We start from the raw sequence: 72,089 nt of genomic DNA, 5'->3' as shown, positions 1-72,089 counted from the left end.
CCAAATTTCGTAATCCTCAGTCAAAGCATGGCTTGGGGCTGACAGTTTTAATGGTCCTAGGGGGCGCTAATACAGAAAATAGGCCACGCCCACAAACTTAAGCTGACCTTTTCTATTGGGGGTCAGACTAGGATCACTCACAACAATGGTCGAGGTGATATCACGATAAATGAAGAAATGAGAGGCAAACGTATATCCATGGCGTGATGGCGAATTTCGCCATGCTCCCAAAGCCCCGCCTTTTTTCAAAACCTTCCAGTACTGGAGACCAAGTGACCTCAACTTGCCTGCTGCTATTTACCAGAGATTCCTGGTGATTGGGTAAAAGGAGTCCAATAAGGAGCTGTGAAAAAAAGAGTGGCGTGGCGAAAGGTCAAAGTTTGAGGCTTAGCCACGCCCACACCTTTATACTTATTTAAAATCCGACGGTTGAATTTTTTCCTCTATGTCTTAAGACTATATAGCAGAAGTTTGAAAGTGATTGGTGAAAAGGGCGACGGAGTATCACTCTCCAAACAACGTGTGTGAAAACCACTAAATCGCGCACTTGGACCAAAATGGCCGACTTCCTGTGCGACTTTGCACTTGGCTCCAAGAGACTTTTTTGTAGGTCCTGAGACACCACATTAGTGTACCAAATTTCGTAATCCTCAGTCAAAGCATGGCTTGGGGCTGACAGTTTTAATGGTCCTAGGGGGCGCTATTTCAGAAAATTGGCCACGCCCACCGGATGTTCACGTCAGATTTTTTGGGGGGCCAAACTAGGATCACTCACAAGAAGTTTCGTGACGACATCTTTAGAAATAAAGAAATGGGAGGCAAACGTAAGGCCACGGCGGTACGCCTTACTTCGCCGCGCCGCCACAGCCCCGCCCTCTGCCGAAAACTCCCATAAAGTGACGCCAAGCAACCCCCACTTGCCTTGAATTACCAGCTCCAAATTTGTGGTGATTAAGTGAAATGGGGCAATTTGGGATCTTTCACAGTAAAACTTGACCTTTTTGGTCCTGAGGGGGCGGGGCTTGTGTGATGTCATCAACCGACCATTCATTTTACTTTGTGGGTCGATGACAAATGACCACAGAAAGTTTGGTAACTCTATTCCATTCAATTATGAAGTTATAGCAATTTAAATTTTTTTGGCGAGTAGTCAAACTTTGAGGCCTGGCTCCGCCCCTTCAACATATACGAAAACTCAGAATCCTTATCTCATTTTGTTCGCCCATCCCTTCTGAGCAATTTTACACAATTTTTGAGACGATCGTGCGAAAAATGATCGAGCAATCCAATCAGAGACGGACCCTAAAAACGGCAAAAACGGCAAAAAATTGCCATTTCAACCCAAAATGGCCGACTTCCTGTTTGATATTGACCATGGTTGCAAGAGACTTTTCTGTGCGGACTGTTGAGTACTACAAGTGTACCAAATTTCATAACTGTACGATAAACTAAGCTTTATGGAGAGGGTTTTTTTTCACTTTGTAGGGGGCGCTGTTCAGCCATTTTCTTTGCGATTTTTTTGGGACCTTTAAAATATCAAATTTTTCACCAGGCCTGACAAGTGTGCAAAATATTGTGAGTTTTGGGGTATGTTAAGGTCCCCAAAAAGCTGTTCAAAGGGGGCACGGAATAACAAAAAATAATTAAAGCTGCAAGCAGCGTCGTTCGGCCCTCGCAGCGAAGCTGCTCGCCCTCCTTCCGCACCCCCTCCGCTCCATCCCCGACGCTCTCCAAACCCAGCTCCGCGCTTGTCCATCCTGGACGGCAGCCGGGGGCACCAGGGCACGTCTGGCAGAACAGAAAGTCAACCACCCCGACACCAGAAACCGTGAACGGCCTCCTCGTCCACACCTCACCCTGATTCAGCATCCCCTCTGAGCCCAGCATTACACGTCTCACCACTAGGAGATACTCTATCTTTACCACACTGGTGATGTGATGTTCAGTCTCTGGCAAATCGGAGGCTGTTTGTGGAAGTTACAGTCAAACGTAAGGTCACAGCGTCACGCCAGAAATCGCCATGGCATCAAAGCTCCTCCCTTTCTGAAAAGCTATCAGATCTGAATAGTCATTAGAACATCATGAAGACAGTGCATGACCTTAGTGTCATGTTGACTAAATTAGAGGGGACAAATATGGGCATTTCACCATAAAACAGAAGACTTCCTGTAGTCAGGGGGCGGGGCTTAGGTGATGCCAGCTGTCCACATTGTCACTGTCTTCAGATGTGGTCAGTGATCACACGGACAAAGTTTGAAATTGATCTGATCATGCACAAGGGAGTTATTGAGTCAAGTAACGTAATGGCGACTGGTCAAAGTTTGAGGCTTAGCCACGCCCACACCTTTATACTTATTTAAAATCCGACGGTTGAATCTTTTCCTCTATGTCTTAAGAGTATATAGCAAGAGTTTGAAGGTGATCGGTGGAAAGGGCGACGAGACATCATTCTCCTAATAACGTGTGCGAAAACCACTAAATCGAGTACTTGGACCAAAATGGCCGACCTCCTGTGCGACATTGCGCTTGGCTCCAAGAGACTTTTTTGTAGGTCCTGAGACACTACATTAGTGTGCCAAATTTCGTGATCCTCAGTCAAAGCACGGCTTGGGGCTGACAGTTTTAATGGTCCTAGGGGGCGCTATTTCAGAAAATAGGCCACGCCCACAAACTTCAGCTGTCCAATTCTATTAGGGGTCAGAGTAGGATCACTCATCAGAAATTGTGTGGCGATGTCACAATGATTGAAGAAATGAGAGACAAACGTATTTCCATGGCGTGATGGCGAATTTCGCCATGCTCCCAAAGCCCCGCCTTTATTCGAAAGCTGCCAGTACTATAGACCAAGTGACCTCAACTTGTCTGCTGCTATTTGCCAGTGATTGCTGGTGATTGGTTAAAAGGAGTCCAATAGGGAGCTGTGAAAAAAAGAGTGGCGTGGCGACAGGTCAAAGTTTGAGGCTTAGCCACGCCCACACCTTTATACTTATTTAAAATCCGTAGGTTGAATTTTTTCCCCTTTGTCTTAAGAGTCTATAGCAGAAGTTTGATGGTGATTGGTGAAAAGGGCAATGGTGTAACACTCTCCAAACAACGTGTGCGAAAACCACTAAATCGACTACTTGGACCAAAATGGCCGACTTCCTGTGCGACTTTGCACTTGGCTCCAAGAGACTTTTTTGTAGGACCGGAGACACCACATTAGTGTACCAGATTTCGTACTCCTCAGTCAAAGCATGGCTAGGGGCTGACAGTTTTAATGGTCCTAGAGGGCGCCATTTCAGAAAATAGGCCACGCCCACAAACTACAGCTGTCCAAATCTATTGGGGGTCAGACTAGGATCACTCACCAGACATTTTGTGGTGATGGCACGATAATTGAAGAAATGAGAGGCAAACGTATTGCCATGGCGTGATGGTGAATTTTGCCATGCTCCCAAAGCCCCGCCTTTTTTCAAAACCTGCCAGTACTGGAGACTAAGTGACCTCAACTTGTCAGCTGCTATTCGCCAGAGATTGCTGGCGATTGGGTAAAAGGAGTCCAATAGGTAGCTGTGAAAAAAAGAGTGGCGTGGTGACAGGTCAAAGTTTGAGGCTTAGCCACGCCCACACCTTTATACTTATTTAAAATCCGACGGTTGAATTTTTTCCTTTATGTCTTAAGAGTCTATAGCAGAAGTTTGAAGGCGATTGGTGAAAAGGGCGATGGAGCATCACTCTCCAAACAACGTGTGCGAAAACCACTAAATCGAGTACTTGGACCAAAATGGCCGACTTCCTGTGCGACTTTGCACTTGGCTCCAAGAGACTTTTTTGTAGGTCCTGAGACACCACATTAGTGTGCCAAATTTCATAATCCTCAGTCAAAGCATGACTTGGGGCTGACAGTTTTAATGGTCCTAGGGGGCGCTATTTCAGAAAATATGCCACGCCCACCGGATGTTCACATCACATTTTGTGGGGGGCTGAACTAGGATCACTCCCAAGAGGTTTTGTGGCGATATCTCTAGAAATGACGAAATGGGAGGCAAACGTAAGGCCTAAGCGGTACGCCTGACTTCGCCGCGCCGCCACAGCCCCGCCTTCTGGAGAAAACTCCCATAAAGTGACGCCAAGCAACCCCAACTTGTCTTCAGTTACCCGCTACAAATTTGGGGTGGTTATTGGAAAGGGCGAATTTTGGAAAATTTCCCAGTAAATCTTGACCTTTTAAGTCCTGAGGGGGCGGGGCTTATGTGACATCATCAATCGACCATTCATTTGTCTTCGGAGGTCGACGACGATTGTCCTTAGAACATTTCTTTAACTGTAATTCTTTCATTTATGAATCTATAGCAATTTGAATTTTTTTGGCGAGTGCTCGAACTTTGAGGCCTGGTCCCGCCCCTTCAGTATTTACGAAAAGTCAATTTTATTGTCTCATTTTAATCGTCCATCGCTTCTGTTCGATCGCACACTATTTTTGAGACGATCGTGCGAAAAATGACCAAACTGTTAAACCAAATATAGACCCTAGAAATGGCCAAAACGGGGTCAAAATGGCCACTTTAGTCCAAAATGGCCGACTTCCTGTTTGATATTGACCATGGGTGCAAGAGGCTTTTCTGTGCGTATTGTTGAGTTCTACAAGTGTACCAAATTTCATCACTCTACTATGAAAAAAGGTCAAAGCGGAGGGGTATTTTTAATTTTCCAGGGGGCGCTGTTGAAACATTTTTTTACCAACTTTCACGTTGCCAGTGAAATACGTAAATTTCACGCACTTTCTATATTGGGCCAGAATTTGGTGACTTTTTGGATATGCTAAGACCCCCTAAAGGCCATCCAAAGACGCGGAAGAAAAAAAAAGAAAAAAAAAAAAATAATAATAATAAACGGAGCAGATACAATAGGCCTTCGCAGCTTCACTGCTCGGGCCTAATAATAATCAGAGCAAAAACAAGAGGCCTTCGCAGCGCTTTCGCTGCTCGGGCCTAATCAGAGCAAAAACAAGAGGCCTTCGCAGCGCTTTCGCTGCTCGGGCCTAATCAGAGCAAAAACAAGAGGCCTTCGCAGCGCTTTCGCTGCTCGGGCCTAATAATAATCAGAGCAAAAACAAGAGGCCTTCGCAGCGCTTTCGCTGCTCGGGCCTAATAAACAGAGCAAAAACAAGAGGCCTTCGCAGCGCTTTCGCTGCTCGGGCCTAATAAACAGAGCAACAAAAACAAGAGGCCTTCGCAGCGCTTTCGCTGCTCGGGCCTAATAAACGGAGCAGATACAATAGGCCTTCGCAGCTTCACTGCTCGGGCCTAATAAACAGAGCAAAAACAAGAGGCCTTCGCAGCGCTTTCGCTGCTCGGGCCTAATAAACGGAGCAAAAACAAGAGGCCTTCGCAGCGCTTTCGCTGCTCGGGCCTAAATATGAACGAATCATCTTTGAAGTAAATACACACCTTTTTTATTTATCTTACCCTGTGCAGGAGAAGGGGGGAGAGGAGGAGGAGGAGGTGGTGTGGGCGGAGATATTGAAGCGGTGTAGGTTGTCGGATGTTGTTCTGAAAGGATAAAAACAACGGTAAATGTGAACGAGTCATCTTTGACTTATTAATCAGTTTTTTTCTTTTTGATCGTTACCATCCGTCTGCGCAGGAGAAGGGGGAGGTGGTGGGGGCAGAGGCGACTGGGGAAGTTTTGACGAAACTGTCGGCTGTTGCTCTGGAGAATAAAAAACGATAAATATGAACGACACATCTTTGACTTATTAATCACTATTTTGTAATCACTTACCAGCTTCGAGGATCGTCTGTGGTGTGATGGTCCTGTAACGAACAGCTTTCGCGTTCGTGTGTGATCTGACGGTCTGGCTGGGCTGATTTGAATGTAAGACGGTTCGGCTGGTGGATGGAGGCGTGGTTGGATAAAAGTTATCACTTCCGGGGTGAGGTTGAACCCCCTCCTTTTCTGTAAAATGAGATATTTCTCAGCTGAAGAAAAGAACGTTACGTATATATTTATAAAATCCACTCACTCAGATTGTCGACCGCACGGTTAATTTTAGACAAATCATCCAGCGGGTTAGGGTAAGGTATTGGTGTTTTACAAGTTAATTCCTCAATAGGAATTTCTTCCCACCCGCCGTCCGATATGACAATAGCGTCTGAAAAATAAAGATGTTAAACCAGAAAGAGAAAAAAAAAGATTTGCATCTTAAGTTAAAAACTTACCCGTCATCTTAGCTTGTTACACCTCAAATCAAGACTCCGAAAATGCGTTTTACATTTTATACCGCTGTTTAAAAAAATCTTGAATAGAAAACGGTTGCGATTGGTCGAAAAAAAATGTTTATAAACAATACAGAGTCATTTGCTTTGTTGTATAAGGAGACAAATGATTGAATGGCTGATTAGAGTTGGTAACCCAGAGAGAGTCAGACATTTTCTGAAAGGTGTGTGTGTGTGTGTGTGTGTGTGTGTGTGTGTGTGTGTGTGTGTGTGTGTGTTTAACTCGTATCCCTTGATTCTTCTTCAAAACTCCCCAGAGCATAAATAAAAAAACCTTTACGATCCAAAAAATAATACCGGACTGGTTTTGTACCGGACATTTCTTCCTGAAATCGTTTATGTTTCCTTAATATTGGATAAAATGAAGCAGCTCTTTCACTCGTGTGTGTAAATCCGTTTACGACATGCATGTGTCCTAGTTTAACTATTCTGAGAGGTAAGACATTAAAGTTTTGATAAAGAAGGTACGTCTGCTGCGAGACTTTACTAATCCCCCTCTCCCAAAAATTTAATTCAGCTGTTATAGGTCCTACAAAAAGGATCAAACCTTTCTCTGAGGCAGGAAGCAAGTGTGTGTGTGTGTGTGTGTGTGTGTGTGTGTGTGTGTGTGTGTGTGTGTGTGCGTGTGTGTGTGTGTGTGTGTGTGTGTGTGTGTGTGTGTGTGTGTGTGTGAGACAGTGAAAACAAAAAGTCACGAAATGTGACACTAAAGGCTGGAGGTGAGGGGTTAAAGAGCAAGTAACGTCTAAATTAACTTTTTTTTGCTGATGAACTGTATAAGTGAGTGTCTAATAGTGTTTTAAATGTGTGCATTCTTTATTTTAGCATTTTGGTGCATTTTCTTTAAAAATTAAAAATTCTGTCTAAAAATCACAGTAATGCGCCACCTTCAGCTGAAAACATAGAATTTGAGTCATTTTGAATAAATTTTAGCCAATGGCTAAAGAGTAAATTACTACGTAAACCAGTAGAGTACTACGTTGCAGCTCCGTGCCAAAGTTATAAAAGCAACGAGCGTCTCGGCCACACCCTGTGGCGAGTGGGAGTTGGATTTGCAAGTGAGTGTAGGAGGTCAGCGGTAGTTCAGCATTAGCATATAGCATTAGCATATCCTAGTCTTAGCATATCTTCTAGTGTTATAAATACTTATTTAGTGTTAGATTTGGCTGTTTGATATTGTAGTTTAGTTAGTGTTTGGCTGTTAGTGTAATTGGGAAAGTATTTCGGGTTTAGTGCTCCATATCTTCTTAGTAATGGTGAGTAGGTGTAGTGTAGTATGCTTGCGGTGACTCTGTGGGCATTTTACCCACGAATCTGCACGTCTCCGTTTGAAGAGGGAGGCTGCCCACCGTGGCTGTTCCGTGATTTAGATGCAGCTCATCGACTCTGCTCCCCCACCACAGTGGGCTCCAGTCTGAGGTGAGTAAGCTAAATAAACATTTTAACATCTTCTAAAGACAATTCCCTACCTAAATGCAAAGTTTGAGAGACGTGGTTCACTTCCTTTAGCTTGTCAGTCGGCAATTCTGCAACAGTGGCTCTAACTGACGCAGCACTTGACAGACAGCATTACAGCGTGAAATCCAGCTTGTGAACAGGTTCTGTGAGGAATTCTGTTCAGGAGGTCGCATTTCAGGCTCTCCACATCATGTGTGACTGACTTTTACGTTATAACAACGATCACACACTAGGAATGTTATAAAGTGCCTATATAGTAAGTAAGTAAGTAAGTAACTTTATTTCTATAGCACCTCTCACAGACAAAAAGGTCACAAAGTGCTTCACAAGTTAAAAGGCAACAACATATAAATACAGTAAAATACAGCCACAGTATACAGTGTCAAATAAAACCAATCTGTATGGCAAGCCAAATGAGCATTTATTCTGATATCAGGATATCAGCCAGAATTGTCATGAACATGTAAGCCATTTCTGTCCACTAGTTAACTAGTTAGACATGTTTGTGTCAACTAGTTAAATAGTGACAGCCTAAATGTCAACTAGTTAACTAGTAAGGCCTAAATTCTCTCTAGTTAACTAGTTAAAATGTTTCATATCTTACTAGTTAACTAGTATTGCTCAGTGTGTTCACTAGTTAACTAGTGGACAGATCAATGTCCACTAGTTAACTAGTTAAAACACATTTAGTTTTTACTAGTCAACTAGTAAGGTACAAAAACTCGTACTAGCTGACTACTGAATGTAAAAATCCCACTTGTTAACTTTGCCCAATTTGGCCAGCCGCTTGAGCATTAATTCTGATATCTTGTCAACAGGTCAACTAGTTAACTAGTGAGGGTCAAACTGTACACGCTAGTTAACTAGTGAACACATTTTGACCTTCACTAGTTAACTAGTTGACACAAAAATGGCTCATTAGTTAACTAGTAAAGGCCAAAATGCATACCAGTCAGCTAGTTGAAGGTATTTGTGTCTCACTAGTTAACTAGTCAGGGTCAAAATGAGCCCACCAGTTAACTAGTGGGAGACGGAAATGTTCACTAGTTAACTAGTGAACACATTTTGGCTTCACTAGTTAACTAGGTGACACAAAATGGCTCACTAGTTAACTAGTAAAGGCCAAAATGCATACCAGTCAGCTAGTTGAAGGTTTTTGTGTCTCACTAGTTAACTAGTGATGGCCAAAATGTGCACACCAGTTAACTAGTGACAGAAGAAATGCCCACTAGTTGACTAGTGAACACATTTTGGCTTCCTAGTTAACTAGGTGACACAAAAATGGCTCACTAGTTAACTAGTAAGGGCTAAAATGCATACCAGTCAGCTAGTTGAAGGTTTTTGTGTCTCACTAGTTAACTAGTGACAGTTCAAAGTGTCCACATGTTCACTAGTGAAGGCAAAACTCCTAACTAGTTAAGTAGTTGGAGTAGGGCAGTGCCACTAGTTAACTAGTGAACCATTAATGACTCACTAGCTAGCTAGTTGATTGTAGCAGGCTCACTAGTTACCTAGTTGATGCATCCATTGTCCAAACTAGTTAACTAGTGAGGACATAAATGTATACTAGTAAACTAGTTCAAGCCTACATTCACACTAGCTAGCTAGTTGCACAGAATTCTAATTAGGAGGCAGAGAATTTCTCAAATTGAGGCTTTCTATTGGCTCACTATGTTAAAATAAAATATGACAACCAATCACAGTGCGGAATTTTGCAAAATCCCACCCCAAACATTTGCATGCGGCACACAAGTTAACATGCTGGCCAGAGGAACCTCAGCTAGTAAGACCATTTTTGTCCACTAGTTAACTAGTGGAACAATTGAAATTTCACCAGTTTACATGTGTGGCAGTGCAGCAGCTCACTAGTTAACTAGTGCCTGAAACACAAATTATGCATATTCTAATGAGAAGGCGGGCAGAAGACTCCTGTTGGGTATAAGAATCCCACCCAGTCTAAAACGTATGTGCTGTGGCCTCACAATCTGATGGGTGTCCCTGAGCGCCAAGGCTTGCACTCATTAGTCATGGTTTGACACCTACTGGTTGGTCGTTGCGGCGGGTTCGAATCCCGCAGATGGCATTCCGCAATTGCTGTAACATTATTTATTTTCTCTTTGTGTTGTAATGTTCAAAGTTTTATTGTTTTACTGCTTTTATTCCACCCTCCCAAATCAAGTAAAGCACCTCGTTTGGTGTCGTGTAAGGGAGATCAGTTGGCGAGTTCAAGTCCCATTGAGGAGAATTGGAATTTAGTGTGCCAGTAATTTTATTGTAGTTCATTTTTGTTTGGTATTGAAAGTTTGGTATTGAAAAAGGCTATATTAAAAATAATTATTGATATATATATATATATATATATATATATATATATATATATATATATATATATATATATATATATATATATATATATATATCTCCATCCATCCATCCATCTTCCCAAGAAATAGATCAAATGACACTGAGGGAAAAAACTGTGGTTATTTTGGAGAGGGTGCTGGCTGCAAAACCACAAAGGCGGAGCTGCACCCCGCCCATTCACGCAAACTCAGCCTAGCCCACTGACTTCCGTTTTTGTTTTCAACTTTATCGCAAACTGACCTGACCCACATGAATTACGGCTGTTACTAGTTTACAGTCGTTAATGCTATGTTCTATACTCCAATTAAACAAGATAAATATAACTTGCTACATGACAAAGACTGAATATATCTCGAAATGAAAAGGTTTCTTTTAGCGAATATCTGCCTACAGCTGGTCTAATAAAAGTGGTGTACAACAGCACTTCAGTCTATTGAATGGCCTCTGGTAGTCTAGTGGTAAAATCGTCTGAGTTGGTTTTTGCTTTCCCCTCAGCTGATGCTGGTTCGATTCTCGGTGGGGTCATCAGCAGTCTATTTAGCCACATTCAATTTGTTTATATTTTAGTTGTAATGTTTCTTTTCAGCAAAATATTTATGTCGCTAAAAGTTCTTTGAATTTGGTCGTTCCTAAACAGCATTTTAGTTGAAACTCTGCTCACAAATGGACTCACACTGGCTAAATAAACGAATAAATAAATAAATAAACACATTATATGTTAAACGGTATACCAGTAAATTGTTGTAAACATAGTACTGGCAAGTGTAGCTAGAAATGAAGAAAAGAGGTTGTAAACTACCTAAAACTTACACTACTGGGAGGCGAAACAGCATGTCAACCTGACTCCATAACCACTACACCACCACATCTGTTATAAATCAAGTGGCGTTACATGTAATTGTGCTGCCCAGTGTGTCTCTGAGATGGGATGTATGGTTTATTGGCGGTGTCTCAGTAGAAGTCATTTCAGAAATAATTTGTCAGAAAATTCACAGAATATCCAGATTTGAGAACCAAGACCAGACCCGCTTCGGGGGAGGAGACCAAATTGAAGCTGAGATGGGAGGAAAATGCATGAATGAGGCTAAAAATGGCTTTGGCGTGTTTCTTATGAGAAAATGACAATATAACATGATTAAAAGTTCCAAAAGTTAGATTTTTAATTATATGGAACCTTTACAAAAACTGTTCAATTAACTTCTCAACTCCGTCCTCAATCTCGCATTTTTTAGCTACAACACCCTCTTTGGTTCCAGAATGCTATCAAGTCTGACAACTGGAAGGAATTAGACTGACTCTAATGGAATGGGCGGGGCTGATTCTGGAATGGGCGGGGCTGACTCTGGTGCAGCTCCACCTTCTGGTGCAGCTCCGCCTTTGTGGTTCTGCAGCAAGCACCACTTGTTATTTTGAGCTAGTACCAGAAGACAGTGTAACCTTTTTTAGTTCTCTCCAGTCAAAACAAAACTTTAGACTTTTTTCTTTTTTAAATTTAACAGGGAACAGCAATCAATTGAACAGGGAACTGCAACCAGTAGTCACACAACAAAATAAAATCACACAAACAAAATAAAGTTACTCTCCTTTTTTCTTGGTGTCTGAAAAGGGCAGGGAAAACCATCAGACTCCAGTCACCCATCGAATGGACTCTTCACCCTCCTGCCCTCTGGGAAGCGCTACAGGAGCCTATGGACTAAGACTACCAGGTCCCGAAACAGTTTCTTCCCCACAGCTGTCAGACTCCTAAACTCTGCCTGCTGACATAACACCCCAAACCAGCAGCACCCTACATAAACTCTGTAGAAACAAGAAAGCCCTGCAAATCGATGCAGAGCGTCGCGGGATATGCCTGACTGGTCATATATATTACCTCTCATGACACTGACCTCTGACCCTATGAACTTGTGTATGTGATGAGTTTATTTACCTTTGATAGGGAGTTATGACCTCTGATTTTGTCAAAATCCTTCAACCCGTTCAGGAGATATTGCACACAAAAGCCAAATTTTCATATATACGGCCTCACACAACCTTGACCTTTGACCCTATGAGGTTTTGTACCTCATGAGTTTATTTACCTTAGATAGGGAGTTCTCACCTGCGATTTGGTCAAAGTATTTCAACCTGTTCAGAAGATATTGCACACAAAAACCAATTTTTCATATATACGGCCTCACACGACCTTTACCTTTGACCCTATGAGGTTGTGACCTGATCAGTTTATCTACCTTTGATAGGGAGCTATCACCTCTGATTTGGTCAAAATCATTCAACCCGTTCAGGCAATTTTTGATATATATATGACCTCACACAACCTTGACCTTTGACCCTATGACAATGTGTTCCTAATCAGTTCATGTACCCTTCATAGTAATAAAATACACAGGCGAGGGTCCGACTCTCTGGAGGACGCCATGTTGGATTTTATGTTTATTTAGCTGTATTTATGGTTTTGCTGGTGGTTTTTGACTCCTTTGAAAACTGTGCAACAACACTCTTCTTCTTCCTTTTCTCGTGTGTTATTTGGCGGATGGCACTCAACATAAAAAGATGCATTTCTCAAACAATTAATGTATTGGAGCGTGAACCTGAGCCATTAATCTCATATCCTAATTTGAGAGTTACAGCTAGAGTCCAGAGAGTTTTGTTGGCTTTATGAGCATTAGTTAGTAAGGTCCTCACTTGAACAAAAAATACAGCTTGTTTGCAGTGACTTTGGTATTTACTACCCCCTATTGCCAGAAATCTACACACTTTCCCTTTAAGCGCGTTGTCTCTTTAAGACTGGTCCTGGGTGACATTGGAGTTTTTCAGCGAGGCCGTAGAAATTCTCTGTCTGGATATTTATTGTGGAGATTAATGGACTAAAATGGGTTGCTGCACCGTGACTGTCTTCTCCTTTTTTTGGAGAGTAAAAACTATATTTTGGTTTTTAAATGCTGCCGCTGCACCGTATTAAGAAATCATATTACTGGTTGGTTCGAAATGGGTTGAAATGTTCACATTTCTTCTTTGCTTTACATGCTGATCACTAAAGCGTGCTTTAATTAATATTGCGTTTTCGTAAAACGTAAGAGCAAACAAGGGGGATTTTAATTGACAAAAATAATAAAATCAGCACATTTCCAAGCCAACTGCGGTTAACATTGGCACGTCGGCTTGAAAAATATCTCCTTTTTGCCGTAAATAACACACATTTCATAGCTGTTGTGGGTTATTTATGTGTTCATCAGTGCTTGAGAACTGTAACTTTGGGGAGCGGGTCGTAATTGTGGGCTTTTAATGCGGTGCTGTCTGTGGCGAGGTGTTGGTAGGGTCTGATCGGAGCTGCAGCCAGAGCGTTTCTCCCGACCAGCGGCTGCTGGGAGCTGGTCCACGGTGAAGCAGCCCACGCAGCCGAACGAGGGCTTCCCGGCTAAGAGCTGACCGCAGCGGCCCCGACGACCGCGGGCCAGCGACCCGAGAAATAACATGGGGAGTCCTGCTGCTGCCTGCTGTTGTTTGTTTTCCGTAGTAAATACCTGAATATGCAGAGACTCAACAGGTCATTCAGTTGTGTGGTATCATTCAGATGATCAAATGAAATGTTGCAATATTAATATCAGTTTACCTGATCTTGATCAATAATCACATTGATGAATTGGTGCATGAATAACTACAGACCCTGCTTCCTGCAGCAGCTTTTTCTGCTCTAGATTTATGATCTGCTATTTGTATATTTCAACGAAAAAGACGGAAATGGCATTAATTATTTAGATTTATTTGTGGATTTTTTTGTCGATGTTAACCCTGTTAACATGCGAGCAGCTGATTGTGCAGCAGATGGCCGCGGACATGATCAATTTCGAAGTGCTAGTTCTGGATCAAGAGAAAGCCTGCTGTGCTGTGCCGATGATTTTATTTTGCGAGGATGGATTGAGGAAGGGGGACACACATGCTTAAATATCGACTGTCGGCAATAATCAGATTCATACTCATAAAATACTTGTTTACATGTTTTGTGTGTGTGTGTGTGTGTGTGTAACTCTGCCCACTAATCCGTTACGTATTTTGTTTCTTGTTGACATAAATACAAAAATTATGCAAAAGAAAAGAAGTGAAATAATGTACAAAACGATCCAGTATCGAACCCGCGACCTTCACCATTGCAGGCAAACGCGTTAGTCACTAGACCACCAGCACTAGGTGCTTCAGCTCCTCGCAAATTCATATCTTTAAAACACTATGAGTGCTGGCAGGCTTTACAGCAACGTATGTAAAATAGAGCCTTTTTTATTATTATAAACTTGTCGCTTCCGTACAAATGTGAAACAATATATCTGACGGAGATTTCTGCAGAGTTTCTGCACTTTCCTGTCAACAGAAACAGACATGCTGTCTGCCGCTGCCTTCCGCCTCCAGGCTATTTCAGACTAATAACTGAAAACTAAAGACTGCACACGTTAACTGAACAAAGATTACAGCAATACACCACAACTTTCTCGCTACAAATATCGTCAAAACATATTTATGTGCTCAAACGATCTTAGTTTATCAAATTTTCTCTTAGAACAGCCTGAACAGAGTCCGCCATACTTTCTCTGTTTCTCAGTCCTACATGGACCAATCACATAGCTGTTCTGCATTTCTTCATTTGCATGTAAAGGCCGGATTTGCTCACTAGCTAACTAGTGAGCAGTACAGCGGTCGAACTAGTTAACATGTTACACAGAATGCCAGCCAAGTGTGTATTTATTCAAATTCCACAAATTTACTAGTTTTAGGGGCATTTTTCTGCAGCTAGTTAACTAGTGACAGTGTTTTGTGTTCACTACTTAACATGTAAGGCTCAGTTTGTCCTCTATAAGCTAGTGAGAAAAAATTATAATGCAGATATGCTCACTAGTTAACTAGTGAGTGCTTCCTGTCCCATTACAAGTGAACTAGAAAGGCCAAATATGTCAACTAGTTAACTAGTGAAGGTAAATTTGTCACTAGTTAACTAGTAAGAACACATTTTTACATAACAAGTAAACTAGATTGCTCCAAAAACAGCAACTAGTGTGCGTCTTGTGCGCACTAGTTAACTAGTGAGCATATCTGCACCTCACTAGTTAACTAGTGAGCATATCTGCACCTCACTAGTTAACTAGTGAGCAAATCCGCACCTCACTAGTTAACTAGTGAGCAAATCCGCACCTCACTAGTTAACTAGTGAGCAAATCTGCACCTCACTAGTTAACTAGTGAGCAAATCCGCACTTCACTAGTTAACTAGTGAGCAAATCCGCACCTCACTAGTTAGCTAGTAAGCAAATCCGCACTTCACTAGTTAACTAGTGAGCATATCTGTGCCTCACTAGTTAACTAGTGAGCAAATCCGCACCCTACTAGTTAACTAGTTGGCGTTTTGGGGCCCACTAGTTAACTAGTGAGCATATCTGCACTTTACAAGTTAACTAGTGATGCTTTTTTGCACCTTACTAGTTAACTAGTGGGTGCTTTAGGGCACACTAGTTAACTAGTGAGCAAATCTGCACCTCACTAGTTAACTAGTGAGCAAATCCACACATCACTAGTTAACTAGTGAGCATATCTGTGCCTCACTAGTTAACTAGTGAGCAAATCCGCACCCTACTAGTTAACTTGTTGACATTTTGGGGCCCACTAGTTAACTAGTGAGCATATCTGCACTTTACAAGTTAACTAGTGATGCTTTTTTGCACCTTACTAGTTAACTAGTGGGCGCTTTAGGGCGCACTAGTTAACTAGTGAGCAAATCTGCACCTCACTAGTTAACTAGTGAGCATATCCGCACCTTACTAGTTAACTTGTGGGCGATTTGGGGCCCACTAGTGAACTAGTGACACTTATTTTGCACCTCACTAGTTAACTAGTGGACATTTGTACCCTCTCTAGTTAACTAGTGAGCAGTTCTGCCTTCACAAGTTTACATGTAAGTGTCACACTGAAGCCACTACTAGTTCACTAGCTGAGGTTCCTCTGGCCAGCATGTTAACTTGTGTGCCGCATGCAAATGTTTGGGGTGGGATTTTACGAAATTCCGCACTGTGATTGGTTGTCATATTTTATTTTGACACAGGGAGCCAATAGAGAGTCTTAATTTGAGAAATTCTCCGCCTCCTAATTAGAATTCTGCGCAACTAGCTAGCTAGTGTGAATGTAGACTTGAACTAGTTTACTAGTATACATTTATGTCCTCACTAGTTAACTAGTTTGGACAATGGATGCATCAACTAGGTAACTAGTGAGCCTGCTGCCATCAACTAGCTAGCTAGTGAGCCATTAATGGTTCACTAGTTAACTAGTGGCACTGACCTACTCCAACTAGTTAACTAGTTAGGAGTTAAGCCTTCACTAGTTAACTAGTGTGCACATTTTGGCCATCAATAGTTAACTAGTGAGACACAAAAAACCTTCAACTAGCTGACTGGTATGCACTTTGGCCTTTACTAGTTAACTAGTGAGCCATTTATGTGACAACTAGTTAACTAGTGAAGCCAAAATGTGTTCACTAGTTAACTAGTGCACATTTATGTCTACCACAAGTTAACTAGTGTGCACATTTTGGCCATCACTAGTTAACTAGTGAGACACAAAAACCTTCAACTAGCTGACTGGTATGCATTTTGGTCTTTACTAGTTAACTAGTGAGCCATTTATGTGTCAACTAGTTAACTAGTGAAGCCAAAATATGTTCACTAGTTAACTAGTGCGCATTTATGTCTACCACAAGTTAACTAGTGTGCACATTTTGACCCTCACTAGTTAACTAGTGAGACAAATACCTTCAAGTAGCTGACTGCTATGCATTTCTGCTTTTACTAGTTAACTAGTGAGCAGTTTTTGTGTCAACTAGTTAACTACTGAAGCCTAAATGTGTTCACTAGTTAACTAGTGCGCATTTCTGCTGTCACTAGTTAACTAGTGGGCACATTTTCACCCTCGATATTTAACTAGTTGACACAAACATGTCTAACTTGTTAACTAGTGGACAAAAATGGCTTACATGTTCATGACAATTCTGGCTGATATCCTGATATCAGAATAAATGCTCATTTGGCTTGCCATAAATCTGAATGAGACTAAGTTTAAAATGCCTGGAGAAACAAATGGGTTTTAAGATTGCTCTTAAAAACATCAACTGAGTCGATTGAGCGTAAAGAGAGAGGTAGCTCATTCCAGAGCCTAGGAGCGACGGCCTGGAATGAGCGATCTCCTCGTGTCCTGAACTGAGTACGTGGGACCATTAAAAGGTTTTGATCCATAGATCTCAGCCTGCGAGAAGGCGTGTAAGGGCAGAGCATGTCTCGAACATACAATGGAGCCAGACCATGCAGCGCTCTGAAAGTCAGCACAAGAATTTTAAAATTTATGCGAAATGTGATAGGAAGCCAATGAAGAGCTTTTAAAATGGGGGTAATGTGGGCCCTTCTGTTGTCACGGGTCAGAATTCTAGCTGCACAATTCTGGACTTGTTGTAAGCGGGACAGCTCTTTTTTGTTTAGACAAGAAAATAAACTATTACAGTAGTCTAAACGGGATGATGTAAACGCGTGAATAATCAACTCAAGATCAGCTTTAGACACCATTGTTCTGAGTTTAGAAATTTGTCTCAAGTGGTAAAAACAGTTTCTAGTTAACTGCTTTGCGTGATGTTCAAGAGACATTCCCTTGTCAAAGAAAACTCCAAGGTTTCTAAGGGTAGGTTTTACAGACAAGCTCAGATCACCTAACTGCTGGTGAATCCCTGGAGCAGCATCATCGGGGGCAATCACCAGTACTTCAGTTTTGTCTGAGTTCAGCCGTAAGGCATTTGCACCGAGCCACTGTTTGATTCGCTCAAAACATGATAATAAAGAATGCAATTTTTTAACGTCAGAAGGCTTGAAAGAACAATACAGCTGAAGATCATCAGCAAAGAGATGATAGGAAACATCATCGGCAAACTCCTGGATTAGGTTTCCTAAAGGAAGGATGTACAACAAGAACAAAATCGGGCCCAAAACTGAGCCCTGGGGTACTCCACACCGTAGATCAGTTGGGTCAGACAGGATCTGGTTGACTGAGACACTTAGGCTTCTCCCGGATAAATAGGATGTAAACCACGCCAGGACAGAACCTGACAACCCAACCAACTCGCGGAGCCTACTCAGCAAGATCTCATGGTTAACCGTGTCGAATGCGGACGAAAGGTCTAGTAAAACTAGGACCGTGCATTTCCCAGAGTCTGCGGACATCAAGATGTCATTGGACACTTTAAGCAGCGCAGTTTCCGTAGAGTGGTGCTTACGGAAACCGGACTGAAACCTGTCAAAGATATTGCGATCCTGTAAGAAGGAAACCAGTTGTTCAGATACCACTTTCTCTAAGACTTTGGACAGGAAAGGGAGTTTTGATATCGGTCTAAAATTTTTAGGATCTGTTGGATCCAGATTAGATTTTTTGAGTAGGGGTTCCACAAAAGCATGTTTAAAACAGCTAGGGAAAACGCCAGAAGAAAGGGACAGGTTAAACATTCTGGTAACCCAGGGACCAATGGCATCAAATACTTTTGAAAGGAGTTTACAAGGTAAGACATCAGCCAGGCAAAAAGAGGGCTTCATTGTGGTTACCAAAGCTAAAATATCATCCTGTGTTACAGGTGAGAAAGAGGACCACGCGTGCGCAGGGAGTTCATCAATATCATCATTACATGACTGAAAAGATGGGAGTTTGTCTTTGATATTTTGAATTTTATCAACAAAGTAATTAAGGAATTTGTTTGCATCTGCTTTGTTGAAAACAGGTGTAAGAGGCGCAGCAGGAGCCACAATAGAGCTAATAGTGTCAAATAAAACTTGTGGTTTTTTCTTGTTTTGGATAATCAGTTTGCGGAAGTATTCAGACCTGGATTTTTTTATCAGCTCATTTAGAGAAAGCATAAGGTCCTTAAGGTACAGCCTATGGACCTCGAGTTTAGTGGACTTCCACAGGCGTTCCGTTTTCCTGCACAGTCTTTTAAAGTTCTGAATGCTGTCATTTATCCAAGGAGAAAATGGTTTCCGAGTTACCCTGTTAGATTTAAAAGGAGCAACCACATCCAAAATGGATTTACAGCGACTATTTAGGCTGTGAATAAGGCTGTCCACATCCTGAGATTCCAAAAACAAATTGGAGTCAAACATCTCAATGAATCTAGCTGCTGTATTCTCTGAAATAATGCGCCTTTGTGGGATGACCACAGAAGGCGTAGACTCAAGATTAAAGTGTAAATCAAATAAAACACAGCTATGGTCACTCATGTGGACATCCTTCACACAAAGATTGGAAATATTCAGATCAAGGGAAAACACAAGGTCTAGAGTATGGCCTTTTTGATGGGTGGGGCCAGAGACATGCTGCTCAAAATTGAAAGATTCAGTCATTGTTAAAAGTTCCACTGCTGGGCCAGAAGTGCTGTCATCAATATGAATATTAAAATCTCCCAGAATTAAAACATTTTCCAGCTTTATGATAGAAGATAAAAAATCACTAAAATCCTTAAGAAAAGCTGTGGCTGGTCCAGGTGGGCGATAAATCAGCACACAGTAAAATGGAATAGATGAACCAATCTTGATTGTCTGTGATTCAAAAGAAGTAAAAGCTTGAGTGTTTAACACTTTGCAGATAAAAGTCTCCTTAAAAACAACTGCAAGACCTCCTCCGCGGCGGGAGGGGCGGGGCATCCCAAAAACAGCGCAGCCAGCAGGGCAGAGTTCGTTGAGATGAATATATTCACCTTCTCTATGCCATGTCTCAGTAAAAAACATAAAATCCAGAGTTTGACTGGAGAAAAGTTCATTCAAAGAGAATGATTTATTCGCAATAGAGCGAGCATTAAACAGGCCAAACCGGCAGGAGAGAGCTGTCAAAGGCTTAGGAGCTGAATTCAGCAGGATCGGTCGTAAGCAGGAAACGCGATCACGTGATCTCCAGCGTACCCGGGAAAGCATCAGCTGATCCACCGGTGTAAACACAGGGCTACAAGGTAACAGCACATCCAAGTCAGAAAACCAACTCCGCACCGGGTGCAGGACACCAGGCGCGACGATCCGGAAGGATGACGGGGGGAGCGTCCCGCCGCCACAGCGCCGCTCGACACAAGGGATCCTCCGCAAACACCTGGACGGGCGATCCGGAGCTGCGACTCCCAAAGAAGCCAGCCTCTGCTTGACTTGAACACCAGACCTGCATCCCCGCTTCCTCGATCTCCTCTTTCTGCCTGGGGCGCGGCACACCAGCTGGTACTCAGGTGAGTCGGGTGAACAAACGAACGGAGGCGGAAATGTTTGTTGGAACTTGCGCTGTTCATAAAAGAGGAACTCCATAGACTCTTTTATACAAAGAAGAGAACCATGATCGTAACTCCGTACAGCAGAAACAAAGCCACATGAAAATTGGGCTGAAATGACCGCGTATATTGTGAACACAATAGGAGATTCTTTTGTATATTATCTGACTTTATTATCTGACTTTATAAACTCCCAACAACAATGTGCTTATATATTTTTTTCAGGCTAAATCTACCCAAGACACTGGCTGTCAGACTGATTTAGCTGCAAGAATGCACTTGTCCAGGCTGACGTGAAACCTTCCCTGTAGCAAAGGTGAATTATTTTTAATAATCTTCTATGTAAACATTTTATTATTACCTTCTAGTTTTAATTTGTTTTACAGATTATTGTTACACGTGATTTTATGCTCTTTTAAACATTTATAAATGTGCTGCTTCTTTGTTTTTACATAGCCAGCCAGAATGGAGTTCACAGCCGCAGTGTGTCTGGTGACCCACGGGGACCATGATGAAAATTCATCTTCCAGAAGGTCCCAGAGCAGCAGCCACACCCCCTGAAAAGACCAAGGTGTGAGGTGTCTGCTGTTGATTCCAGCTTCCACCTCAGTGACTGTGCAAGCTCAGTGAACTGTTCAAGGTAAAAAAAAAATTTAAACATTTCAGAATTTTTAAGATATTAACAATTGAATAAGTATGTGATTACATCATGACGGAGGCTACTGATTCTGCCCCGTGACACTTGGTGGTGACGTGTGAGCTGATTCACCTGGAAAACAACTTTTACATTAAATATTTTGTTTTTGCTATCAAAAGTAAATTAACTAATAACCTGCATTATTGCAGGACACTCAGCAAAATATGGACTCTACACCATGAGGCAGGTACACGTTAATAACTCTATAAGAGCACATAAGGTGAGCAACACCACATATTGTACACTGTCCTGAATTTGTTTTCTTTCTGCATCTCATTAGCCTGGCTGATCACCTGATAACTCCTGTCATCTTGTTATGACAGTATGAGGATGTCCTCACACACCTGTAACCTATCAGCTCATCTGGCAGAATAGAGAGAGAAGAGACAACACCACATCTCCTGTTCCTGGAAAGCCTTCAGCCATCCTTCGATGACTGAGAACCTCCATCAGCTCTGTCTCCTGTCTGCCTACAATTATTATAATAAATATTGTGTTTGACAAGTTTTTTTGTGCTGCCAAATATCTCATATAGATTCCAGTTTTGATATTTTAATGGATATTTATAAATTACATTAATTGAATTATCACAATGCATGTTTAACTAGCTCTATTGTGATGAATTAAACTAGCACCTCACTGTTAAAAGCTCGTTTTACTTTCAAGCATGTTTAAGTATTTATGGACATGAACAAAAACAGGAAATATATAAATTGAGATTTATTTAATTAATAAAACAAATAAGGAGGAAAGAGTCATTGAAAGGCACATTCTTCTGGAAGCTCTGATCCTGATGGCACCAGCAGAGGAGACCACCTGCAGACACCAGAGACCAGCTGCAGACACCAGAGGACCTAGAACCAAGAGAGCAGCTGTTATCAGTAAATAAATAAATCAGGGCAGTTTTAGTGAGCTGAACACATTACAGAATAATTTTCTCATGGGGTATTTTCATAACTTTATGCAGCAGACTGTAACTTGAGCCCAGAGCTACCGGAGAGCTGCTATCCAGCACGTTTCAGTGGATTTTCCTGCTTTAACAGGTTAGATTAGCTGTTAAGCAGCTCAGCTATTTGTTGCTGATTAAAACCAGGTGTGCTGAAGCAGATAAACCTCTAAAACATGCTGAATACTAGCTCTCCAGGGCCGTGGAGACAAACCCTGCAGCTAATCCAATGCTATGGCTAACGGCTACTTACGTTCAGAGGTGGTTCTGTTGGGTCGGTTCTGGGAGTTACAGGCAACTCACAAGCTCACAACAATAAGGCTCAGGTCCGCTTGTCTCCTCCAAATAGACTTGGTCCCTTTCTTCTCGAGTGTCTGGGTAAGGAGGGGGAGAAACATCCTCCACTTTTAATAACTGCATAGAGTGAAGGGAGCTAGCATCGTCTAGTTAGCCGTCGTCTTCGTCACTGCCGCGGCTCCGCCCTCTCGGTCCTCCAGGCAACGCCTACTAATGTTGCATTTTTTAAAATTGATACGTGGGTAGAGAAGGACTCCGAGGCTCAATTGACCCGCTCTTTAAGCTTTCAGTGTTGATGATGACGAACCAAAGGATGCTGTTCACCTAAATAGCTCTTTGAAACAATAGTAAGTCATTTGCTTTTGTGTGTTGTCGGTTCAGCCAGTTCTTTGTTTTACAATTTTCCCGCCACCTGCAAAAAAGGAAGTCAATTGCTTTGTGAGAAGTCGCCGGCCGTGCAAACTTGTTTAGAATGAGCTTTAAGAAAGCTCAACCAGATCTTTGTTCACCAACTTCCCGCCACCTGCAGAAAAGAAGTCATTTGCTTTGTGAGTTGTTGACTAAAAGCGTCACGCTGAGGTAAGGATCAACTTTTATTCTTATAGGCTTGAGTATGCAGGGTGCTTTACAACAGAACAATAAATGGTTTAGCATGGTGAACCTAGATCTTCGCTCACCATTGCTTTTGTGAAGTGTGACAAATGTTTGAATGGTTTAGTCAAAGACAAATGTTTGAATGTAATCCTTTTACTTCTTAGAGAAGTGTGTGTGTGTGTGTGTGTGTGTGTGTGTGTGTGTGTGTGCGTGCGTGCGTGCGTGCGTGCGTGCGTGTGTGTGTGTTTACAGCCTCTGATGATTCAGCCTGATGTGCTGCTGGACAGAAAGTTTTACACAATAGTTTTAGTTCTGGTCAAAAAGTGTCAGTGAGCTGCAAGTAAATATTTACACATTTAAACACAAAGTTTAAGACTGAACATACGAAATCCAAATATCTAATAGGGAGAAAAGCACTTTGTGAACATCTGCCAGATGGCTGAGTAAATCAAAGAGAGCAGGGAGTATTAATGACATAGACAATGTGTCACTCTGAAGAGTTTGTGTGTGTTCAGCAAAAGGCTGCAAAAGTTCTTGCATTGGCTTCAGCTTCTGCCACTCACTCGAGAGCAAGCAGACACATCCCATTCTACAGTCAGATTCTTTAACTTTGAGGAGACGTACAACCATTTCATAAGTACTTGACCAGTGTGTGGGGCTGTCATTCACAGCAGTTAGGCCGCACTCATCCACTGTCAGTGACCCATGTCATGTTAGATATTTTTGATATAAAAAGTCCACGAGGTTAGACTGATATGGTGTGTCAGTAAGGGCTGGTAAATGCATTATAATGGTTGCAGCATCAGACTGATGTGGTTCTGCTCACTGGTGAGGCTGGCCTTCTTTTTCTTGCTTCTCTGCATTTGCAGTACAATTTAGATGACAAAACTTTCTGTGTGTTGAATTTAGGTGATGAACATATCTGAGAGGCTTGCGACAGCGGCGTATCCACGCTCTCTTCTTTCACCTTTTGAGTTGAAGTTGAAGCGTCGGATGTAGTAGACACTTCTTCCTCGTGGCTTGGTGCTTCATTCAGCTCCTCGTGGTTCATCATTTTTTCTTAGAGCTCGGCTTTTCAGCATTCGGACACGATCTGAGCTTTTAAAGAGTTATGCTAGGGGTAACACTATAGGATTACACTCAGAAGGGAGGGGGCTGTGGGAACCACTGGGGTAACACAATAAGAAACTTCACGCGCCATTACACACATTAGCCTATGACGTGGGGGATCATGGACATCTGGACGTTCAACAATACGTCATTGATGATGCGGCGTGGGGGGTCTAAGCCATCTGGACGATCAACAATACACATGTCCATTTGATTAATGATAGGGAAGGGGGGGCAAGGTCAGGGGGTCATTGAACAATACACCTGTCCAATTGATTGATGATAGGAAAGGGGGGGAAGGTCAAGGGTCAAAATGAACAATAGGACTGAAAGGTCAAAAAGGTCAAAGAACAATAGACCTGTCAAAATGTTTGACGAAAGGTATCTTATTATGTCTCTCTGTCCACTCCCAAAAGAGTCTGAATGTTGCAACGGATTAATGTTGTCCTGCAGTTCCAACATTTCATGATCTGAAAGAGGACTGTCCAGTACAAGGACACTGATACCAGGATGAGGTTCAGTCATGTATCCATTCTCCTCCCATTCAATCTCTGGTGTCGGTATACCCTGGAAAAAGAAAGTGTGTATGAGCACTGTGCATAATGAATCTCAAGAAAACACATTTAATAAAGCCCTATCATGACCTTTTAACAATTACTTAACATCAATGATGTCAGGCAGAACCTAGCATCTCCATTATTTCATAAATTATTATTTTTTTAATTAATGGGCTACTTTTATGTTAAAATAGCAGTGAGAATATCACATCTGGAAGGTCTAATGCCTTGCATTTTGAACTTGAAGATGTGTCATGACTTTGTAATGTCATGACATTATAGTTGACAGTGTCCCCTTCAGTAGAGGTGCACACAAACAGAACTGTAATTTCAATAGCCATTTTGTCTTGAATCCAAGAAGCATAGTGCAGAGGTAGATTATCAAAGTGTTGAACATTTGATTTTTAGTTAAGGATCAACTTGACATGTGATCAGTCATTTTAACAGAACATACATTTGCCCCTGGATCAGAAACAGGATTCAGAGCCTGGCCCAGATGCCACAGCTGATTTGGTGTCATGTTTTCCTCTGTCCTGATTGGATGGTTGTCCCACGCATCTCTAAAGACATCCAGGCTGGCCTGGATGCGAGACAGTATAGTGGCAGCAAAACAGGTGAAGGATGTTACTGATGTCGAGCAAGTCTTGGTCTTCCAGAGAGTGCAGGATGTTGTAATATAAACCAGTAACACTCATGAAGACATCACGCCAGAGGCGCTCGATCCTGGATTTGGAGGGGAATTAAATAAAAGAAAATTATAATATACACACACATTTACATGTCCATATATCCATTTTCAACTTGAGTTAACTTTTGAATGGTCGCAGGGGGACTGGTGCCTATCTCCAGCAGTCAGTGTGAGACGAAGGGTACACCCTGGGCAGGTCAACAGGCACAGGCATGCGCGCACAGACACAAAGCTTCCAAATTAGGTTAAACTCACCGTTGATTGTGTACACTTTTTCCTGCAATGAAGCTGTTGGTGTCAGTTCCACGAACTGAGAACATTAATTCTGCAACACCTACATTTTCTCCGCCATGATCTCCTCTCACCCTGAAAAAAAAAACATTAGAATCTTGCTTCAAACATTTTTAATGCACATCTATATCAATCTACATCAATTTCAGTCTCGCAGAAATTTCCTTATGTACCTTGCTACTAAGTGAGTAAACAATGTGGCATTATTAACCCTCTGCTGGGGAAATTTTTTTGAAAGAGGGAAATGTTCACCCCCCCCCCCCCCCCTAGAAAGTAAAATCTATATGACCTTTGAGGTCATATAGATTTTACTATATGACCTCAAATGGCATGTAATCTTTGGTCAATAACACACTTTAGGCAAAAGCAGATTTGTAACAGGGTAACAGAGGGTAAAGTTGGGAATAACATGAATACCTCAGAGGAAAGCCATGCTCATTCACAGCTTCACTGAAGAAGGCAAGGTGGGTGTCTGCCCGGTTGTTGTCAGCTACCTTCAGGTACATGATCTATGTAATTCAAGCACAAACACTCTCATATGACACATTTTTATAGGGGCCAAAACAATCAGTTACCAAATGAAAGGTACAACAGCCATACAATAACATGTTAGATAATTAAATAAGTTAAGATCTGTGAAAACCAAAAATAGCAATTATCTTCTATGAAAATATCTCAGTTATTAACGTTCATGCTTTGGAGCAGAAAAAGTTCATGACAATTAAATGTTTCAAGCTCAGATCGCTCCACTCTGATGGTCACCTGTTCCAGCCAGATACCTTCTTTCTAGGCGTTCAAAGTCGGAAACTCACTGAGTAAACTGGGTGCTTAGAGGAGTATCTTCAGTTGTTTAAGACTGAGGGTAACGCTGCACACGCTGATTCTACTAGCATGGATGCTAATGATCGTAAACATAAAAGAGGGCTTGCTTCGTCTCGCGCGCTAACGCCGCAAAGCACTATGGGATTAGTAGTCTTATCAGCAAAATCGCCCGGCGGGCCAGTTTAATATTATATATTTGATATTTGATTTCGCGGGGCAAATAAAAATAGACCAAGGGCTTGAGTTTGACAACCGTGGCCTAAAAAAATGGTACCTAGACACGCTAACTAAACAAATGTTCACTTGAGTTTAGCTTGATGTTAAACTAGATGAAGAATGGACCAGACTTCACGTAACGTCTGGACTGAATTTAACATAAAACATTTTACTTGACCATGAAGAACGCTTCTACTCATAATTCTATAACATTGCATGAATTACAACGAGGGAATAAGATAAAACTATTACTCACAGATTGTGACCGGTCCATCCCGCTCTGCCGTGTGAACTGCAATGCGCATGCGCACAGCAAAGCCATATGATTGGCTGAAAGCCAACAGCCCTGGCAGAAGCATATATTTGATTGACAGGTTCATTAGCCAATGGTGACGTTTGTTGGCCTGCGACGCTAGGAGAGTATCAAAATTCAGCACACCGATTTCTCTCACGAATGCAGGAAGGTTCACAAATGAGAAGCTGTCCGTGAATGCACCACACAGATTTCACTCACAAACGCAGAAAGGTTCACAAATGAGAAGCTGTTTGTAAATGCACATTCAGCAATTCGTATGATCTGAGTTTATATTACAAGTGTTCTTACAAATTATATTTGTGAACCACAGAGTGTGAACTTCAGAATTAGCGTGTGCATTTGTGTAAAATGTTGCGTGACTTATTTTTTCACATTATATTTATGAGTCAAAGAGTGTGAATTTCCGACTGTGCGTGTGCATTTGTGTTCCTCCGAATTATATTTGTGAAACACAGAATGTGGATTTCCGAATGAACGTGTGCATTTGTGGAAAACGTTGTGTGACTTAATTCTTATTGAGACTGTTCTGGCCTCATAATATTTTCCCTAACTCTGATTGCTTCATGCTATAGATCGTTGGAAAGCTGCTTTTATGTACTTTTAGGAACCGTTGGAATTTCCTGGATCTGATGAGCCATTCAAAAGTTATAAAACGGAGCATTTTGGATGACAAACTCAGCACGTCTCTGAATCTGTGTTGTGATTCGTTGCGCTCACGACAGGGAATGCCGGTGGCTACTGCAATGTATTGTATATGCACGAAAAGCCCCATTTTTTAATATTTTCAGCACTTTTGGAATTTTAATGATATCTTGAACGGTTCAGGAATTATGGTAATGAGAAGTGCGCATGCCCAATCCCGTCTGCGGCCACAGGTTGGTAATAAGAATATTGTGGCATTAACAGAGGGGTGCCGGCGGTCAGGGCTAGGGGGCCCCAGGCGGCCGCCTACCTATGCCTAATTGTAAAACCACCTCTGCCAATCATAGTGCTCTATCTGCTGAGTGAACAAATCACAGAGCTTTATCCGCTTTGTGGACCAATCAGGGTACTCTACATGCCTGGTGGGTGGGATGATGCAACAGAGTGAAACAAGAGTATGTCACATTCATTGTCGAGTAGCATGCAGAGATCATTTGAAAGACAATGGTAGAACCCGCCCCACAACTGAGAGCCATCAATGGAGCGTTGCCAGGCTACCAAAGTCGCAGAATTGCGACAAGCAGCAATGTTGGATTTAATAAGCCACAGCAGCAGAAATGAGCCCTTATGCAGTTAATACGTTACACAGTGGGGTGGCAGACACATATAACTTCAATCCAAGCAGCATTTGTGGGTGTGTTACTATTCAAATTTATGGAGTATTTAGCTCTTGAACCCCGCCCACCAGTCGCAGAGCCGCGGGGGTTGTCAGAGCAGTCAGGTCGAGTGAGAGCGAGCGAGTGGTACAGGGAAAAAAAAAACACGATGCCGAGAGGAATGTTCAGTGCTGATTCAATTCAATTCAAGTTTATTTATATAGCGCCAAATCACGACAAGAGTCGTCTCAAGGAACTTCACATAATAAACATTCCAATTCAGGTCAGTTCATTAAGCCAATCAGAAATAATGTTTCCTATATAAGGAACTCAGCAAATTGCATCAAGTCACTGACTAGTGTCAGTGACTTTACAGCAATCCTCATACTAAGCAAGCATAAAGCGACAGTGGAGAGGAAAACTCCCTTTTAACAGGAAGAAACCTCCAGAGGATCCTGGCTCAGTATAAGCAGCCATCCTCCATATTGTGATGTCTTAGTAAATATTCTATTTGGTGAGAGATAAACTTTATTGTATTTATCCTAGTGGATCTATAATTAAACGGATAAACTAGTAGTAGCTCTTCGTGTAGTACTGGCAGATTCGGATTCGGAGGAAGAATAATAAGAAGCATGGCTTCAGCGTGCAGCAACAGGGAGTCTGACGACGCGGTTACACAAGCAGCCCATCCACCTTGTCCGCGGGAATTGGAGCCGGAGGGGTAGAAACCGCTGGGTTGGGGAAAGACAGGTGGCGGGGGGGTCTCGAGCAGCTCGTACCGGGTCCGTGCCGGGGGGGGGGGGGGTGGTGGTGGGGGGGGGGTGATGGGCCGGTCCAAACTCCGCTGGTGATCGATTCAGCCCCGGGATTGTAAACGTTCATCGCCATTCAGTTCTGCATGGGGCTTTTGGAAAAGCCTGAGATTGAAGATTTTATATATATATATATATATATATATATATATATATATATATATATATATATATATATATATATATTTATATTTATATAAGGTGCAGATAACAGAATCAGTTGCCTGTGCAGCGAACAGGCCTGAGGAACCGGAGATGACTGTTGCGGAAAACAATTCAAAATCAACAATTATCTAATATTTAATGTACTTCCATCCAGGCAGAGCAATAATGCAATGACTTATTAAGAATGTGGGGAAACTGTTATCAGCCCTGTTATCACAGATCAACAGAAAATAAAACTCATTACAGACAGTGAGTGATCAAAAACCGAACAACTGGAGGTGACCCTAAATACACACCACCCTAAAGGTGTTTAAAGGCTCTCCACAACAAAAGAAAATAACACATAAAAATCTACACAATAAAGAAATGATAAAAGTAAACAAAAGACTGATTAATCTGTAACCAGGTCATATTAAGGTGACCACCACAATGCAGCTATCGGGTCTTCTCACTATTGACAAAATCCAAGGGACATGTAGGACAAGTGTTACCTAATAATGCTTGTCTAGCGATTAACAAACCAATGATGAGTCAAGGCAGAGGACTGTCTAATGGCCTGTCGTTCAGTCCTCGTGATAAGAAAGTGGGAGCTGATCTACTCCAAGGCAGGGATGTAGTCAAAACAATAGTAAGCTCTCACTAACCTACAAGAACAGGTTTCAACATCACAGAAGTCTCATGGAAACTAAATCAAAGTTCGGGACAACTTCTGTCGTAAACAGGGAAATTTGTTTAGACGACTCGTCCGTTAGGAAATTTTAGCAGTCTTGGCCTTTAAGATCTGTAAGATGTAACAACATAATGAAGAAAAAAAAAAAACATCTATGGTAACCCAAAAAGCCAGTGATGTTTTCATTTGCCATAATTACACTCAATTACATTAGAAAGAAAAATAATTAAATTGTGGTTTTGCACTGATGTAACCATCTTTACGCTGACAAAAATGTAACTAAGTAACTTTTACTTTGAGTACATTTTATTTACAATACTTTTTACTTTTACTTGAGTAAAAATGTAGGCAAGTACTTTTACTTGTACATGAGTAAAGAATTATCAAAGTACTGGTACTCGTATTTAAGTAGGAAATTTTAGTACTCTTTCCACCTCTGGTTACATGTGATAAGTTATATGACACAGCAGATTAAAGTTGCTGTGGGTAATTAGCATTTATTAATTTAGGTCTTTTTATTCTATCAGCCATGAGGCTGAAGCAAAAATCTGGAAGGTTTTGGGAATTAACTGTTGAATGAAAACGTTAAACAAATAAAAGCAAAGGCCTTCAATTAAAAACGGAGTTTGCATGCTTGAAACTCAGTTGGCCAGTTGATGTGGTTTCCTGTCTCCTTTTTGAATTGTCAACATCAACATCAGCCCATGTAGACACAAGAGTGGATTTCTGCTGACAACAGCCTGCTCGGCTGGCCTTGCCCTTTGGATCTGACTGAAATGCTTAATATTGGTGAAAATTTAGGCTTTATTATAAATCTCAATCTCAGTAGGTTTTGGCTGATGAGTGTAATTTAGCTTAGTGAGTGATTCGGTTGTTTTGTAGCCAATTTATTGTGATTAAAATTATTATTTCCTTAAAAAAAAAAAGTTAATTTTTAGATGCCATCAGCATGTGAGGTATCTCAATGTTCTCATGACAAAACTCTAACATGAGACTGTGCTCTAACCTGTCACATAACAAGCTAAATGAAAGTCAAACATTTCAGATGGACCGTATGACAGCTGCTGACGTTGGCCCTGCCCTACTTTACCTCTACATTACAGTTCCTTTATCCATGTCCATCCTAGAGCTCCTCTCTGACCTGCATGCTTATTTAGAGCAGCTGATTTATAAAGTTCATCCTTGGTAGTGGGTTCACTCACTCATTTAAAGATATCGGCCAGAGGCAAAATTCGTTTGAACAGCATGTGTAAATGTGTATTAAAATCTCAGATGAAAAGGTTTTTGGATTTTGACGGCTGGAATTGTAAGAAAATCTGATGTTTGTGACCCGCGCAGGAAAAACAAACTAACTTCCGGTCTTAGCCCTGGGCAGCTGGTGACGTTTCACATGGAGCTCTGCTGAAACAGCTGTAGTAAACAACGCCTGACCCCGCTGTTTCTGCGTTATAGCAGAGAACATTGTGTCATCAATCAGATGTAGCTTCTGAAGCCTCTGCTAGTCGGCCAGATTTGTTTTCTCTCAGGGAAACGGCGACGAGAACAGATATTGGATTACCGGAGAAGTTCAACCGAACTCCGACCCCCCCAGCTGGATATCACTACCAGAGGTGCAGACATGTTTTAGACCGTTTGACTCAGAAGACCTGCAACCCAATTTGGACATAGAGAAGGATTCTGTTCATCTTCAGAACCAAAATATGTACAGTTTGTTTACTTTTCTTAAACATTTCATTTCTGTGCTCCACTGGGAGCTCTAAACTGACAAGTTGTGTCCCAATATAGTTCAGTAATCTACAGTTTTACTGCTGTGTGTATTTATTGATATAACTCTGGAAAATATTTAACCGACAATTTACCAGAATAAATCTTCCTGATGCTGGAGTAACTCCTTAGCTCAACTCATTGTTTGCACTAATCCAGGATGTCATGGAGGTTCTAATGTTGAAATATAGAGATCATCTTTCAGATTATCTCTTTGTGTGTGTGTGTGTGTGTGTGTGTGTGTGTGTGGGTTTGCTTATGTAAAAATTGGGGGCCTGAACCAGCTCACACACCAGTCAATTGGGGACACCTTTCCTTTTGGGGACCAAAACCACCGTCCCCAATTAGATTTCCTTCACATAACATTCAGCACAGTCTAATATGTGTTTTAATCCAAAAATCTCCAATGTCCCTAAAAATCACATATTTCAGACTTTTTGTGTATTTGTGTGTTCCATTTGGTCACCAACATCCCAATTTGTGTATAACTCTACTCTGCCCCCTAGTGGAAGTGTGTGGAATTGTATAGGACCCAAGTAGCGGTCCCAGACTTTGCCTGAATAAAATTATGTGATGATTTATCTTCACATTCAAAATGTAGGTTACATTTTGCCTGATTAAAAATGGTTAAATAACTTTAATAAAAATAAAAATAAAAGCTTTAAAACTTTGATAATGACGTTTACCCTAGTGTTTTTAAGAAGTAGGGACATTACTATGCACAAGAAAATGATTCAGCTAATATTATATTAGCATAAAGTGACCAAAACGACATTAGCATATCAATTGCACTGTATGCTAACTATTACTGGGGGGAGGAGGGAAAGTCCCAGTTCCTCTCCATTAACGTCAGCAGGTTGGCCGTGGGATGCAGAAGTGGTCGAGCAATTTTAAAGGTAAGAAAAGAGAGTATTCGTTTTTTCCAGGCTAAACATTAAAATTGGTTGGATTTTTTTAGAAAGAAGAAAGCTCAACTTAGCTAGCTAAGCATGTTTCATAGACGTTAGCTTTAGCTACTTAGCCCGAATTGGCTAGCCACTTGGAAATAAAGCATTCACAAAAGGCTTAAGCTTGAAGGTCCAATCCTTTTTTTGTTCAAAATGTTAGTCAGATTATCTGAAGATCCGTCCTTAATTTATACAAACAAGGCTTCAGTGATTTATCCACTCCATGAGTGGTTTTTATAAACATTGTGGAGCTAATCCTGCTAATTTACCTCATCTTACTCCATCTGTTTCTGTAGTTTCTGATTCATCCATCTCATTCAGCATGGCTCTATTAAACACCCACTCTTGTTAAAATGTTTTTCCTGCTTAATGATCTAATTCTCTCTAAAAACCTGGACCTTCTGTTTTTGACTGTTTGGCAGCAAACATCTGATTATTCTGGTTTGATTGAACTCTGCCTGAGTGGTTATTCTTTCCTTAGCCAGCCCCGGGGTTCTGGTCGTGGTGGAGGCCTAGCTGTTCTTTTCAGAGACCATCTTCCATGTAGCTCTACAACCTCTGGTCACTTTGCTTCCTTTGAACTGCAGCTGATAAAAGTCGGGTGTAAGGACCCGTTCTACTGTGCTGTGGTTTATTGTCCACCTGGTCCAAACGGTTCTTTCCTTCTGCTTGTCCTGAGGACGTTTATATTTTGGATCACCATTGCATTTTCTTTAACTTGTCAGTTTCTGCATCCCCACCTCCTGCTCGCCGTCTGGTTAGTTCTCGTTTTCTTAATGAGAGCACAGCTAGCACATTTTCTGCTGGTTTTAAACCACCCTGTTCTTCTGATAATGACCCAGATTCGTTAACTTAACTTCTCAATTAACAAGCACTGACTCTCCATTCTGGACAACATCTGTCCTGTCAGAACCAGATCAATTCCTGCAGTAAACCCTACTCCCTGGTTTAACGACAGCATTCACAGCCTGAAGAGTCAATGCAGAAAAATTGAGCGTTGTGGAAGAAAACCTGTCTCCACGTCCATCTGCTGCACCATTGACCATCACCTGCTACTGGAGAGGGTGAGCAACTGGGTAGGTCTATCAGGAACTGCTCTGGAGTGGTTCTCCTCTTATCTTTCTGTGTTCCTCCTCTGAGGTCATCTCCAAGTTTAAGCCCTCCACCACCTCTCATACCAATGGGTTCTGTGCTGGGGCCTCTGCTCTTCCTCCTCTATCTGCTTCCTCTTCAGCACATCCTGAGCTCCTTCAAAGGAATGTCCTACCATCTTTACACAGATGACATCCAACTGTACATCTCCTTTAAGCCCCATGAGATGTCTAAGCTGCAGCTGTTACACACCTGCTTAGACTCTATCAAAGCCTGGATGGCTGGGAGCTTTCTACAGCTGAATGAAGATAAGACTGAGATCCTCATCTGTGCCCCAGACAAGCTGGTTCCCAAAGTCAGAGACTCTCTTGGTCAGCTTGCTTCCCACACCAAACCTTCCAGGAATCTTGGCGTGACCTTTGACCCAGCTCTCACCCATGATTTCATGTCAGTTTTCTTGTTTGCTCTTCCTTCTTCCATCTCAGGAACGTTGCTAAGCTGAGTTCCATTCTGTCCCGCTCTGAACTTGAGACAGCTCTCCACACCTTCATCTCCTCACGCTTAGACTACTGTAACTCTCTTTTCACGTGTCTGAGCAGAACCTCCCTGAACCGTCTACAGGTGGTTCAGAACGCCTGTGCTCGGCTTCTGACCAAGTCCTCCAAACACACCCACGTCACCCCGCTTCTCCTCCAGCTTCACTGGCTGCCAGTCAACTTCAGGGTTCATTTCAAGATCCTGGTTCTGGTCTTATTCCACCTTTCCCGGGATCCACTGATTTCCCTCTGTCCTATTTATTTTTTCCTCTCCCTTATATTTTTTACCAGAATTAATTTTATTTCACATTTCTATATTCTTAATTTTTTTTTATTTTTGTTCTTGTAAAGCGCCTCATGATTTTTATCTTGAGAGGTTCTATATAAGATTGTTTCTTTTAGACATCAAATGTTTTGAGGCAAGGGTCTGCAGCAGAATGCATGTGGTTTTCTTTATGATAGCGACGGATTTCTATTCTAGTTTTTTTTAGCTTTTTTCTATTTATGACTTCATTGTGTGTTTAAATGTTTGAGAAATATGATATTACAACATACTTGTAAAATGTAATTTTTTTCAGAAAAGATGGCTAGTATTCGAACAATACAAATGGAACAATCTGTGAGGAGAAGAAGACTCAACCCTCTACATGATGCTGAACAACATGTTGAACTTAAAATCGACAAGCCTGGTCTCATAGAACAGTTCATCAACTCATATAAAGGTAAATTCATCTCTCCCCCCCCCCCCCCCCTCCCCCCCAGTTTTACACATACACAGTCAGCTTGTCCTGCAGGAAGGTATTGGTCCCAAAAAAAACATTTCAAAGTAACATTGGTGGCAATATGAGTTTCGTAATTAGCAATGTGCCATTAAGTAAGTAAGTAAGTAAGTAAAACTTATTTATATAGCACTTTTCACAGAAAAAATCACAAAGTGCTTCACAACATGCATAAAAAGGCAAAACAGGACAGGAGCACAAGCCATTTTAGCAGCTAATTTACAGGGAATATGAATAAAGAGCGAATGCGCAAGCTGGAAAGTTGATTGCTTAGCAACAGTGATGCTGTTCCTCCGCAGGAAAAATTTACCATGTAAATAAGACGCATCAGATTGAAGGTTTGTAGGAAACAGACAAAAATTAACTACATTTCTTTTTCTTACCTTAATTTGTAGAAACATAACATGTAAATAAAGTTGAAGTCACAAAGTCATCACACACTGCTGAAATTACACCTCTGCAATTGCCCCATCCATGAGGTGATCAGTGAGCTGCAGCAGTGGCTGTGCTCAGGAACTATTTGGTTGTTTAACCCCCCAATCCAACCCCTTAAAACTGAGCATCAAGCAGGGAGGCCTTGGGTCCCATTTTTTCCAGTCTTTGGTATGACCTGACCGGGATTTGAACCTTGTCTCCCAGTCCAAGGGTGGACACGTATATCGCTAGGCCACTGACACACACAAATTGGAAAAGTCAAGAAGCCAGGACACGAGACCCATCTAACTAAAGCTATTATCAAAATAGGAAAACAGTCAAAATGACAGCCTTGGAAGTTCTAGTGTTAAAACTGTGGTTTTCTTCTTTTAAAGGACGAGGTGTTATTGCCACTAAAGTGTTCAAACAAGGAGATTTTGTCCTTGAGTACCGTGGAAAACTATGTAAAGAGGATTCAATACTTCAAAAGAATAAATACAGTGACACAGAGGAAGTTTTCTTATTTGACTTCCAATGGCAAGGGAACGGTTGGTGGTGAGTATTAATTAGTGTTCTTTATATATGTATGTGTATATGTGTGTGTATATGTATGTATGTATGTATGTATGTATGTATGTATGTATGTATGTATGTATGTATGTATGTATGTATGTATATGAAATATATTATACATACATATATGGTGTTTAATTCACTTGACTTGTTCTTTTTTGTTAAGTGTCGATGCTTCTGTTGAGGACAAGTCATTGGGAAGACTTGTGAATGATGATCACCAAAGGCCTAACTGCAAGATGAAGACGGTGGAAGTTGAAGGGCTGCCGCACCTTTGCCTTTTTGCTTTAAGAGACATTGACCCTGGAGAGGAAATAACTTACAACTATGGAAAAGCAAATTGGCCATGGCGCAAAAAGGTAAACTAATTTCCTCCAAAATATGGAAATAAAGTTTTAAAAAGCTTACTTTTAACTTATATGCTGATGTTCCCGCAGGGTCTTAAAAAGTCTAAAAAGCATTGAATTTAGGAATTTGGAAATAATAAAAAGTCTCGGGTCAAAATACTCTGAACATGTAACGTATTCAGCTCCCGCGCTACAGCAGTGATACAAAATGGTAAACAAAACGCAGACCACACAGATCTCCAGCAGAGGAGAAACCTAGAAAACCTCATCAGACCACAAGAAAGGCTGACTGACTCCTAGGGTTGGGTTTCAGAACTCTGGACCTCTTTGTGACTGAGTGAAAACATTCGGTAGGTACAGATATCAGGAAGAAAGTATTAAAATGTCCCAGTGACCCACCCCGGGCCACATGACTGATCCTGAGTCACGTTATGAGTGGAGCTTTCAACAGCACTTCTCAGCAGTTCGTGGAAGAAAATGCTAAAAAAGTCAAACATTTGGGTGCGTTTTGCTAAAGTAAGTAGCCGCTAAATGCTACACCAGCGAGAATATTTGTACCACAAAATAAAGGAATGCCAGCAATTTAACAAAGCACCTTGTTGTGCAGGGCATCATCATGAGAGCTGAAACATGGAAAGTCTTTGACTGCAACAAAGTAAACCCGAGTCCATCACCTCCCAAAACACTGGAGGAGTCTGAGGATGGAGGCTGATGAAAGCAGAAATAGGACATAAAACCAACTTAGCTGCTGTTTACCAGCACTATAAAATCCTATCCTTTTAGTGTGTTTTCTATTAGAAGCTAATGTAGGAGATAGGTGTAGGAGACTATTTTAATTTTCATCCTGCATGAAAAACAGTGACTCATTATAATCAGAAATAAGATTTAAAAAAATATTTTTCAGTGATCCACACCTTTAAGATTAAAAAGGAGAAATCAATGTCCAAAACATGTGACACTCTTTTCAACTAAAGCTGTTTAATAAATTATACTTTATACTACTTTTTGGTGATTTTAGTTTGGTTGTCCCCATTTGGGTTTGGGTCGAGTGTGTGTGTGTTATAACTGTCCCCAAAAGTAGGAAGTCTGGCGTACTGGTGAAAAAAGATGGATGAGTTTTAGGTTTTATAATGTAGTTATGTCTTTGTTTCCAGGTTAAATCCACTGGTGAAGTCCATGAGCAGAATACTGACCACCAAGATGACACCGAGGTATGTTAAAAGTTCAAAAATCTTTCATGATGTTACAGTTATGGAAAATGCTACATTGTTCAATGTAAATTTTAGTGTATTTATTTTTTAGATTCAAAAGAAGTCTATGTCCAAAACATGTAAAACCCATTATTACCAACAACTGTTTGATAAACTCTACTTTATACTACTTTTTGGTGAGTTTAGGTTGGTTGTCCCCATTTGGGTTTGGGTCGAGTGTGTGTGTGTTATAACTGTCCCCAAAAGTAGGAAGTCTGGCGTACTGGTGAAAGAAGATGGATGAGTTTTAGGTTTTATAATGTAGTTATGTATTTGTTTCCAGGTTAAATCCACTGGTGAAGTCCATGAACAGAATAATGACCACCAAGATGACACCGAGGTATGTTAAAAGTTCAAAAATCTTTCATGATGTTACAGTTATGGAAAATAGTACATTGTTCAATGTAAATTTTAGTGTATTTATTTTTTAGATTCAAAAGAAGTTGATGTCCAAAACATTCAAAACCCATTATTACCAACAACTGTTTGATAAACTCTACTTTATACTACTTTTTGGTGATTTTAGTTTGGTTGTCCCCATTTGGGTTTGGGTCGAGTGTGTTTGTGTTATAACTGTCCCCAAAAGTAGGAAGTCTGGCGTACTGGTGAAAGAAGATGGATGAGTTTTAGGTTTTATAATGTAGTTATGTATTTGTTTCCAGGTTAAATCCACTGGTGAAGTCCATGAGCAGAATACTAACCACCAAGTTGACACCGAGGTATGTTAAAAGTTCAAAAATCTTTAATGATGTTACAGTTATGGAAAATGGTACATTGTTCAATGTAAATTTTAGTGTATTTATTTTTTAGATTCAAAAGAAGTCTATGTCCAAAACATGTAAAACCCATTATTACCAACAACTGTTTGATAAACTCTACTTTATACTACTTTTTGGTGAGTTTAGGTTGGTTGTCCCCATTTGGGTTTGGGTCGAGTGTGTGTGTGTTATAACTGTCCCCAAAAGTAGGAAGTTTGGCGTACTGGTGAAAGAAGATGGATGAGTTTTAGGTTTTATAATGTAGTTATGTATTTGTTTCCAGGTTAAATCCACTGGTGAAGTCCATGAGCAGAATAATGACCACCAAGATGACACCGAGGTATGTTAAAAGTTCAAAAATCTTTCATGATGTTACAGTTATGGAAAATAGTACATTGTTCAATGTAAATTTTAGTGTATTTATTTTTTAGATTCAAAAGAAGTTGATGTCCAAAACATTCAAAACCCATTATTACCAACAACTGTTTGATAAACTCTACTTTATACTACTTTTTGGTGATTTTAGTTTGGTTGTCCCCATTTGGGTTTGGGTCGAGTGTGTTTGTGTTATAACTGTCCCCAAAAGTAGGAAGTCTGGCGTACTGGTGAAAGAAGATGGATGAGTTTTAGGTTTTATAATGTAGTTATGTATTTGTTTCCAGGTTAAATCCACTGGTGAAGTCCATGAGCAGAATACTGACCACCAAGATGACACCGAGGTATGTTAAAAGTTCAAAAATCTTTCATGATGTTACAGTTATGGAAAATAGTACATTGTTCAATGTAAATTTTAGTGTATTTATTTTTTAGATTCAAAAGAAGTCTATGTCCAAAACATTCAAAACCCATTACTTCCAACAACTGTTTGATAAACTCTACTTTATACTACTTTTTGGTGATTTTAGGTTGGTTGTCCCCATTTGGGTTTGGGTCGAGTGTGTTTGTGTTACAACTGTCCCCTAAAGTAGGAAGTCTGGCATACAGGTGAAAGAAGATGGATCAGTTTTAGGTTTTATAATGTAGTTATGTCTTTGTTTCCAGGTTAAATCCACTGGTGAAGTCCATGAGCAGAATACTGACCACCAAGATGACACCGAGGTATGTTAAAAGTTCAAAAATCTTTAATGATGTTACAGTTATGGAAAATAGTACATTGTTCAATGTAAATTTTAGTGTATTTATTTTTTAGATTCAAAAGAAGTTGATGTCCAAAACATTCAAAACCCATTATTACCAACAACTGTTTGATAAACTCTACTTTATACTACTTTTTGGTGATTTTAGTTTGGTTGTCCCCATTTGGGTTTGGGTCGAGTGTGTGTGTGTTATAACTGTCCCCAAAAGTAGGAAGTCTGGCGTACTGGTGAAAGAAGATGGATGAGTTTTAGGTTTTATAATGTAGTTATGTATTTGTTTCCAGGTTAAATCCACTGGTGAAGTCCATGAGCAGAATACTGACCACCAAGATGACACCGAGGTATGTTAAAAGTTCAAAAATCTTTCATGATGTTACAGTTATGGAAAATAGTACATTGTTCAATGTAAATTTTAGTGTATTTATTTTTTAGATTCAAAAGAAGTCTATGTCCAAAACATTCAAAACCCATTACTTCCAACAACTGTTTGATAAACTCTACTTTATACTACTTTTTGGTGATTTTAGGTTGGTTGTCCCCATTTGGGTTTGGGTCGAGTGTGTTTGTGTTACAACTGTCCCCTAAAGTAGGAAGTCTGGCATACAGGTGAAAGAAGATGGATCAGTTTTAGGTTTTATAATGTAGTTATGTCTTTGTTTCCAGGTTAAATCCACTGGTGAAGTCCATGAGCAGAATACTGACCACCAAGATGACACCGAGGTATGTTAAAAGTTCAAAAATCTTTAATGATGTTACAGTTATGGAAAATGGTACATTGTTCAATGTAAATTTTAGTGTATTTATTTTTTAGATTCAAAAGAAGTCTATGTCCAAAACATGTAAAACCCATTATTACCAACAACTGTTTGATAAACTCTACTTTATACTACTTTTTGGTGATTTTAGTTTGGTTGTCCCCATTTGGGTTTGGGTCGAGTGTGTGTGTGTTATAACTGTCCCCAAAAGTAGGAAGTCTGGCGTACTGGTGAAAGAAGATGGATGAGTTTTAGGTTTTATAATGTAGTTATGTATTTGTTTCCAGGTTAAATCCACTGGTGAAGTCCATGAGCAGAATACTAACCACCAAGTTGACACCGAGGTATGTTAAAAGTTCAAAAATCTTTAATGATGTTACAGTTATGGAAAATGGTACATTGTTCAATGTAAATTTTAGTGTATTTATTTTTTAGATTCAAAAGAAGTCTATGTCCAAAACATGTAAAACCCATTATTACCAACAACTGTTTGATAAACTCTACTTTATACTACTTTTTGGTGAGTTTAGGTTGGTTGTCCCCATTTGGGTTTGGGTCGAGTGTGTGTGTGTTATAACTGTCCCCAAAAGTAGGAAGTTTGGCGTACTGGTGAAAGAAGATGGATGAGTTTTAGGTTTTATAATGTAGTTATGTATTTGTTTCCAGGTTAAATCCACTGGTGAAGTCCATGAGCAGAATAATGACCACCAAGATGACACCGAGGTATGTTAAAAGTTCAAAAATCTTTCATGATGTTACAGTTATGGAAAATAGTACATTGTTCAATGTAAATTTTAGTGTATTTATTTTTTAGATTCAAAAGAAGTCTATGTCCAAAACATTCAAAACCCATTACTTCCAACAACTGTTTGATAAACTCTACTTTATACTACTTTTTGGTGAGTTTAGGTTGGTTGTCCCCATTTGGGTTTGGGTCGAGTGTGTGTGTGTTATAACTGTCCCCAAAAGTAGGAAGTCTGGCGTACTGGTGAAAGAAGATGGATGAGTTTTAGGTTTTATAATGTAGTTATGTATTTGTTTCCAGGTTAAATCCACTGGTGAAGTCCATGAGCAGAATAATGACCACCAAGATGACACCGAGGTATGTTAAAAGTTCAAAAATCTTTCATGATGTTACAGTTATGGAAAATAGTACATTGTTCAATGTAAATTTTAGTGTATTTATTTTTTAGATTCAAAAGAAGTTGATGTCCAAAACATTCAAAACCCATTATTACCAACAACTGTTTGATAAACTCTACTTTATACTACTTTTTGGTGATTTTAGGTTGGTTGTCCCCATTTGGGTTTGGGTCGAGTGTGTTTGTGTTACAACTGTCCCCAAAAGTAGGAAGTCTGGCGTACTGGTGAAAGAAGATGGATGAGTTTTAGGTTTTATAATGTAGTTATGTCTTTGTTTCCAGGTTAAATCCACTGGTGAAGTCCATGAGCAGAATAATGACCACCAAGATGACACCGAGGTATGTTAAAAGTTCAAAAATCTTTAATGATGTTACAGTTATGGAAAATGGTACATTGTTCAATGTAAATTTTAGTGTATTTATTTTTTAGATTCAAAAGAAGTCTATGTCCAAAACATGTAAAACCCATTATTACCAACAACTGTTTGATAAACTCTACTTTATACTACTTTTTGGTGATTTTAGTTTGGTTGTCCCCATTTGGGTTTGGGTCGAGTGTGTGTGTGTTATAACTGTCCCCAAAAGTAGGAAGTCTGGCGTACTGGTGAAAGAAGATGGATGAGTTTTAGGTTTTATAATGTAGTTATGTATTTGTTTCCAGGTTAAATCCACTGGTGAAGTCCATGAGCAGAATACTAACCACCAAGTTGACACCGAGGTATGTTAAAAGTTCAAAAATCTTTAATGATGTTACAGTTATGGAAAATGGTACATTGTTCAATGTAAATTTTAGTGTATTTATTTTTTAGATTCAAAAGAAGTCTATGTCCAAAACATGTAAAACCCATTATTACCAACAACTGTTTGATAAACTCTACTTTATACTACTTTTTGGTGAGTTTAGGTTGGTTGTCCCCATTTGGGTTTGGGTCGAGTGTGTGTGTGTTATAACTGTCCCCAAAAGTAGGAAGTTTGGCGTACTGGTGAAAGAAGATGGATGAGTTTTAGGTTTTATAATGTAGTTATGTATTTGTTTCCAGGTTAAATCCACTGGTGAAGTCCATGAGCAGAATAATGACCACCAAGATGACACCGAGGTATGTTAAAAGTTCAAAAATCTTTCATGATGTTACAGTTATGGAAAATAGTACATTGTTCAATGTAAATTTTAGTGTATTTATTTTTTAGATTCAAAAGAAGTCTATGTCCAAAACATTCAAAACCCATTACTTCCAACAACTGTTTGATAAACTCTACTTTATACTACTTTTTGGTGAGTTTAGGTTGGTTGTCCCCATTTGGGTTTGGGTCGAGTGTGTGTGTGTTATAACTGTCCCCAAAAGTAGGAAGTCTGGCGTACTGGTGAAAGAAGATGGATGAGTTTTAGGTTTTATAATGTAGTTATGTATTTGTTTCCAGGTTAAATCCACTGGTGAAGTCCATGAGCAGAATAATGACCACCAAGATGACACCGAGGTATGTTAAAAGTTCAAAAATCTTTCATGATGTTACAGTTATGGAAAATAGTACATTGTTCAATGTAAATTTTAGTGTATTTATTTTTTAGATTCAAAAGAAGTTGATGTCCAAAACATTCAAAACCCATTATTACCAACAACTGTTTGATAAACTCTACTTTATACTACTTTTTGGTGATTTTAGGTTGGTTGTCCCCATTTGGGTTTGGGTCGAGTGTGTTTGTGTTACAACTGTCCCCAAAAGTAGGAAGTCTGGCGTACTGGTGAAAGAAGATGGATGAGTTTTAGGCTTTATACTGTAGTTATGTCTTTGTTTCCAGGTTAAATCCACTGGTGAAGTCCATGAGCAGAATAATGACCACCAAGATGACACCGAGGTATGTTAAAAGTTCAAAAATCTTTCATGATGTTACAGTTATGGAAAATAGTACATTGTTCAATGTAAATTTTAGTGTATTTATTTTTTAGATTCAAAAGAAGTCTATGTCCAAAACATTCAAAACCCATTACTTCCAACAACTGTTTGATAAACTCTACTTTATACTACTTTTTGGTGATTTTAGTTTGGTTGTCCCCATTTGGGTTTGGGTCGAGTGTGTGTGTGTGTTATAACTGTCCCCAAAAGTAGGAAGTCTGGCGTACTGTTGAAAGAAGATGGATGAGTTTTAGGTTTTATAATGTAGTTATGTATTTGTTTCCAGGTTAAATCCACTGGTGAAGTCCATGAGCAGAATAATGACCACCAAGATGACACCGAGGTATGTTAAAAGTTCATAAATCTTTCATGATGTTACAGTTATGGAAAATAGTACATTGTTCAATGTAAATTTTAGTGTATTTATTTTTTAGATTCAAAAGAAGTTGATGTCCAAAACATTCAAAACCCATTATTACCAACAACTGTTTGATAAACTCTACTTTATACTACTTTTTGGTGATTTTAGGTTGGTTGTCCCCATTTGGGTTTGGGTCGAGTGTGTTTGTGTTACAACTGTCCCCAAAAGTAGGAAGTCTGGCGTACTGGTGAAAGAAGATGGATGAGTTTTAGGCTTTATACTGTAGTTATGTCTTTGTTTCCAGGTTAAATCTACTGGTGAAGTCCATGAGCAGAATGCTGACCACCAAGATGACACCGAGGTAAAAATTTTATTTGTATATCCACGTTTCATAATGCAAATAGATCAAGATTTTTCTGATATTTCCTAATATTAGAATAAGACTCATCACAAAACATTATTTTTGTATGTAATTACTGTTTCATCTTTTGATTTTTTTGCTTTTGTGTCTTCTATTCCCACATGTGCTTTATTTCATTAGAATATTTTTAATCTTTTCCAGTCACTAACAAGGAAATTGCAACAGCACTGTTCCAACAGCCTTTATTCTCACAAAAAGGCAGAAATGGAGCAAAATACTAAAGAGAGAAAAACTACCATGATGCTGGTGAAGCGTGCAAAACTTGCTCAGGAACTGGCAGAACTGGATGCCCTAGTGAGTAATGTACACATCAATTCTTTTGATGCAAAGTGACCATTTTGCGAAGGTGTGGAAGGATCTAATTTTAGTGGAATATTAAACATTTTGCCTTCCCTGCTGATTACAATTAAAATTATAATCTTGTGACATATTATCAAAAGTGTCCATAACAGAAATCCTGAGTCTTAAAAATGGTATGACTTTGGTTTTTGCACTTGATTCTCCCAAACACCAGTTTTAAAATGATGCATTTAATCAGAATTAGAAGGTCTTATTGCCATATGTGAGAGAAAGCACAACATTCGGAAATTGCTGCAGTATTTAGTGTGAAAAGAAAGATAAATATAAGAGATAAGCAAATATAGAATGTAAGAACATACTCATAATAAATTTATAATATAAAGTGGTAATAGTTTGAAAAGTGGCTACTATATACCCACTGTAGGTACTGATCAGAGTGGATCAGTTCATGTACAAACACAACAGTGTCGTGTGACTTAGACCAAGCGACTGGAGTGGGCAGCCCTAGGATTGTCATATATGAGTCAAACAGCAAAGGGGCAGAAACTGTTCTTGTGGCATGAGGTTCTGGTCTGAATGGATCTGATCCTTCTGCCAGATGGGAGCAAGTCAAAAAGACTGTGTCCAGGGTGACATGGGTCAGCTGTTATTTGACCTGCGCGCCTCAATGTCCTGGAGGTGTGCAGGTCCTGCGTGGAAGGAAATTTGCAGCCAATGACATTCTCAGCAGAACAGACATGGTGGCACTTTTCTTGGCATTGCCCAACAGCAAGTTCACATGGTCATTTCCTGAATACATTTAGTTAGCATGTTCTATGTATGCATGTAGTGGTCACTTCCAGTTAATCCCCACAACTACTCTGATGGACCAGACACATGCATGCCAGGTTAATTAGTGATTTTAAATTGTCATTAAGTGTGAATGGAGGAATGTGTAAATGGGTCCTTTTTGTTCCCTTAGTTGAAATGGCAACATGTCCAGGCTGCCCACTCACTTTTTGATAAATGACTTCTAGAGAGACACCAGCTTCTCACAACCCTTCCTGAAAAAAATGGTTACAGGATATTAATGAATGGATGTAATAAAGAACTGGAATCAGTCAAATTTCACTAAATAGAGTGGACAAAGCCTCATGGCTGTCATTATATAAAGGAATATATGGGAATAAAATGTAAGTAATATATGTGCAATATTTTATAAAAGCAATGTTGTACACAGTCAAAACTATGCTCAATTTAACATTTGGTACTCGCCTTCCCAAAATTAAATGCGGCAGAGTGTTTCCTCTCTTTATAATGTGGTTTTCTGTGAACAATTTTTATTTATTATTTCTAATTATGATCGATAATTGCTAGTTTAACCTGCAGGCTGAAGATGAAAATAGTCTCCTACACCTATCTCCTGCATTAGCTTCTGACGGTGAAACTCTAGGATTAGAAAGCCTGACAGATCTACGTCACACTTAACATTCATGTACTCACCCATTCTGACTCACATCAAGGAAGGCTGTTGTAGGTTTCCAGGAAACTGAGAACATCTTTGTTAGTTGAAGCTAAATGTTAGCATTAGCAACTCCACCACACAGCAGAACTCCTTTAGGCTTGTGGTATTTGTCGAGATAAAACTTCAATACAGAGCAAACTAAGTTAATGGTAGAGTTGCGTTGCTGTTAGCCAGTCAGGGGTGAGATTTCTAAATATCAGGAAATAAGACTCCAAATCCTGCTGTTTGAAGCTCAACTCTGATGTGGCAAACTTCTAGTTCCTGAAACTGGTACACCACAATTTTTTTCTCCAGAGTATGACTTAAAAACCATTAATTCCTACCAGAGACCACTGCAAATATGTTTATTTTACAGAGTGAACCACATCTTTAACTAAAACTTTGTCTTAAAGGGGTTAAGGTGAATTTCATATAACCAGAGACATGGACAATATTTACTCGTGGGTTTCTTTTTCTTTAGCACAGCACTTGCTATTTTTGCAATATTGTCCTCATACTTTAGAATCAGTAACCTCAGTAACTTATCTAGTGGTGTATTAATCTTTTCATCAATACTGCTGTTATGCTTTAAAAGAAATTCTGTCTTACTGACATGCCTTTTCTCACCCTTGACCACAGCTAAATTCCCAGTTGGACAGCCCCCACAATGTAGGATCTCGGCTTAGTTCACAGGTATGCTTTCAAAATAAAAAAATTCATCTCATAAAATGCTTAATTAATAGTCATAGTAAAATATGTACATCAAACTTTAAAGGCACTGACTAAGGTTGTGTTTTTTAAAACAAAGTCAAATCTGTTATGAACATAACGTGTCTTTATTTTTGTAGCCATTACTTTCTTCAGATAACTCTGTCTTGAAGAAATCAATGACCAATGATACTTCTGATTGTGGGCAGCTAGCCCTAAAAAGACTGGTAAGCAAAAGACTTGTGCTTTAGAGTTGGTATATGAAAAACAATAAACACTTATTTTACCTAAATGTTTTTTAAAATGTTATTTAATTAAAAAAATACCATCTTTAAATACATTGCACCACTTTTAAATATTCTAATACTAATGTTCATTTCACAGTTTAATATAGCCCTTTTGTTTCTACATTAGTTTTAATTTTCCACTTTCTATTTTAAGAAAACTGTTTCTTCGGCATTTGCTACAACCTCATCAGTTTCTCATGAATCTGGAAATCAATTGGTTGAATCTTCACACAAGAAGTCACTAAGAAAAAAGCAGGTACGAACCTAAATTTACAGTTTGACATCAGTGCATTAAATCAATGATTAGATCACTTTCATTTATATTTTTGAATGTTGACAGCCTGGATACCTAAATCATGATTTATATTGTATTAGAATTTTATCTTATTTATAATATTGTTTTTTTCCATCCCCTAAGGCCACTATATATATGGAAACGTGTTCTGATTGGTCAGATTGCACAGACTATAGTGATGCTGATTATGCTCCAGACTCTGAAGAAAGTTCAGCACAAGATGAAGATGCATGTCTTTGTCCAACTGCAAAAAAGCCTTTGCGTTCCCTGCGTTACCCCCTCTTGTCTCCAGTAAAACAAGATGATGGTTCAGAAAGTTCTATAGGGGAAAAAATGGCCAAAAGTCCTAAGAAGAGGACCTCAAGCACTCCTACAAAGAGAAAGTTTTCTATTGACAGTCCAAATAGCAATGTGTCCACTCCAAAGAAAAGTAGATTTGAGCAGATTTCTCACTCAATCAAAGTGTTACCGCCTTCTAAATCTGGAGGTTGCCGTGTGTATAACAAGAGAAACTATTGCCTCTATTGCCTTCAACCCACATCAAAACTTGCACGGCATCTGGAGACCATACATAAAAATGTTGAAGATGTTGCCCTTGCTTTTCAGTATCCAAAAAATTCAAAAGAGCGACGCAATAAGTTAAACATCCTTAGAAGACGTGGAAACTTTGCTCATAATGCCAGTGTTGTGAAGAAGGGAGCTGGTGAGCTACAGGCCTGCTATAGACCAAAAAAATTAAAAGATGCATTTGATTTCATTCATTGTTATCATTGTCAGGGACTCTATGCCAAGAAAACATTGTGGAAGCACATGAGAAGATGCCCAGCAAAGAACAACAGTGATGATGAGTCCAGTACTGGGAAGCACAGAGTTCGATCAAAATGTGCTTTGAAAACTGCTGTTCCTCATGACATTGGTGAGGGCTTGAAAAGTGTCATTTCCTGCATGAAATATGACAAAGTCACTCAGTTGATTCAAAATGATAAACAACTTCTGCAGTTTGGACAGCATCTCTATGATCTGAATGGCTCAAGAAAGAACAGACATGACTACATAAGGCAAAGACTCAGGGAACTTGGGCGACTACTACTTACAGCACAGAAGAGTACTCCAATACAAAAAGCAGAGGAACTTATTTATCCTGCAAACTTCAATCATTTGATATCTGCAGTGAAAGAGTTGGCTGGGTATAACCCAACAAATAACACATTCCGCAAACCCACTTTAGCTCTAAAGATTGGAAACAGTCTTGGAATAATTTGTGAGCTTGTTGAGACTGACAACTTGTCCTCAGTAGATGGAGACTCAAGCCTTGTACGATTTGCTCGAGAGTTCAAGACCATCAAAAACTTCAGATGGAAGGGACTGATTACCAGAGGTGCAACAACAACTATGACAGAGTCCAAGTGGAATTCACCACAGATTTTACCTTTAACTGAAGATGTTAAACGTTTGGATAGCCATATGGAGAATGTTAAAGCCATTGCTGAAAAAATGTTGAGATCGAGTCCCACCGCTTCCAACTATGCAATGCTTGCCAAAGTAACACTTGCTCAAGTGATCATTTTTAACAGAAGAAGAGAAGGGGAGGTATCAAGAATGGAGCTGTCCACCTTCAAAGAGAGAAAAAAGTCAGAAATAAATGAGGACATGGCTGCTTGTCTGACTCCACTTGAGAAAAAAATGTGTGATTTCTTCACGAGAGTTGAAATCCGAGGAAAACGAGGGAGAGGAGTACCTGTTCTTTTAAAACCTTCAATGGTCTCTGCAATGGAACTGCTGGTTGAAAGCCGTGAATCTTGTTGCATTCCCAAAGACAACGTCTACATGTTTGCTAGACCCGGAGCATTATCTGCATATCGAGGAGGAGAGTGCATCCAGAAGTTTGCAAGAGAATGTCATGCCAAAAATCCAGATGTCCTTACTTCAACAAGACTTCGGAAACATATAGCAACAATGTCGCAGGTGCTGAATCTTCAAGAAAATGAAGCAGACCAACTGGCAAACTTCCTAGGTCATGACATCCGTGTGCATAGGCAGTATTACCGCTTACCCCAAGGAACACTTCAGCTTGCCAAGATGAGCAAAGTACTTTTGGCATTGGAGAAGGGAACTCTTTCACTTTATAAAGGCCAAGCTCTTGATGACATCGAGATTGACCCTGAAGGTATGAGTGTGCATAAGGTTTTAATGCAGTGAAATGAAATGTCAATACTTAATATATGAAATTCCATTCCAATAGTTTATAACTGAATTGGCCTGATAGCTTCTTTAACCAGGATTTGGTGGTAAATATATATATTTTTTTCTTCTTCCATTTTTCTGTTGTCCTTTTTAATTCTAGAAAGAGTGGATTTACAGGAGCTGGATTCTTCAAGTGACGAGAATGACACTTCCCTCAGCAGAGAAGCCATGGAGGTGACAAAAGCACAAGAAAATGAAGCAATAGAGAACGATGATGATGTAGAACCTGAGACATCGTCATCTGTCACCATCAGAAGTCCTCTAAAACATGGTATGCACCAATGTGTCAGGTTATTTTATTATCTGTTGTTTTCATAAACTCTAAACATGGGAATGAAATTAAAACGTGTGTATTTGCCAAGTCAGTTGGTGTTGAAACTTTCATTTACTCTGAATTTTCAATTCTTAAAGGGAAAAAAAACTTGTCTTGTGGAAATTATGTCTGATAACATCTATCTAAACAATATTATGCTTCAATATAAGTTAAGGAAGACCTATTATAGTTTTATGGTCTGTCCAAAACAAGTTAATGAAATGTTTTGTTCAAAATCACTCACATGATTCACAGTTCTATTCTTGACATTTTCAGTGCTTTCTAGAAAGAGCTTTTTTAGGTCTCAGTCACTTAAGAGAAAGCAAGCTGCTGCTGGCCTCACCCATCCATCCGATAGGATTGGCATTAATCAGACCAACAGAAAATGCACATTATTGACATTTTTATTTTATCCTTACATTTGGAGTGTTTATAGAGGCAGTAGAAACTAATATGGCAGAAATAAAATATGCAAAATTCAGATTTGTATAATATGTCCCCATTAACCATGTTTTAGATTAACCAAAATAAAATATTTTTCACATTTTCTCTTTGTTGACAGGAAATCGAGGTAACCCCAAACAAAAGTGGGAAGACAGTGAGGTACGTGCAGTTGAAAGGCACATGATGCGATTCATCCACACATGCAAGGTACCTCAGAAAATGGACTGCATTCGGTGCATCAACGCAGAACCCTATGCCCTAAAAAATCGAAACTGGACTGGTGTAAAAAATTATGTGAGAAATCGGATCACTGCATTGAAGAGAAAAGCCTGTGCCAAAGACTAACATTAGCCAGGTCAGCCTTTGAAACTTGATATTTCCTGAACTGTTCAGATGCTTTAAAATGTGTTAAGAAAATGTTACACTAATAGTGTTTAATTCCACATGCCTCTTCTGATTTGGAGACACAGAAAAGTCTACAATTAAACAAGGTTTTATAATGTAAAACGTGATCCATGATACCCACTGGTTTATAAGATGTTAAAATCTTGGAAAGGCATTTTCAAGCTTAATTTTGTAGTCATTTTGTGTTCTTATGACTTGAAGTTCTTACTTTCTTTTAAATAAAGTAAGCTGTCATACAAACTTTGTTCCACATTTGAATCTTTTGTTGGACATTTTTTTATAGACAACATTTTTAGTATGCAATTTAAGCTGTCTAAACACCAAGAAATGTTGTAGTAATGCTATTGAACTAAGAAACGATGAGCTTACATAACACATGGAGTTTGGTCCCTAAATATTTGATTTTCCCTAAGGTTTAGCAGGTCAGTAAACACTATTACAAATTATATTCATGCTAAAATAGTCTTGTGGAACAATGATCTACTAACATTCATGGCATGAGAATGCTAAAAACCCAGGCAAGGCTATCATCTGGCCTGCCTGGACCCTATAGAAGTTGCTGTGTCTCCAAGCACAGGCTCAAGAGCTTGGAGATCCCAAGAGACAGAAAATTACTCTGGGTAAACTAGTCTGGCTTTTAACATCATAGATGAGAGCGGGTTCCTTCTATGCTCCTGTGACGGGCATGAAAAGGTCAGTAACTTTGAATGAGCACTTCTGAAGGTTGGTCATTTTCATTGTTCTCAAAGCACAGAGTAATACATATTACATTCAGTTGATTGGATCAATGATTAAGAGATTATAAATATAAAATTTTCATAACAGTTCTTTACAATGGATTGTCCCCAAAAGATGGTAATGTACCCAAATATGACTTTAAATTGTCCGTGTATCTGTGTATTGTACGAGTCCTCAAAGAGGACTTTAAAAAACCTCTGTCCCCAATTTAAAGGTTAAAAAACTGTTTAGAGAAAAATTCAGTAAAATGAGAATATCAAGTGATTTTTGTCTTTTAAAAATTTGAAATAGAAAAATTCACTTACTAGCTTGTCTCTAAACCATACAGAAAGCAGTGTCCTCTAAGGGGGGTAGTTAAAACTTGCGACCCCAATTATGACTTAAGCGAGTATGTGTGTGTGTGTGTGTGTGTGTGTGTGCGCGTGCGCGCGCGTGCGTGCGTGCGTCCGCGTCCTGGCAGTAGCCACCTGAACTGTGATGCCTTCACTCTGCTGATATGGTTAAAAGATTCATGTTGTGGATTTAACCTGTCTTGACCTGAATAGAAGTTGGGAGTAAGCATGTATGTCATCTATTATCCTCTGTGGAGTTGGTCAAGATTCTATAAACATACAAATGAGACATCTTGTCCAGCTAATGTTGGAGATGACCAGTTGACCCTGGGCAAAAGAAGAAAAGGGAGGGGGTGACCACACGTCTCCCCCTGCTGACCAATGGCAACGAGAGAAGGTGATGTAATCCCAAAGGACAAGAAAGGAATCCTGCAGGAGGCGCTGAGAAGAAGAAACGTGAACGGATGAAGACTGGGAGAAGAAAAGGTGACATCATGACATCCAAGATTTATGGTCTCTTCGGGGCCGTTGGGCAAGCCACACAACCGAGGCTGCAATTTACAGACAGACTGGGCAAATTTTCTATGACCACAGACGTGTGGCCGAGAAAACAAGTTTGTCATGAAACAAAGGACAGAGACCGGTAGACAACTACCAGCAGGTGTCAGGATGACAATAGCACGAGATCAAACTCAAGTTTTGGTTAAAATATTAAATGGATGGAGGAAATTTGGGATGAAACATGGAAGAGAGACCCCAGTGGGATATAAGAAAATGTCCGTGGTCACGCATGGGACCACAGGTGTATTAAAAGAAATAGATTATTAAACACTCCACCTCGTTTCCTCATATTCACAGGCAATAAGCAGCAGCTGTGAATAGAGCATGGAAAAGGAGGAGGGATCCCCCCCGACCTCCTGTTAAGGCTAGTTGGGAAAGTCTTGACCTCAGCGGTCAAGAAAACAATTAATTTTGTCACCCAAGGAGCAATGAGAGTTGCTTCCTTGAGGATCTCTAGTTTATGGCAATATGCTAAAAAAAACAGTATTGGTAGTGAGAGGACTTTTATTTTATTTGCTGTTGCAAAACTCATTACCTCTCTGAGGTGTCTTCCCAGATGCAACTGGAAACCCTACCTCCTGCCTAGAGAGGAAGGGGAGGAGTGTTCGGATTGATAACTGCTAAAGAGGCCAGCGAGAAGGTAGATCTGCTGGTGGACCTGCTCTCCCAAGGGGGAGGAACCCTTCAAGTGAAGGAATGGAGACAAGAGTGGGCGTACTCAAGAGAATCACCAGATCAGAACTCATTCAACACTTTGATTGTGTTACATCAAATAATGCATGGGGAACATAGGCTTCCCTGCATACTTTTTCATTTCAGGGAAAGGCACGGAGGTGATTGCGAGCTGCAACAAACTTCGAGCTTCAAAGGGCAGCAGTGGATGACGAGTGGCCTGCAGCTGAGTCCCCAGCAAATGTGCATGTGTCAAGGAAATATGAATGTGCAGTTTGTTCCTCAGCTTCCCTCGATGCCGTATAATTGATTTCAAGGGGGGTGTTGTATGGAATATAATCAGACTTGTTAATGTATGGAATTAAGTCTGGATTATGTCTCATTATGTGAAATAAATTCTAGGCTCTCCAAGGTGTATCCGTGTGTGTGTGAAACCAAGCTAAAAGCCTGTTACCTCCTCTTCTCGAGTGTGTGTGTGTGTGTGTGGGGCAGTAGCCACCTGAACTGTGTTTTCGTAAATTAATGATGTGCCTTCACTCTGCTGATATGATTAAAAGATTCATGTTGTGGATTTAACCTGTCTTGACCAGAATAGATGTTGGGAGTAAGCATGCATGTCATCTATTATCCTCTGTGGAGTAGGTCAAGATTCTATAAACATAAAAATAAGACATCTTGTCCAGCTAATGTTGGAGATGACCAGTTGACCCTGGGCAGAAGAAGAAAAGGAAGGGGGTGACCCCACGTCTCCCCCTGCTCACCAATGGCTACGAGAGGAGGTGATGGAATCCCAAAGGACAAGAAAGGAGTCCTGCAGGAGGCGCTGAGAAGAAGAAACGTGAACGGATGAAGACTGGGAGAAGAAAAGGTGACATCATGACATCCAAGATTTATGGTCTCTTCGGGGCCGCTGGAGAAGTAACAAGAAGAGGAACACGTGACCCAGAAGTCTGAAGCAGCAAACGAGGAAATGACTGTGAGGGAGGGTGGACATTAAATAAAAAGGAGTTACTGGGTCTGGAGGTTGGCCTTTGATGGGAAGAGTGCGAGGTACAGAGATGGAAAGAATGAAGCTTTTGCTTTGAGCTTTTTGTCTGTGATAATCTGACCTAGTGTCATTTACCTAGTGTCATTTTTGGAGAGCTTACTCAGCTCAACTTTGCTATAACTCGGATCATTGGCAAAGAGTTTCACTTTTTAACCCGCTGTGTCGGGGTTTCGTTTGGATTATTCTTTTTTCATCTGTGTGAAATAAAACCTAGTTCCTCGGATTCGTGGAACGAAAAAAGGATTTACGAGTGGGGTCTCCTCCTGTCGGTAACCGAGCAAAGGTGAGATGCTGGTTGTAAATGCCATCCCTAGGTGTAATTGATAAAAGTGTTTCCTCCATCCTAGGCTACAGGTAAAGTCAGTTGTCTCCTCAGCATAAAAGGAACAGCTGGCAAGAGTCTTAACCTGAAGTGTACATAAGCTTCATGGACATGGATTGTGAGTAAACTGAGTTTCCCTTGAGCTGCATAAAGTTGGTTTTGCCAGAATCAGAGTCTAGGTTATTGGTGATTGCTAATCAGCTCCTACAAGAGTGTGCTGGCATTATAAAGAGTGGCTGGTGTCACGCCCACACAAATAGCAATACAAGTCAACCCTGAGACGTAACATCTGTTGAAGAGTTAGGCTAGCTTGGGAAGATGGCTTGTAACACAAAGGGAGAAGGTGAAGCAATGATCATACCGTAAGCCTGGTTCACACAGTCTCAGCGAACAGTCGTCCTCGGAGGGTTTTTATTTACAAAGCACACACACAAAGCACATCACATCACATTCCTAAACTGCTACGTAGAGAATCAGGTGAAAAGCTGTTTAAAGTGGGGAGTAAAAACAATGTCACAGCTCCCTCATACAAAACCAGGTGCATCCAGTCAACATTCTATTTCCCATGGGAGTATAAACCGATAACACAGAACATCGTGGTCTGAGGAAGGTCGTTATCCTCCCTGTTGAGACGGGAAAGCTGGCACAGGATAACACTTGCATTTAATGAAGCAACAGGTGTTTTTACTTAAAAAAGAGCAGTTATAATTTTAAGCAGTAATGTCAGCAAAACCAATTTTTCCTAATTATGGACCCAATCAGTGATTTTCACCTCTTCAGGTCTGAAAAGGTGGCTGTAAGGAAACGAGACAAAAAACCCTCAAAAGTCAGTTTGATCTTGAAGTAATGGTTTTAAACGACTGAAGACAGAAGGATCTGACCTCGAAGCTCTTCAGTTTAAACTGATGAATTTATTTGTTTCTGTGTTGACCGAATGGCTGCGAGCACCAAGCAGGTTACCGAATTCTTCTGAGCTGAAAACCAAAGTTTATGATGCAACAAACTCACATTCTGACCCGATGCTTAGTTACTGTTAAACTACTATTACTACTATTACTATTAAACTACTATTACTACTATTAATATTACTACTATTACTATTAAACTACGATTACTACTATTACTATTAAACTACGATTACTAATAAACTACTATTACTATTAAACTTCTATTACTATTAAACTGCTATTAAACTACTATTAAACTACTATTACATTTGAACTACTACTACTTTTAAACTACTATTGCCGCTATTAAACTACTATTACTAGTGAACTACTATTACTATTAAACTACTATTGCCACTATTACTATTAAACTACTATTACTATTAAATCTTTTTCTCTCTAACAGCTGCAATCTGATGTAAAACTACTATTAAACAAAATCAGGTTATCAGGTTTTAAAGGTCAGATTAAAGTGTGTGTGTGTTCCTGCAATGTATGGTTATGGTTAGGCATAGTGGAGTCACAAACGTGAATGGAAGTCACTGGAGGGTCCTCACTATGAAAGACGGATGTGTGTGTGAGTGTGTGTGTGTGTGTGTGCGTGTGTGTGTGTGTGTGTTTCTGCTGATATTGACACGAATCATGAAGCTCTGAGGAACCAAAGACATATTTTGAAGCTCAAACAGTTTTTATTCTTTCTTATAAACATTGTTATTCATCATATTTTTGTCACATTTCAGCTGCTTTTATTCTTCATTTTAATGTTTGTATTTTTCTACTTGAACTCAATAAAACTGTTGAAGTTCTTCAGCCTAAAATCTCATCTAGATTTTCTTTCTCTTCATCTTTTCTCCCAACCTTAAAGGGGCCATATCATGGAAAACCCACTTCTTGGAACTTTCTATCATGTGACATTATTTATTAATGAAAAATAAATACATTTTGGGTGCATTCATGCATTTTCCACTTTCAGCTGCACATTTAGAGTTTTATTTTGAAAGTCCTGAAAGCTTTCGATGGGGCCTAAGTGCATCATCAGGCCCTGCTCCTCCCCTTGAAGTTAGTCCCAGATCTGAACCTGCCTCGCCTGGATGTCAGTCGCTTACGCCCACTGTCGGTTGAGTTCATGCTGCAGGTGAGAAAGTGGCCTTCATATCAGATGATGACCGCAAACCTGCACCGATACCAGAGTGGAAATTCTGATTAATGACTTCTACATCGGGGACAAAACGTCGCTGTTAAAAACATGCATCCTGTCTACAAAGCTGCACGTACTAGCCCGCACTGGACGTGTGTGTTAGTCACTAATACGTAACCGACTTGGTAGCCCAGTGGTTGGAACTACCTACTGACATGTAGGTTCACCTCCAGGTCTCTGCTGTAACCTTTTCTTCTTTAGCTCCACTTACCAGTATGACGTTATCAACCTTTATTGGTAAACAGTTTAAAATAAGGACTAGTCTGTTTTTTACTTGTGTGAGTCCGTGTGAGGAGAGCAGAGTAGATCAACTAAAGGCTGCTTGTAAACGACCAGATTCAAAGATGTTTGAGACAAACTGTTTTACAGAAAATAATCAATAAAAGTCAAACATAAAAACTTGAAATCTGCTTCAGCTGGCTTCGTAAATGACTGCCGACACCACAGGGAGTGGAACCGGCGTCGTGACTACCAGGACCAACATAACAGCAGACACTGTTGTAGGCGTGGTTTGGTGCTGTGGGCGGAGTTTCACTGAAACAAAACGTTTCATTTCTGGGTATAAATTATAAATAAAAGAAAAATAACTAATTTAAGATAAATGCCAATGGTAATTTACTGGGCCTGCCTTTCCTCTCAAGTCTCCTCAAGTCCTAAAGCCTGTGTGTCAATCTCAAGCCCCACCAAGTCATCTCGTGTGGCCCGTGAGTGTGTTAACTACATCAATAATGTTGGCCATAAACTACAACTCCCAGAAGGCATCTCAGTGTTGAGTCCACCGGTCTCACTAAATTCCACCACATCGGATGTTGTCAGGGATCTGGTCATCAGTCTCCTCTCCTATTTAGTTGTCTGGTGGGATGTTCAGCTCTCTGGAGGCTCAGATCATCCAGACTTTAGTTGTATTTTAGCTTTATTAGAAGTGGTCCACCCTGTTCTCCTGTTTGACACGATTCCTGTCTCTGAGTCTCCGGCTGAAGGGAGAACCTTCTCCTAGCAGCTGTCCAGAACCCCAGAGGACTAATTACGGAGCATCAGGAGGCAGGCTGTCAGATGGGAAACCTGCAGTTGCTCCTCTGTCACGTCCGCACCTTCAGCTGCAGGAATGTGACCCAACGAGACAGGAGTCTGAAACGTCAAGAGTCAGAGAACCGGATAATGGCCTGGCAGAACAAACCTGTACAAGTCCAGATGGTTTATTAAAACAAAGAAAGTTAAATTCAATTCATTAGATAAGAATAATTTTATTGTGTTTGTGTGTCATGGTGTCTACTTATCTGTCTGAGATCCTCATCTGTGCCCCAGACAAGCTGGTTCCCAAAGTCAGAGACTCTCTTGGTCAGCTTGCTTCTCACACCAAACCTTCCGTCAGGAATCTTGGCGTGACCTTTGACCCAGCTCTCACCCTGGATTCTCATGTCAGTTCTCTTGTTCACTCTTCCTTCTTCCATCTCAGGAACATTGCTAAGCTGAGTCCCATTCTGTCTCGCTCTGAACTTGAGACAGTTCTCCACACCTTCATCTCCTCACGCTTAGACTACTGTAACTCTCTTTTCACGTGTCTGAGCAGAACCTCCCTGAACCGTCTACAGGTGGTTCAGAACGCCTGTGCTCGTCTTCTGACCAAGTCCTCCAAACACACCCACATCACCCCGCTTCTCCTCCAGCTTCACTGGCTGCCGGTCAACTTCAGGGTTCATTTCAAGATCCTGATTCTGGTCTTTAGGGCCTTACATGGACAAGCACCACCTTACATTGGTGATCTTCTTAGTCCCTACACCCCCAGCAGGTCCCTGAGGTCCAGTGATCAAAGCCTACTGGTTGTGGTTGAGAAGCGCCTCGTGATTTTTATCTTGAGAGGCACTATAGAAAAATTACATGATCTTTCTTTTTTTTCTGTCTGTACATTTATTAGTAATTAGTAAAATGTAGATTAGTTAATATGTCGGGTTTTCTTTAATTACTTAAATTTACCTTTTTGTTTTTCCTTTGTTTTTTTTGCTTTGACCATGTTACTTTACGTAATTTAACTCTTCGTTTTTATACACTTTTACCAGCGACGAGCGGCAAGGTTCATGACTGGGGAGGCACTGACTGCTCTGGAGTCAGACCTACAAATATATGATCCTGAAAGTTTATATTTTATTTTTGACCTTGAATAAAATATTTAGTCATTTTAAAAGTTCTTAGTTATGATTTCATCAATTCCATACTATTCAACAGTTCAGTAACAAGATGTCACGGTCTGAGGTATTTCCCTGCTGTCACTCCCTGTCTTTTGAGTTTCCCTCTGCAGGTGGGCGTGTCTGGAGGTGACCAAGCTGCAGCAGATCTGCTCATCAGCTGGCCAGGGGTATTTAAGCAGCTGGGAGACTCCTACACTTTGCTGGATGATTACTCTACCTGGGTACCTTCTAACAGCCACTAGTTTATCTTATTCGAGTTTTTTGAGAGTTAGATTGTGTTTTTGTAATTTGGAGTTTTAAGAATTTAATGAGTTTTTGGATTTTTGCCTTTTGACCTCCTGCTCTTGTTCCCAGACAAAACCTCCACACTCATCTTCGACTGGCAGAACTCTGGAGCCCGCATCATCTGAAGCTCCAACCCCGCTCGTCTCTCAGCCTCTCCCCTGGCCAGAACCACCTCCAGCCGCCCACCTAACCCTCCTGGACCTTTCCCAAGCTCAGCTTCCTCCACGTCTCACTCCTGGATCTCAGTCCCTGCTACCCAGACCGGACCACTCCTCCCTCTAACCAGTTCCCACCTCTCCAGACCGTAAGTCCTCTGCACAAGTCTGATTTCCTGATCCTTCCGCAAATTGGATCTAACTCCGATCTGTCCACAGTTTTCCCGCACCAGCCTCCCTGCACAAGAACTCAGCTTCGTTACGCTGCTCCCTTGGTTTCCCTTCAATAAATCCTTATTTAAACCTTTTAAAACCGTCTCCGACCTGATTCTGTATGTCGTGGGTTAGTTTTCTTCACCACAACATGACAGAATCATCCAGCCATTCCTCTAACCTCAATACAGAATCAGTTCCCTCCGTTTCCGCCACCCTGGCTCAGCACAGTAATTCGCTCCATTCTTTGTCCGATCAACTCTCCCACACTAACCAGACTTTGTTTGAATTAGGAACTATGATAAAGGAGTTAAGCCACCCACTCACCTCTCCGGAGCAAGCCTCATTCCCCGCTCCAAGTCGGCCCGGACCCGTTCTCCCTGCACCATCCGATCTACCCTGTTTCCGGGTCGCCACCTCTCCTCCACCGGAGATTTTCGATGGCAATCGGGAGGTTTGTCGAGGTTTTCTCCTCCAGTGCCAGCTGGCTTTCCAAAGATCACCGGAGTCCTTTTACACCGATGAAATTAAGATATCCTACATCATCGGTCTTCTACGCGGCAAGGCACTCCGGTGGGCGGAGGCAAAGAGCCGAAACCCGAGCTTCCTCAAGAACTCGTTAGACGAGTTTCTGACAGATTTTAAAATGACTTTTGACAAGCCTGAGTCAGCGGCCGATGTGGCCAGACAGATTTGGAGTTTACGTCAGGGGAGGCTCTCAATCGCTGAATTTTCCATAGAGTTTCGAACCCTGGCCGCCACCTCCACCCTCGATGAAGCCTCGCTTAAAGGGGCGTTCACCCAGGCTCTAAACGAGCAGCTTCAGGATCAACTCGCGTTCTGCCAAGAACCACCTGATCTCGAGAGTCTCATCGCACTGTGCAGTCGGATGGAAAAGAGACATAAGGCACGCCAAAAAGGTAACAACTTTCCATTACCATCTCGTCTTAACTGCCCGCAAGATGTGAATCCAGCAGCTCCAGCTCCGCCCCCCAGTGAGCCCATGCAGATTGGCCGAGCTAGATTAACCCAAGAGGAGAGAAACAAGCGCATGAGTTCAGGGGCGTGTTTGTATTGCGGCATGCCTGGGCATTTTGTGGCCAACTGCCCCAAGCAGTTAAAACTACAGGACCCATCAGTAGCCCCGAGAGTACTGGTGGGTGGCTCTCGGTCAGACTTAAACTCTCGGTGTGTATTGGACTGTTCCTTGTCACATAATCAAATAACTCTTCCCTCTCTGGCATTAATTGACTCAGGTTGCGAACTAAATCTCCTTGACCAACAGCTAGTGGAGCAACTCCGGGTCACCACCCTTCCTCTACAAACACCCTGCCGGGTGTCCTCCTTGGATGGGGGCTCCCTCACTTCGATCACCCACAAGACGACACCCATTCGCCTTATGACATCAGGTAACCACAGCGAGGAACTCACCTTTTTTGTGTTTCCATCCCCCCAGTCTCCTGTGGTTCTGGGTCATCCCTGGCTAAGGAACCATAACCCCCGCATTAACTGGGTCACAAACCAGGTGGAGATGTGGAGCAACAAGTCTCATTCAACCTGTCTGGGACCTGCCCGACCTAGTTCCGAGCCTCGAGCCCTGAAAATCACACCCCCCGACCTCACCGGGGTTCCTCCTGAATATCATGACCTCCAGCAGGTATTTTCTAAACACAAAGCATCCTCCCTACCGCCTCACCGCCCTTATGATTGTGCCATAGATCTTCTCCCCGCAGCACCTCTTCCCTCTAGCCGTCTCTACAGCATCTCCAAACCTGAACGGGAAAGTATGGAACAGTACATCTCCGAGTCCCTGGCATCCGGCTTAATTCGGCCTTCCACCTCTCCCCTGGGTGCCGGCTTCTTCTTCGTCTCCAAGAAGGACGGCACCCTGAGACCTTGCATAGACTACCGTGGCTTAAACCAAATCACCATTAGAAACAAGTACCCACTACCCTTACTGTCATCCACATTTGAACCCATACAAGACGCTACCATATTCACCAAGTTAGATCTCAGAAATGCTTACCATCTGGTTCGCATCAGAGAGGGAGATGAGTGGAAGACGGCTTTCAAAACACCAATAGGACATTTTGAGTATTTAGTCATGCCTTTTGGCCTCACGAACGCACCCGCCGTTTTTCAGAACCTGGTAAACACAGTTTTGAGCGACTACCTGAACAAATTCGTCACGGTATATCTTGACGACATTTTGATTTTTTCGAGGACCCCCGAGGAACACACTGGTCATGTCCGTGCCATTCTCCAACGCCTGCTCGAAAATCGGCTCTACGTTAAGGCGGAGAAATGCGAATTCCATGTCCCATCTGTTAAGTTCCTAGGTTTCGTACTGGAGAGTGGAAGGCTGGGACCCGACCCCGAAAAGGTACAGGCAGTAAAGGACTGGCCCACTCCTTCCACACGCAAACAGCTGCAGAGATTTTTGGGTTTCGCTAATTTTTATCGTCGGTTTATTAAGGGGTACAGCCAGATAGCCGCCCCTTTGACACAACTGACCTCGGTAAAGAGGCCTTTCTTTTGGAACGCTGAAGCCTCCAGAAGTTTTTGTGAATTAAAGGAGAGATTCATTCAGGCACCTATTCTCACCCGTCCAGACCCTGCAAAGCAGTTCACACTCGAGGTTGACGCCTCGGATACGGGAGTCGGGGCTGTTCTATCTCAAACCTCCCCCACAGATCACCGCCTCCATCCCTGTGCCTTCTTCTCGCGGCGCCTCTCACCCGCAGAGAGGAACTACGATGTGGGAGATCGTGAGCTCCTGGCCGTAAAACTCGCCTTGGAGGAATGGAGGCACTGGCTGGAGGGAGCTGAGCACCCCATTGTGATATGGACGGATCACAAAAATCTCTCCTACCTCAAGGAAGCTAAGAGACTCAACCCACGTCAGTCCAGGTGGGCCTTGTTCTTCTCTCGTTTTCACTTTATCATTTCTTATAGACCTGGCAACAAGAACGTCAAGCCCGACGCCCTCTCACGACAGTTCTCGGTGAATTCAGATCCCGAGCCAACTACCATCATACCCCCCGATTGTGTCCTGGGAGCCGTTACCTGGGAGATATGGGATCAGGTGCTCGAGGCTCAAAGGAACTACCCCTGTCCCAATCAGGTACCCAACCGCACCCTGTTTGTTCCTCCTTCCGTCAGGCATAAGGTGATTACCTGGGGCCACACCGCCAAGTTCTCTGCCCACCCTGGTGTCAGTCGTACCGTAGCCTTAATCCGGAGGACTTTCTGGTGGCCCACTATGTTTAAGGATGTCAAGGAGTACGTTTCCGCCTGCCAAACCTGTGCCCGCAATAAGGGAAGTAACCAACCCCCTTTTGGACTATTAAATCCGCTACCCATTCCCTCCAGGCCCTGGTCCCACATTGCACTAGACTTTGTCACCGGTCTTCCCCCTTCTCGAGGCTTTACTGTTATTTTGACCATTATCGATCGTTTTCCAAGGCTTGCCACCTAGTGCCGCTAAAGGCTCTACCCTCTGCTGCTGACACCGCCACTCTGCTTGTTAAGCATGTTTTTAGGCTCCATGGCATCCCTGCGGAGATACTTTCTGACCGCGGCCCTCAGTTTATCTCAAGGGTGTGGAGGGACTTCGCCACCTGCTTAGGAGCTAAGGTGGCGCTAACATCTGGTTTTCATCCGCAGTCAAATGGCCAATGCGAGAGGCTAAATCAGGAGGTAGAAGCCATGCTTCGCTGTCTGTGTTCTTCTAGCCCTTCCAGTTGGAGTACCCACCTTCCTTGGATCGAGTACGCCCATAACGCCCATGTCTCCTCCGCCACTGGACTATCCCCCTTCGAGGCCTCGACAGGTATTCAACCCAGTTTGTTCCCTTCTGAATTTCCCTCCACAGTTTCCTCCGTTCCTCAGTTCCTGAAGGGGGCCCGGCGGGTTTGGGCGGCCACGCAACAGGCCCTACAGAGGACTGCAGAACGCAACCGGCGTCTGGCCGACTGGCACCGGCGTCCTGCCCCAGACTATGCGCCTGGACAGCGCGTCTGGCTCTCCACCAGGGACATCAGATTGAAGGACCACTGCAAGAAACTTTCCCCCACATTCATCGGTCCCTACACGATTTCAGCTGTCATCAACCCGTCCTCCGTCCGCTTGGATCTGCCGTCCCACATGAAGATACACCCCGTTTTTCATGTCTCCCTTCTTAAGCCTGTCATCTCCAGTTCCCTGTGCCCTCCTGTCGACCCTCCGCCTCCTGTGCGTCTCGCTGACGGGGGCCTCGGTTACCGTGTCCAGCGCCTTCTGGATGTGCGACCTCGTGGCCGGGGTTTCCAGTACCTGGTCGAGTGGGAGGGTTATGGCCCGGAACATCGACAGTGGGTCCCGCGGTCATGGATCGATGACCCCTCTCTCATCCGGGATTTCGAGTTGGCCCGCTCCTCCTCCTCCTCCTCCTCCTCCTCCTCCTCTGCTCGGCCGCCGGGTGGCGTCCCTTGAGGGGGGGGTACTGTCACGGTCTGAGGTATTTCCCTGCTGTCACTCCCTGTCTTTTGAGTTTCCCTCTGCAGGTGGGCGTGTCTGGAGGTGACCAAGCTGCAGCAGATCTGCTCATCAGCTGGCCAGGGGTATTTAAGCAGCTGGGAGACTCCTACACTTTGCTGGATGATTACTCTACCTGGGTACCTTCTAACAGCCACTAGTTTATCTTATTCGAGTTTTTTGAGAGTTAGATTGTGTTTTTGTAATTTGGAGTTTTAAGAATTTAATGAGTTTTTGGATTTTTGCCTTTTGACCTCCTGCTCTTGTTCCCAGACAAAACCTCCACACTCATCTTCGACTGGCAGAACTCTGGAGCCCGCATCATCTGAAGCTCCAACCCCGCTCGTCTCTCAGCCTCTCCCCTGGCCAGAACCACCTCCAGCTGCCCACCTAACCCTCCTGGACCTTTCCCAAGCTCAGCTTCCTCCACGTCTCACTCCTGGATCTCAGTCCCTGCTACCCAGACCGGACCACTCCTCCCTCTAACCAGTTCCCACCTCTCCAGACCGTAAGTCCTCTGCACAAGTCTGATTTCCTGATCCTTCCGCAAATTGGATCTAACTCCGATCTGTCCACAGTTTTCCCGCACCAGCCTCCCTGCACAAGAACTCAGCTTCGTTACGCTGCTCCCTTGGTTTCCCTTCAATAAATCCTTATTTAAACCTTTTAAAACCGTCTCCGACCTGATTCTGTATGTCGTGGGTTAGTTTTCTTCACCACAACATGACACAAGAAAAGTGAAATAATATTTAATATTTGGGCACATTTGACTTAAAATGTATTCATTGTTCTTGCCGTAGCCCTTTTATCACACTTAAATATCGTGTATGATCTTACCTTTGATGAACTCCATGAACCTGACATCTCCATGACCACTCTGTAGTGAAAATCATCCTCTCCTGTTCTGACTGAAATTCCAGTATAAATAAATTCTTCAGTTCTGAGTCATAAATCTTCCATTCAGTCAGAGCAGACTGAAGTTATTTAACCTTACAGACATGTCGGCTATGGAGCTCAGCACTGCCCCTACCAGGGAGGCAGGTACTGCCTGCCTCCGGTGCATTTTCTCTGCGTGTTTATAGCCGCTCAGACAGACTAAATTTGTCACACACAGTCATTAAATACATCAGACAGATTGTATACTCCTGAGCAGAACATGTGAAATAAAACATGTATGTTGATCTCACCTCTGCCTCCAGACGGTGCAGCACCACTGGATGCAGCGAGCTGGCACATGTGTTCTGCCTGAACCACTTACGCCGCCTGCACAGTGGAAGCAAAAGCGGCGCGGAAAGGTTTATTCGCGACAACCACAGCACTCGCGTGCACACCGGGAGAGTCTCAGCAGGGAAGCGGCTTTTCTGTCCTGCTCCTCGCTCGACTCGCGAGATCAAAAAGTCCCTTGAGACTTCAAAGGTTACGGTTTGTTTATGCAATCTGTCATTCAACCAAAAAGAAGGAAATCACGTTATCGCTGTTTGATGTCATATATGATGTCATATATGATGTCATATACGTTGCTCCTCTCCACCGCCAGGAATAAAGCCCTGAAATCCCACCACTGCACTTCTGGAACGATGCGGGTAACTAAACTGTTAGATCACACGTAAGCTTCATATATATGAAATTACATCGCTGCAATACTTTTATTTTGAAAATTACCGGGGATTGAGACCGTGTGTGATTTCAATTCAATTTTATTTATAAAGCGCCAAATCACGACAAGAGTCGTCTCAAGGACCTTCACATAGTACACATTCCAAACAGGTCATTAAGCCAATCAGAGAAAAGTTTCCTATATATGGAACCCATCAGATTGCATCTAGTCACTGACTAGAGTCAGTCTTTACAGCAATCCTCATACTAAGCAAGCATGCAACGGTAGTGGAGAGGAAAACTCCCACACACACACACACACACACACAACATAAATTCCTGTCTAGTCCTAACTGATGCATCCCAGACGCATCTCAAAGAAAAAATCGAACCCGATCCTAACCTTAGCGGCGCGGTGTGGCATGCCTCTCCTGGGACACGCCTGAAAACTGTCGCGTTGCAGCTGGTTTGTTTCACTCCATAGACTTTAATGGCTTCTATGGTGACGTTCCGCGCCACTGTGCAGTAGGAGTTAGTGAGTGTTCAGAGCGAAAGCAGGCTCGCCTCCATCTCTTCTCTCATTTCTGCACGTAAATTTGATCAGGAAACAAGTAAATTCAGCAATTTTGACCATAAAAAGTATTAAATTATATCAAAAACTATAGAGCAGCCAGTGGACATGTGGACTTTTTATTAAATCATTATTAGTAGTTCACTTGTCATGATGACAAGTGACACAGGGCCTCCTTTGACCACACATCATTGACTTTTACTCAAAACTCAGTTTTTGTAGGAATGTGATGCAAATGGTGAGGAATAACTAAATCAGACAGATTTCAGATGAGCTTGTTTTCTATCTCCTCCTGTTGGGTCCTGATTCCTCCACCAGATGTCGCTGTGTCCCATCACTCAGAATCACAGTGACTGTGTGCCTCAAAATGATCATGAAACACACACGCACGCACACACACACACACACACACACACACACACACACACACACACACACACACACACACACGCGCGCACACACCTGCTCATTAGGATTCAGGAACCCGCCGATAGACATGTTTTACCTGGATTCACCTCCTCTCTGAATATTCAGCAGGATGTTCTCCAAGCTTTTCTGTCGACAGTAAACGCTGAAAATGTTTCTCGAGCTGCAGCTGCATGAAATCGAGTCGTGGGTCTCAGATAACGATGGTTGTTTCCTGGGGTCGGACACGCTGCCGCTGCTGGGGCCTCAGGATACACACTCGTGTTCACCCTGCTGGAAAACAGTTGAAGCAACCAGTGTGACCAGGTTTCCAGCCAAGCAGGCCCCAGACTTCTGTTCACCAGCCTGTTAGTGCTGCTTTGAGGAATTTTCCTGTTAAACATTTGACATCATTCAGCTGTGTTTGACGTTTTCTTTAATCAGTGAGTTTCGTGGCTGTTGGATCAGCACTAGAAGAGTCTAGATGACGAGCAGACACAAGACTCACAGTAAGTTGATCAGTTGTTGGTGATTGAAAAAGTAGCTTAGGACACTTTTAGTCAAATATTTGCATCTAATTCACATTAGCATTGTTAGCTCAGTGTTAGCCTGTAGCTCTTATCCCACAATGGAGTAAAACAAAAAGATACTGTGGCTTCTTAGGGGTACAAGAAGTAACTTCTAGGTCGCTTCTGTTTACTGGCTTCGGTTCTAAAGGACTGGAGCTTCTTGCCTGCTGGTGTCAGCGTCAGCTCCATGGGCTCACAGGCTAGCCGACCTGAAACTTTTAAAATGGCCGGTATTTGAATAGCGCTATCTTAGGGTTCCACAACCCTCAAGACGCTTCACAACGCAGTCAGTCATTCACCCATTCACAGGCTGATGGTGACGAGCTACGATGTAGCCACAGCTGCCCAGAGGTGCACTGACAGAGGCGAGACTGCTGAACAGAGGTGCCACCGGTCCCTCCGACCACCACCAGCAGGCGGGGGTGTGTGTGTGTGTGTGTAAGTGTCTTGCCCAAGGACACAACGGCAGCATACTCTGGTCAGAGCCGGGATCGAACCTGCAACCTTCAGATTACTGGACAACCTGCTCCACCTGCTGCTGTTCTTAAACCCTGCTCTGTTCTCAGGGTGACTTCCTGTTTTATCTTGAAAAGCTTGTTTAACTTCCTGTTTCCTGTCCAACACCTTGCAGCTGCTTACCTGCTAATCATCTCCAACACCACTCCGCTGTTCCGACTTCCAGCCTGACGTTCGGTTTGCTTTCATCTGATGAACTTACTGTTCGGTTTCTGGAATCTTCTTGTATAGAAGCTCAGCAAAACATGACCGTAAATGGTTGTAGCAAGGTACTTTACGAACACTCTGCATGTAAATAAGCCAGCTGGTGGTGTTTCACCGGTAACCATGGCAACAGAGGATTAGACAACGCTGTGGATGAGGTAGAGGCAGGGAAAATGTTTTATTTCCCTTCAGCGGCACCATGTCGTTGCAGCAGTGAGACATGTAGTGGAGCCCTGACGTGACCACGGCAGCATAAAAAAAGCATCAGTCGCCTCATTTTCACTTTATTTTCCTGTCTAAATCAAAAAGTCTGCGTAGAAAATGATTCCTGCCGTTTTCAGACCCTGTTTGTTATTAAATGAGGTGAGCAGATAACTGGACCGCTCCACTTCCTCTTAATTAGGAGGGTGCTGCTCTGATCAGGTCTCCACACAAACCCACAGACAGGATTAAGTTCTGATGGGTGTTTAGTAAAATCCTGACAGCCAATTAGCTTGACTCTTTGTGTCTGATGGCCATTTTAAATCCCAGTAATCCTCTGGATCCTCTCACAGCCTCCCTCTCTCATCTCCCATAGCTCATCCTGATGTTCCCTCTAAGATCCCAGTCCAGATGTGTCCGAATTAGGATTTATATGTTTCTGTTGACAGAGGGCAGGATGCAAAGCCGACCCGGTTCTGTTGGGTCCGATTAGAACTGGTGTCCTTGCTGCTGCAACAACAGGAACTCTGAACAAGCTGCAGCTGGAAAGCAGAAATTATAATTTTAAAATACAATAATGAAAAAATAGGAAAAACTGAAAACAAAATAATGACAGAACAGATATAAAATCCATCCATCCATTTTCATCCGCTGATCCGGAGTCGGGTCGCGGGGGCAGTAGCCTAAGTCGAGAGGCCCAGACTTCCCTCTCCCCAGCCACTTGGGCCAGCTCCTCCGTGGGAATCCCAGGTGTTCCCTGGCCAGGTGAGAGACATAGTCCCTCCAACGTGTCCTGGGTCTACCTTTAGGTCTTCTCACGGTTGGACAAGCCTGGAAAACCTCACCAGGTAGGCATCCTGACCAGATGCCCGAGCCATCTTAACTGGCTCCTCTCTACGTCAAGGAGCAGCAGGTCTACTCTGAGCCCCTCCCGGATGCCTGATCTTCTCACCCTATCTCTAAGGGAGAGTCCAGCCACCCTGCAGAGAGAACTCATTTCAGCCGCTTGTATCTGCAATCTCGTTCTTTCGGTCTCTACCCAAAGCTCATGACCATAGGTGAGGGTAGGAATGTAGATCGACCGGTAAATCGAGAGCTTCACCTTCTGACTCAGCTCTCTCTTCACCACGGCAGACCGGTACAACGCCCGCATCACTGCAGATGGAGCACCAATCCACCTATCGACCTCACGCTCCATCTTTCCCCCACTCGTGAACAAGACCCCGAGATACTTAAACTCCTTCACTTGGTGCAGGACCTCATCCCTGACCCGGAGAAGGCATTCTACCCTTTTCTGATTCAAGACCATGGTCTCAGGCCTCGTCCACACGTAGCCGGGGTTTTTAAAAAACGAATATCCGCCCCTCCAAAAACTTGCATCCACACCACCGCATTTTAAAAAATAACACTGTCCACACGTACCCGGATAAATACGTTGTTAAGGACATGCCAGACCTGTAGGCGGCAGTACTTCCCCCGTTCTTAACCTCGTCCTTCGTCTGTGGTCTTCCGCAAGGAGCAGTAATTCCGCTTGCAAAAACAAACAAGCAAAAAGCGCTTGGACAAGTGATAAAGCGAGCGCAGCTCTGAGGGCATCCATGATGCCGGCTAGTGTAAACACAGGTCGCACACGTGATGTCACCATTTTTTGTCACGGAAAGTGACGCTGCGGACCTTAAAACTCCGGTTTTGTCTGTCCACAAGCAGACACCCAAAACGGAGAAAACGCAGATCTTCACTTTGGCCGGAGTTTTTAAAAAGATCAGTTTTCGTGTGAAAAAACCTCCGTTTTCGTGTGGATGACAGGCCAAAACGTAGAAAAATATCTACGTTTTGGCAGATCAGGGTGGACAGGGCCTCAGATTTAGAGGAGCTGATTCTCATCCCAGCTGCTTCACACTCGGCTGAGAACCGCTCCAGCGAAAGCTGAAGATCACGTTCTGATGAAGCCAACAGGACCACATCATCTGCAAAAAGCAGAGACCTGATCCTCAGGCCACCAAAACAGATGCCCTCCACACCTTGGCTGCGCCTAGAAATCCTGTCCATAAAGGTTATGGTAAATGGCCTGTATTTGATATAGCGCCTTCTAGAGTCCTGAAACCCCCCAAGGCGCTTTACAACACAATCAGTCATTCACCCATTCACACACACATTCACACACTGGTGGGGATGAGCTACAATGTAGCCACAGCTGCCCTGGGGCGCACTGACAGAGGCGAGGCTGCCGAGCACTGGCGCCACCAGTCCCTCCGACCACCACCAGCAGGCAACGTGGGTTAAGTGTCTTGCCCAAGGACACAACGACAGCGACAGACTGAGCGGGACTCGAACCAGCAACCTTCCGATTACGGGGCGAGCACTTAACTCCTGTGCCACCGTTATGAACAGAATCGGTGAGAAAGGGCAGCTGATATAAGATAACCCGTTTTATTTTATAACATAATCCTACAACTGTGTGCTGATCATGAACCTAGATTATCACAAGTTGATTTATTTCAGTAATTTCATTCAAAAAGTGAAACTTGTGTATCAGATTCATTCTGACTGACATACTTCAGATGCTTATTTAATGTTGATTCTAATGGTCCACTAATGAAAATCTGTGTATGTGTGTGTAGGGGTGGGGTGGGGGGAGAGTGGGGGGGGGGGGGGGGGGGGGCTGAGCTGGTCATGAGTCCTGGAGCATCTTAGGAGAACTTATTCTTGTTATTCCTCCTCTAAAACCAAGTTTTAGTTACAAAGTAGATTTTATGTTTCTATTTTATTTAAGTTAAATAAAAAAGGTCTTGTTTTCTTTAAAGAACCCCCCTCCTCCACAAAGATCTCCTGGACCTTGTAGTGAGGACATTAACGAAGCTTCAGCTGAATTTCTAAAGCTCTCTGAACAGACTCAGTTTGGAGAAACAGAGATTTTTGTGTTTATGTCCGCTTAAAGCTGCAACAGCAGCTACAACACTTTTTCATACCTCCTAACGAGGTTCTAGCATTGTTTTGCTGTAAATATGTTGTGAAGATTATAAAAATAAAAACATTGAGGTGTTCACTCGCATTTGTCTAGAACAGGGGTGTCAAACTCGTTTTAGCTCAGGGGCCACATTGAGGAAAATCTAGTCTCAAGTGGGCCGGACCGGTAAATAAAATAAAAAACTTCAGATTGTTTTCTTTGTTTTAATACAATCGATATAAAACAAGGCTGGAGCCTGAGGACAGTGTAGTACAAGTACAACACCTGAAGTGTACTTGAAAATTTGAAGAAAAAAAATCAACAAATTAAAAAAACATTCCTTAGTGATTCAAAGAGCTTACAGATCACATGGCTAGATCGGTTTCATGCAGCACTTAAAGTACATTTGACTCATTTTACTTTACATCTTTTAGCTTTCACCAGCACATCAACATCAGAAGTCACATCCTGAGTGGCGGCCAACTTCAGGATGTGATTCAAGTTCTTGTGTGAGCCTTGAGCGCAGCTTTGTTTTATTTATACTCATTACAGAGAAAACTTGCTCACAAAGATACGTTTATTTTCACTCTACATTGTAAAGTATGAAAATAAAGTTTACACAACCATCTCGCGGGCCGGATTTAACCCGCTTGCGGGCTGGATCCGGCCCGCGGGCCGCATGTTTGACACCCCTGGTCTAGAAGCTCCTCCAACAACACGTTTCAGACCAAAACAACTATCGAACCATCCAGTGGTCTCTCCGAGCCGCAGCACTTCCCTGGTCCTCCACCCATCACACACTCACGTCTATAGCACCAGAACACCACTGGTGTGGGAAGTCCTCCGCTCATAACACCAGAGAAGGAGAAACAACCAGCTGCTACCGCTTCTGCTTCAGGACAAACTAGAGTCCCAAAAAGAAAATCACCGTCTGAAGTGGAAGATGTTTGGACCGGTGTTTAGCAGCATCTCGTTTCGAGATCGCATCGCAGGTTTATGGTTCCAGCAGAAGCGTACCTGAGGGTAGTGTGAGTGATTCATGACCGCGTTTGTGTTTAAAACCTAGCTTGTTCTGCCGATTCCTTGTGTTTAATCAGCTCAAACAGGAAATGAACGCGAGGGGGAACGGAATAACGTTATGTTAACTCGATAACCTGAATCAGAACCAAAGTTCATCTGAAAACCCCTTTCATTACGCAGGAAAACAGAGAAATCGGAAGAGTAAAGGTGTGAATCCGGGCACCAGGAGTGCCTCGGGCTTCATTTCATCTCTGATTGTTCGACGGGTCGAAACTGCAGCTTCACAGCAAGAAGTGAATTAATAAAGTGATTCTCCATGTTTAATGAGCTGTTTGATAATGGATTCCTGAGAACTACGGTCGTTATAGA

General features: G+C 41.9%; 1 protein-coding gene and 2 long non-coding RNA genes across 3 annotated transcripts; 2 read left to right on the top strand and 1 right to left on the bottom strand.

Moving 5' to 3' along the window:
* Nucleotides 1-21,016: 21,016 nt before the first annotated feature.
* On the top strand, nucleotides 21,017-21,761 carry LOC129160051 (uncharacterized). The gene is made up of 3 exons (XR_011521862.1): nucleotides 21,017-21,033; nucleotides 21,240-21,277; nucleotides 21,371-21,761. It is a non-coding gene; the product is annotated as an uncharacterized lncRNA (long non-coding RNA).
* Nucleotides 21,762-24,523: 2,762 nt separating this feature from the next.
* Nucleotides 24,524-26,103, bottom strand: LOC139072139 (uncharacterized). The gene is made up of 3 exons (XR_011521742.1): nucleotides 25,991-26,103; nucleotides 25,049-25,174; nucleotides 24,524-24,604 (listed from the first exon to the last, which is right to left on the bottom strand). It is a non-coding gene; the product is annotated as an uncharacterized lncRNA (long non-coding RNA).
* A 6,276-nt stretch (nucleotides 26,104-32,379) lies between these two features.
* LOC139072138 (uncharacterized) lies at nucleotides 32,380-50,597 on the top strand. The gene is made up of 25 exons (XM_070555407.1): nucleotides 32,380-32,532; nucleotides 34,790-34,933; nucleotides 35,800-35,959; nucleotides 36,144-36,336; nucleotides 37,479-37,535; nucleotides 38,616-38,672; nucleotides 38,995-39,051; nucleotides 39,374-39,430; nucleotides 39,753-39,809; nucleotides 40,132-40,188; nucleotides 40,890-40,946; nucleotides 41,269-41,325; nucleotides 41,648-41,704; nucleotides 42,406-42,462; nucleotides 42,785-42,841; nucleotides 43,164-43,220; nucleotides 43,545-43,601; nucleotides 43,924-43,980; nucleotides 44,182-44,334; nucleotides 46,463-46,516; nucleotides 46,672-46,758; nucleotides 46,973-47,074; nucleotides 47,237-49,280; nucleotides 49,458-49,628; nucleotides 50,233-50,597. The coding sequence occupies exons 1-25, from the start codon at nucleotides 32,505-32,507 to the stop codon at nucleotides 50,457-50,459; spliced, it is 4,161 nt and encodes a 1,386-aa protein (XP_070411508.1). The 5' UTR covers nucleotides 32,380-32,504; the 3' UTR covers nucleotides 50,460-50,597.
* The last annotated feature ends 21,492 nt before the right edge of the window (nucleotides 50,598-72,089 follow it).

The sequence above is a fragment of the Nothobranchius furzeri genome, chromosome 10 (assembly GCF_043380555.1).
Source record: "Nothobranchius furzeri strain GRZ-AD chromosome 10, NfurGRZ-RIMD1, whole genome shotgun sequence".
In the NCBI taxonomy this organism is placed as follows: Eukaryota; Metazoa; Chordata; class Actinopteri; order Cyprinodontiformes; family Nothobranchiidae; genus Nothobranchius; species Nothobranchius furzeri.
The sequence above is the reverse complement of the archived record's forward strand: the minus strand, read 5'-3'. Positions and strand labels throughout refer to the sequence as shown.

Excerpts from the sequence above, each read along its gene's own strand:
- LOC139072138 (XM_070555407.1), top strand. The coding sequence starts at position 32,505 with ATGCAGAAGTGGTCGAGCAATTTTAAAG. Across the intron at positions 42,842-43,163 it reads ACCACCAAGATGACACCGAG|GTTAAATCCACTGGTGAAGT; the intron begins GTATGTTAAAAG and ends CTTTGTTTCCAG. Across the intron at positions 46,759-46,972 it reads AGCTAGCCCTAAAAAGACTG|AAAACTGTTTCTTCGGCATT; the intron begins GTAAGCAAAAGA and ends TTCTATTTTAAG.